Source organism: Passer domesticus, chromosome W, assembly GCF_036417665.1.
Source record: "Passer domesticus isolate bPasDom1 chromosome W, bPasDom1.hap1, whole genome shotgun sequence".
In the NCBI taxonomy this organism is placed as follows: domain Eukaryota; kingdom Metazoa; phylum Chordata; class Aves; order Passeriformes; family Passeridae; genus Passer; species Passer domesticus.
In genome coordinates, this window is record NC_087511.1 from 38,827,053 (window position 1) to 38,897,319 (window position 70,267).

Here is a 70,267-nt window from a genome sequence, read left to right on the forward strand (position 1 = left end):
GTGGCTGGTTTGACAGTGCCAAGTGCCTCCTGCAAACTGACATCAGGAACCTGGCCTGCTGAATTTTGTTTCTAAGGGAAAGGCCATCGTTCGTGTCTAGGGCCCGGTGGCCTGGAGTGGCCGGCTGCCTGCTGAAATTCCACACCGATCAGGATCCCTCCGGGACCGAAGGGACCACCACAGGCAACTGTTGCTGGTTTGACAGTGCCAAGTGCCTCCTGCAAACAGAGATGAGGAACCTGGCCTGGTGAGTTTTGTTTCTCAGGGGAAAGGCCATCGTTCGTGTCAAGGGCCGGATGGCCTGGAGTGGCCGGCTGCCTGCTGAAATTCCGCACCGATCAGGATGCCTCCCGGGCCGAAGGCACCACCACAGGCAACTGTGGCTGGTTTGACAGTGCCACGTGCCTCCTGAAAACTGACATCAGGAACCTGGCCTGGTGAGTTTTGTTTCTCTGAGGAAAGGCCATGGTTCATGTCCAGGGCCCGGTGGCCGGGAGTGGCCGGCTGCCTCCTGAAATTCCGCACGGATCAGGATACGTCCTAGATGCAAGGTGCCCCCACAGGCAACTGTGGCTGGTTTGACAGTGCCAAGTGCCTCCTGCAAACTGACACCAGGAACCTGCCCTGGTGCGTTTTGTTTCTCTGTGGAAAGGCCATCGTTCGTGTCCAGGGCCCGGTGGCCCGGAGTGGCCGGCTGCCTGCTGAAATTCCGCACCGATCAGGATGCCTCCCGGGCCGAAGGTACCACCACAGGCAACTGTGGCTGGTTTGACAGTGCCAAGTGCCTCCTGCAAACTGACAGCAGGAACCTGGCCTGGTGACTTTTGTTTCTAAGGGAAAGGCCATCGTTCGTGTCCAGGGCCCGGTGGCCCGGAGTGGCCGGCTGCCTGCTGAAATTCCGCACGGATCAGGATGCCTCCTACATGCAAGGTGCCCCCTCAGGCAACTGTGGCTGGTTTGACAGTGCCACGTGCCTCCTGGAAACTGACTTCAGGAACCTGGCCTGGTGAGTTTTGTTTCTCTGGGGAAAGGCCATCGTTCCTGTCCGGGGCCGGGTGGCCCCGAGTGGCCTGCTGCCTGCTGAAATTCCACACAGATCAGGATGCCTCCCGGACTGAAGGTACCACGACAGGCATCTGCGGCTGGTTTGACCGTGCCAATTGCCGCCTGCAAACTGACAGCTGGAACCTGGCCTGGTGACTTTTGTTTCTAAGGGAAAGGCCATGGTTGATATCCAGGGCCCGGTGGCCGGGAGTGGCCGGCTGCCTGCTGAAATTCCGCACGGATCAGGATACGTCCTAGATGCAAGGTGCCCCCACAGGCAACTGTGGCTGGTTTGACCGTGCCAAGTGCCTCCTGCAAACTGACACCAGGAACCTGCCCTGGTGAGTTTTGTTTCTCTGTGGAAAGGCCATCGTTCGTGTCCAGGGCCCGGTGGCCCGGAGTGGCCGGCTGCCTGCTGAAATTCCGCACCAATCAGGATGCCTCCCGGACTGAACGTACCACGACAGGCATCTGTGGCTGGTTTGACAGTGCCAATTGCCGCCTGCAAACTGACTGCAGGAACCTGGCCTGGTGACTTGTGTTTCTAAGGGAAAGGCCATGGTTTAGATCCAGGGCCCGGTGGCCCGGAGTGGCCGGCTGCCTGCTGAAATTCCGCACGGATCAGGATGCCTCCTACATGCAAGGTGCCCCCACAGGCAACTGTGGCTGGTTTGACAGTGCCAAGTGCCTCCTGCAAACTGACACCAGGAACCTGGCCTGGTGCGTTTTGTTTCTCTGTGGAAAGGCCATCGTTCGTGTCCAGGGCCCGGTGGCCCGGAGTGGCCGGCTGCCTGCTGAAATTCCGCACCAATCAGGATGCCTCCCGGACTGAAGGTACCACGACAGGCAACTGTGGCTGGTTTGACAGTGCCAAGTGCCTCCTGCAAACAGACATGAGGAACCTGGCCTGGTGAGTTTTGTTTCTCAGGGGAAAGGCCATCGTTCGTGTCCAGGGCCCGATGGCCTGGAGTGGCCGGCTGCCTGCTGAAATTCCGCACCAATCAGGATGCCTCCCGCACTGAAGGTACCACGACAGGCAACTGTGGCTGGTTTGACAGTGCCAAGTGCCTCCTGCAAACAGACATGTGGAACCTGGCCTGGTGAGTTTTGTTTCTCAGGGGAAAGGCCATCGTTCGTGTCCAGGGCCCGATGGCCTGGAGTGGCCGGCTGCCTGCTGAAATTCCGCACGGATCAGGATACGTCCTATATGCAAGGTGCCGCCCCAGGCAACTGTGGCTGGTTTGACAGTGCGAAGTGCCTCCTGCAAACTGACATCAGGAACCTGGCCTGGTGAATTTTGTTTCTAAGGGAAAGGCCATCGTTCGTGTCTAGGGCCCGGTGGCCTGGAGTGGCCGGCTGCCTGCTGAAATTCCACACCGATCAGGATCCCTCCGGGACCGAAGGGACCACCACAGGCAACTGTGGCTGGTTTGACAGTGCCACGTGCCTCCTGCAAACAGACATCAGGAACCTGGCCTGGTGCGTTTTGTTTCTCTGGAGAAAGGCCATAGTTCGTGTCCAGGGCCCGGTGGGCTGGAGTGCCCGGCTGCCTGCTGAAATTCCGCACCGATCAGGATGCCTCTCGGACCGAAGGTACCACCGCAGGCAACTGTTGCTGGTTTGACAGTGCCAAGTGCCTCCTGCAAACAGAGATGAGGAACCTGGCCTGGTGAGTTTTGTTTCTCAGGGGAAAGGCCATCGTTCGTGTCAAGGGCCGGATGGCCTGGAGTGGCCGGCTGCCTGCTGAAATTCCGCACCGATCAGGATGCCTCCCGGGCCGAAGGCACCACCACAGGCAACTGTGGCTGGTTTGACAGTGCCACGTGCCTCCTGAAAACTGACATCAGGAACCTGGCCTGGTGAGTTTTGTTTCTCTGAGGAAAGGCCATGGTTCATGTCCAGGGCCCGGTGGCCGGGAGTGGCCGGCTGCCTGCTGAAATTCCGCACGGATCAGGATACGTCCTAGATGCAAGGTGCCCCCACAGGCAACTGTGGCTGGTTTGACAGTGCCAAGTGCCTCCTGCAAACTGACACCAGGAACCTGCCCTGGTGCGTTTTGTTTCTCTGTGGAAAGGCCATCGTTCGTGTCCAGGGCCCGGTGGCCCGGAGTGGCCGGCTGCCTGCTGAAATTCCGCACCGATCAGGATGCCTCCCGGGCCGAAGGTACCACCACAGGCAACTGTGGCTGGTTTGACAGTGCCAAGTGCCTCCTGCAAACTGACAGCAGGAACCTGGCCTGGTGACTTTTGTTTCTAAGGGAAAGGCCATCGTTCGTGTCCAGGGCCCGGTGGCCCGGAGTGGCCGGCTGCCTGCTGAAATTCCGCACCGATCAGGATGCCTCCCAGACCGAAGGTACCACCGCAGGCAACTGTGGCTGGTTTGACAGTGCCAAGTGCCTCCTGCAAACTGAGATGAGGAACCTGGTCTGGTGAGTTTTGTTTCTCAGGGGAAAGGCCATCGTTCATGTCCAGGGCCCGGTGGCCCGTAGTGGCCGGATGCCTGCTGAAATTCCGCACGGATCAGGATGCCTCCTAGATGCAAGGTGCCCCCTCAGGCAACTGTGGCTGGTTTGACAGTGCCACGTGCCTCCTGCAAACTGACATCAGGAACCTGGCCTGGTGAGTTTTGTTTCTCTGGGGAAAGGCCATCGTTCCTGTCCGCCGCCGGGTGGCCCCGAGTGGCCTGCTGCCTGCTGAAATTCCACACAGATCAGGATGCCTCCCGGACTGAAGGTACCACGACAGGCATCTGCGGCTGGTTTGACAGTGCCAATTGCCGCCTGCAAACTGACAGCAGGAACCTGGCCTGGTGACTTTTGTTTCTAAGGGAAAGGCCATGGTTGATATCCAGGGCCCGGTGGCCCGGAGTGGCCGGCTGCCTGCTGAAATTCCGCACGGATCAGGATACGTCCTATATGTAAGGTGCCTCCGCAGGCAACTGTGGCTGGTTTGACAATGCCATGTGCCTCCTGCAAACTGACATCAGGAACCTGGCCTGCTGAATTTTGTTTCTCTGGGGAAAGGCCATCGTTCGTGTCTAGGGCCCGGTGGCCTGGAGTGGCCGGCTGCCTGCTGAAATTCCGCACAAATCAGGATGCCTCCCGGACTGAGGGAACCACGACAGGCAACTGTGGCTGGTTTGACAGTGCCAAGTGCCTCCTGCAAACAGACATGAGGAACCTGGCCTGGTGAGTTTTGTTTCTCAGGGGAAAGGCATCGTTCGTGTCCAGGGCCCGATGGCCTGGAGTGGCCGGCTGCCTGCTGAAATTCCGCACCAATCAGGATGCCTCCCGGACTGAAGGTGCCACCGCAGGCAACTGTGGCTGGTTTGACAGTGCCACGTGCCTCCTGCAAACTGACACCAGGAACCTGGCCTGGTGCGTTTTGTTTCTCTGTGGAACGGCCATCGTTCGTGTCCAGGGCCCGGTGGCCCGGAGTGGCCGGCTGCCTGCTGAAATTCCGCACGGATCAGGATACCTCCTATATGTAAGGTGCCGCCCCAGGCAACTGTGGCTGGTTTGACAGTGCGAAGTGCCTCCTGCAAACTGACATCAGGAACCTGGCCTGGTGACTTTTGTTTCTCTGGAGAAAGGCCATGGTTAATGTCCCGGGCCCGGTGGCCCGGAGTGGCCGGCTGCCTGCTGAAATTCCGCACGGATCAGGATGCCTCCTACATGCAAGGTGCCCCCATAGGCAACTGTGGCTGGTTTGACAGTGCCAAGTGCCTCCTGCAAACTGACACCAGGAACCTGGCCTGGTGCGTTTTGTTTCTCTGTGGAAAGGCCATCGTTCGTGTCCAGGGCCCGGTGGCCCGGAGTGGCCGGCTGCCTGCTGAAATTCCGCACCGATCAGGATGCCTCCCAGACCGAAGGTACCACCGCAGGCAACTGTGGCTGGTTTGACAGTGCCAAGTGCCTCCTGCAAACAGAGATGAGGAACCTGGCCTGGTGAGTTTTGTTTCTCAGGGGAAAGGCCATCGTTCGTGTCCAGGGCCCGATGGCCTGGAGTGGCCGGCTGCCTGCTGAAATTCCGCACGGATCAGGATGCCTCCTACATGCAAGGTGCCCCCACAGGCAACTGTGGCTGGTTTGACAGTGCCACGTGCCTCCTGCAAACTGACACCAGGAACCTGCCCTGGTGCGTTTTGTTTCTCTGTGGAAAGGCCATCGTTCCTGTCCAGGGCCCGGTGGCCCGGAGTGGCCGGCTGCCTGCTGAAATTCCGCACGGATCAGGATACGTCCTATATGTAAGGTGCCCCCCCAGGCAACTGTGGCTGGTTTGACAGTGCCAAGTGCCTCCTGCAAACTGACATCAGGAACCTGGCCTGCTGAATTTTGTTTCTAAGGGAAAGGCCATCGTTCGTGTCTAGGGCCCGGTTTCCTGGAGTGGCCGGCTGCCTGCTGAAATTCCGCACCAATCAGAATGCCTCCCGGACTAAAGGAACCACGATAGGCAACTGTGGCTGGTTTGACAGTGCCACGTGCCTCCTGCAAACAGACATCAGGAACCTGGCCTGGTGCGTTTTGTTTCTCTGGGGAAAGGCCATAGTTCGTGTCCAGGGCCCGGTGGCCTGGAGTGCCCGGCTGCCGGCTGAAATTCCGCACCGATCAGGATGCCTCCCGGACCGAAGGTACCACCGCAGGCAACTGTTGCTGGTTTGACAGTGCCAAGTGCCTCCTGCAAACAGAGATGAGGAACCTGGCCTGGTGAGTTTTGTTTCTCAGGGGAAAGGCCATCGTTCGTGTCAAGGGCCGGATGGCCTGGAGTGGCCGGCTGCCTGCTGAAATTCCGCACCGATCAGGATGCCTCCCCGGCCGAAGGTACCACCACAGGCAACTGTGGCTGGTTTGACAGTGCCACGTGCCTCCTGCAAACTGACATCAGGAACCTGGCCTGGTGAGTTTTGTTTCTCTGGGGAAAGGCCATCGTTCCTGTCCGGGGCCGGGTGGCCCCGAGTGGCCGGCTGCCTGCTGAAATTCCACACTGATCAGGATATGTCCCAGATGCAAGGTGCCCCCACAGGCAACTGTGGCTGGTTTGACAGTGCCACGTTCCTCCTGCAAACTGACATGAGGAACCTGGCCTGGTGCGTTTTGTTTCTCAGGGGAAAGTCCATCGTTCGTGTCCAGGGCCCGGTGGCCTGGAGTGGCCGGCTGCCTGCTGAAATTCCGCACCAATCAGGATGCCTCCCGGACTGAAGGTACCACGACAGGCATCTGCGGCTGGTTTGACAGTGCCAATTGCCGCCTGCAAACTGACAGCAGGAACGTGGCCTGGTGACTTGTGTTTCTAAGGGAAAGGCCATGGTTTAGATCCAGGGCCCGGTGGCCCGGAGTGGCCGGCTGCCTGCTGAAATTCCGCACGGATCAGGATGCCTCCTACATGCAAGGTGCCCCCATAGGCAACTGTGGCTGGTTTGACAGTGCCAACTGCCTCCTGCAAACTGACACCAGGAACCTGGCCTGGTGCGTTTTGTTTCTCTGTGGAAAGGCCATCGTTCGTGTCCAGGGCCCGGTGGCCCGGAGTGGCCGGCTGCCTGCTGAAATTCCGCACCGATCAGGATGCCTCCCAGACCGAAGGTACCACCGCAGGCAACTGTGGCTGGTTTGACAGTGCCAATCGCCGCCTGCAAACTGACAGCAGGAACCTGGCCTGGTGACTTTTGTTTCTAAGGGAAAGGCCATGGTTGATATCCAGGGCCCGGTGGCCCGGAGTGGCCGGCGGCCTGCTGAAATTCCGCACGGATCAGGATACGTCCTATATGTAAGGTGCCCCCCCAGGCAACTGTGGCTGGTTTGACAGTGCCAAGTGCTTCCTGCAAACTGACATCAAGAACCTGGCCTGCTGAATTTTGTTTCTAAGGGAAAGGCCATCGTTCGTGTCTAGTGCCCGGTGGCCTGGAGTGGCCGGCTGCCTGCTGAAATTCCGCACGGATCAGGATGCCTCCCGGACTGAGGGAACCACCACAGGAAACTGTGGTTGGTTTGACAGTGCCAAGTGCCTCCTGCAAACTGACATGAGGAACCTGGCCTGGTGCGTTTTGTTTCTCTGTGGATAGGCCATCGTTCGTGTCCAGGGCCCGGTGGCCCGGAGTGGCCGGCTGCCTGCTGAAATTCCGCACCGATCAGGATGCCTCCCGGGCCGAAGGTACCACCGCAGGCAACTGTGGCTGGTTTGACAGTGCCACGTGCCTCCTGCAAACTGACATCAGGAACCTGGCCTGGTGAGTTTTGTTTCTCTGGGGAAAGGCCATCGTTCGTGTCAAGGGCCCGGTGGCCCGGAGTGGCCGGCTGCCTGCTGAAATTCCGCACCGATCAGGATGCCTCCCGGGCCGAAGGCACCACCACAGGCAACTGTGGCTGGTTTGACAGTGCCACGTGCCTCCTGAAAACTGACATCAGGAACCTGGCCTGGTGAGTTTTGTTTCTCTGAGGAAAGGCCATGGTTCATGTTCAGGGCCCGGTGGCCGGGAGTGGCCGGCTGCCTGCTGAAATTCCGCACGGATCAGGATACGTCCTAGATGCAAGGTGCCCCCACAGGCAACTGTGGCTGGTTTGACAGTGCCAAGTGCCTCCTGCAAACTGACACCAGGAACCTGGCCTGGTGCGTTTTGTTTCTCTGTGGAAAGGCCATCGTTCGTGTCCAGGGCCCGGTGGCCGGGAGTGGCCGGCTGCCTGCTGAAATTCCGCACCGATCAGGATGCCTCCCGGGCCGAAGGTACCACCACAGGCAACTGTGGCTGGTTTTACAGTGCCACGTGCCTCCTGCAAACTGACATCAGGAACCTGGCCTGGTGAGTTTTGTTTCTCTGGGGAAAGGCCATCGTTCCTGTCCGGGGCCGGGTGGCCCCGAGTGGCCGGCTGCCTGCTGAAATTCCACACAGATCAGGATATGTCCCAGATGCAAGGTGCCCCCACAGGCAACTGTGGCTGGTTTGACAGTGCCACGTGCCTCCTGCAAACAGACATCAGGAACCTGGCCTGGTGCGTTTTGTTTCTCAGGGGAAAGGCCATCGTTCGTGTCCAGGGCCCGGTGGCCTGGAGTGGCCGGCTGCCTGCTGAAATTCCGCACCAATCAGGATGCCTCCCGGAGTGAGGGAACCACGACAGGCAACTGTGGCTGGTTTGACAGTGCCACGTGCCTCCTGCAAACTGACATCAGGAACCTGGCCTGCTGAATTTTGTTTCTAAGGGAAAGGCCATGGTTTAGATCCAGGGCCCGGTGGCCTGGAGCGGCCGGCTGCCTGCAGAAATTCCGCACCGATCAGGATGCCTCCCGGACCGAAGGTACCACCGCAGGCAACTGTGGCTGGTTTGACAGTGCCAAGTGCCTCCTGCAAACTGAGATGAGGAACCTGGCCTGGTGCGTTTTGTTTCTCTGGAGAAAGGCCATCATTCGTGTCAAGGGCCCGATGGCCTGGAGTGGCCGGCTGCCTGCTGAAATTCCGCACCGATCAGGATGCCTCCCGGACCGAAGGCACCACCACAGGCAACTGTGGCTGGTTTGACAGTGCCACGTGCCTCCTGAAAACTAACATCAGGAACCTGGCCTGGTGAGTTTTGTTTTTCAGAGGAAAGGCCATGGTTCATGTCCAGGGCCCGGTGGCCGGGAGTGGCCGGCTGCCTGCTGAAATTCCGCACGGATCAGGATACGTCCTAGATGCAAGGTGCCCCCACAGGCAACTGTGGCTGGTTTGACAGTGCCAAGTGCCTCCTGCAAACTGACATCAGAAACCTGCCCTGGTGCGTTTTGTTTCTCTGTGGAAAGGCCATCGTTCGTGTCTAGGGCCCGGTGGCCTGGAGTGGCCGGCTGCCTGCTGAAATTCCTCACCAATCAGGATGCCTCCCGGACTAAAGGAACCACGACAGGCAACTGTGGCTGGTTTGACAGTGCCACGTGCCTCCTGCAAACAGACATCAGGAACCTGGCCTGGTGCGTTTTGTTTCTCTGGAGAAAGGCCATAGTTCGTGTCCAGGGCCCGGTGGCCCGGAGTGGCCGGCTGCCTGCTGAAATTCCGCACCGATCAGGATGCCTCTCGGACCGAAGGTACCACCGCAGGCAACTGTTGCTGGTTTGACAGTGCCAAGTGCCTCCTCCAAACAGAGATGAGGAACCTGGCCTGGTGAGTTTTGTTTCTCAGGGGAAAGGCCATCGTTCGTGTCAAGGGCCGGATGGCCTGGAGTGGCCGGCTGCCTGCTGAAATTCCGCACCGATCAGGATGCCTCCCGGGCCGAAGGCACCACCACAGGCAACTGTGGCTGGTTTGACAGTGCCAGGTGCCTCCTGAAAACTGACATCAGGAACCTGGCCTGGTGAGTTTTGTTTCTCTGAGGAAAGGCCATGGTTCATGTCCAGGGCCCGGTGGCCGGGAGTGGCCGGCTGCCTGCTGAAATTCCGCACGGATCAGGATACGTCCTAGATGCAAGGTGCCCCCACAGGCAACTGTGGCTGGTTTGACAGTGCCACGTGCCTCCTGCAAACAGACATCAGGAACCTGGCCTGGTGCGTTTTGTTTCTCTGGAGAAAGGCCATAGTTCGTGTCCAGGGCCCGGTGGGCTGGAGTGCCCGGCTGCCTGCTGAAATTCCGCACCGATCAGGATGCCTCTCGGACCGAAGGTACCACCGCAGGCAACTGTTGCTGGTTTGACAGTGCCAAGTGCCTCCTGCAAACAGAGATGAGGAACCTGGCCTGGTGAGTTTTGTTTCTCAGGGGAAAGGCCATCGTTCGTGTCAAGGGCCGGATGGCCTGGAGTGGCCGGCTGCCTGCTGAAATTCCGCACCGATCAGGATGCCTCCCGGGCCGAAGGCACCACCACAGGCAACTGTGGCTGGTTTGACTGTGCCACGTGCCTCCTGAAAACTGACATCAGGAACCTGGCCTGGTGAGTTTTGTTTCTCTGAGGAAAGGCCATGGTTCATGTCCAGGGCCCGGTGGCCGGGAGTGGCCGGCTGCCTGCTGAAATTCCACACGGATCAGGATACGTCCTAGATGCAAGGTGCCCCCACAGGCAACTGTGGCTGGTTTGACAGTGCCAAGTGCCTCCTGCAAACTGACACCAGGAACCTGGCCTGGTGCGTTTTGTTTCTCTGTGGAAAGGCCATCGTTCGTGTCCAGGGCCCGGTGGCCCGGAGTGGCCGGCTGCCTGCTGAAATTCCGCACCGATCAGGATGCCTCCCGGGCCGAAGGTACCACCGCAGACAACTGTGGCTGGTTTGACAGTGCCACGTGCCTCCTGCAAACTGACATCAGGAACCTGGCCTGGTGAGTTTTGTTTCTCTGGGGAAAGGCCATCGTTCGTGTCAAGGGCCCGGTGGCCCGGAGTGGCCGGCTGCCTGCTGAAATTCCGCACCGATCAGGATACCTCCTATATGTAAGGTGCCCCCCCAGGCAACTGTGGCTGGTTTGACAGTGCCAAGTGCCTCCTGAAAACTGACATCAGGAACCTGGCCTGCTGAATTTTGTTTCTAAGGGAAAGGCCATCGTTCGTGTCTAGGGCCCGGTGGCCTGGAGTGGCCGGCTGCCTGCTGAAATTCCTCACCAATCAGGATGCCTCCCGGACTAAAGGAACCACGACAGGCAACTGTGGCTGGTTTGACAGTGCCACGTGCCTCCTGCAAACAGACATCAGGAACCTGGCCTGGTGCGTTTTGTTTCTCTGGAGAAAGGCCATAGTTCGTGTCCAGGGCCCGGTGGCCCGGAGTGGCCGGCTGCCTGCTGAAATTCCGCACCGATCAGGAGGCCTCTCGGACCGAAGGTACCACCGCAGGCAACTGTTGCTGGTTTGACAGTGCCAAGTGCCTCCTCCAAACAGAGATGAGGAACCTGGCCTGGTGAGTTTTGTTTCTCAGGGGAAAGGCCATCGTTCGTGTCAAGGGCCGGATGGCCTGGAGTGGCCGGCTGCCTGCTGAAATTCCGCACCGATCAGGATGCCTCCCGGGCCGAAGGCACCACCACAGGCAACTGTGGCTGGTTTGACAGTGCCACGTGCCTCCTGAAAACTGACATCAGGAACCTGGCCTGGTGAGTTTTGTTTCTCTGAGGAAAGGCCATGGTTCATGTCCAGGGCCCGGTGGCCGGGAGTGGCCGGCTGCCTGCTGAAATTCCGCACGGATCAGGATACGTCCTAGATGCAAGGTGCCCCCACAGGCAACTGTGGCTGGTTTGACAGTGCCACGTGCCTCCTGCAAACAGACATCAGGAACCTGGCCTGGTGCGTTTTGTTTCTCTGGAGAAAGGCCATAGTTCGTGTCCAGGGCCCGGTGGGCTGGAGTGCCCGGCTGCCTGCTGAAATTCCGCACCGATCAGGATGCCTCTCGGACCGAAGGTACCACCGCAGGCAACTGTTGCTGGTTTGACAGTGCCAAGTGCCTCCTGCAAACAGAGATGAGGAACCTGGCCTGGTGAGTTTTGTTTCTCAGGGGAAAGGCCATCGTTCGTGTCAAGGGCCGGATGGCCTGGAGTGGCCGGCTGCCTGCTGAAATTCCGCACCGATCAGGATGCCTCCCGGGCCGAAGGCACCACCACAGGCAACTGTGGCTGGTTTGACAGTGCCACGTGCCTCCTGAAAACTGACATCAGGAACCTGGCCTGGTGAGTTTTGTTTCTCTGAGGAAAGGCCATGGTTCATGTCCAGGGCCCGGTGGCCGGGAGTGGCCGGCTGCCTGCTGAAATTCCACACGGATCAGGATACGTCCTAGATGCAAGGTGCCCCCACAGGCAACTGTGGCTGGTTTGACAGTGCCAAGTGCCTCCTGCAAACTGACACCAGGAACCTGCCCTGGTGCGTTTTGTTTCTCTGTGGAAAGGCCATCGTTCGTGTCCAGGGCCCGGTGGCCTGGAGCGGCCGGCTGCCTGCAGAAATTCCGCACTGATCAGGATGCCTCCCGGACCGAAGGTACCACCGCAGGCAACTGTGGCTGGTTTGACAGTGCCACGTGCCTCCTGCAAACAGACATCAGGAACCTGGCCTGGTGCGTTTTGTTTCTCAGGGGAAAGGCCATCGTTCGTGTCCAGGGCCCGGTGGCCTGGAGTGGCCGGCTGCCTGCTGAAATTCCGCACCAATCAGGATGCCTCCCGGACTGAAGGTACCACGACAGGCATCTGCGGCTGGTTTGACAGTGCCAATTGCCGCCTGCAAACTGACAGCAGGAACCTGGCCTGGTGCGTTTTGTTTCTCTGTGGAAAGGCCATCGTTCGTGTCCAGGGCCCGGTGGCCCGGAGTGGCCGGCTGCCTGCTGAAATTCCGCACCGATCAGGATGCCTCCCAGACCGAAGGTACCACCGCAGGCAACTGTGGCTGGTTTGACAATGCCAATCGCCGCCTGCAAACTGACAGCAGGAACCTGGCCTGGTGACTTTTGTTTCTAAGGGAAAGGCCATGGTTGATATCCAGGGCCCGGTGGCCCGGAGTGGCCGGCGGCCTGCTGAAATTCCGCACGGATCAGGATACGTCCTATATGTAAGGTGCCCCCCCAGGCAACTGTGGCTGGTTTGACAGTGCCAAGTGCTTCCTGCAAACTGACATCAAGAACCTGGCCTGCTGAATTTTGTTTCTAAGGGAAAGGCCATCGTTCGTGTCTAGTGCCCGGTGGCCTGGAGTGGCCGGCTGCCTGCTGAAATTCCGCACGGATCAGGATGCCTCCCGGACTGAGGGAACCACCACAGGAAACTGTGGCTGGTTTGACAGTGCCAAGTGCCTCCTGCAAACTGACATGAGGAACCTGGCCTGGTGCGTTTTGTTTCTCTGTGGAAAGGCCATCGTTCGTGTCCAGGGCCCGGTGGCCCGGAGTGGCCGGCTGCCTGCTGAAATTCCGCACCGATCAGGATGCCTCCCGGGCCGAAGGTACCACCGCAGGCAACTGTGGCTGGTTTGACAGTGCCACGTGCCTCCTGCAAACTGACATCAGGAACCTGGCCTGGTGAGTTTTGTTTCTCTGGGGAAAGGCCATCGTTCGTGTCAAGGGCCCGGTGGCCCGGAGTGGCCGGCTGCCTGCTGAAATTCCGCACCGATCAGGATGCCTCCCGGGCCGAAGGCACCACCACAGGCAACTGTGGCTGGTTTGACAGTGCCACGTGCCTCCTGAAAACTGACATCAGGAACCTGGCCTGGTGAGTTTTGTTTCTCTGAGGAAAGGCCATGGTTCATGTTCAGGGCCCGGTGGCCGGGAGTGGCCGGCTGCCTGCTGAAATTCCGCACGGATCAGGATACGTCCTAGATGCAAGGTGCCCCCACAGGCAACTGTGGCTGGTTTGACAGTGCCAAGTGCCTCCTGCAAACTGACACCAGGAACCTGGCCTGGTGCGTTTTGTTTCTCTGTGGAAAGGCCATCGTTCGTGTCCAGGGCCCGGTGGCCGGGAGTGGCCGGCTGCCTGCTGAAATTCCGCACCGATCAGGATGCCTCCCGGGCCGAAGGTACCACCACAGGCAACTGTGGCTGGTTTTACAGTGCCACGTGCCTCCTGCAAACTGACATCAGGAACCTGGCCTGGTGAGTTTTGTTTCTCTGGGGAAAGGCCATCGTTCCTGTCCGGGGCCGGGTGGCCCCGAGTGGCCGGCTGCCTGCTGAAATTCCACACAGATCAGGATATGTCCCAGATGCAAGGTGCCCCCACAGGCAACTGTGGCTGGTTTGACAGTGCCACGTGCCTCCTGCAAACAGACATCAGGAACCTGGCCTGGTGCGTTTTGTTTCTCAGGGGAAAGGCCATCGTTCGTGTCCAGGGCCCGGTGGCCTGGAGTGGCCGGCTGCCTGCTGAAATTCCGCACCAATCAGGATGCCTCCCGGACTGAGGGAACCACGACAGGCAACTGTGGCTGGTTTGACAGTGCCACGTGCCTCCTGCAAACTGACATCAGGAACCTGGCCTGCTGAATTTTGTTTCTAAGGGAAAGGCCATGGTTTAGATCCAGGGCCCGGTGGCCTGGAGCGGCCGGCTGCCTGCAGAAATTCCGCACCGATCAGGATGCCTCCCGGACCGAAGGTACCACCGCAGGCAACTGTGGCTGGTTTGACAGTGCCAAGTGCCTCCTGCAAACTGAGATGAGGAACCTGGCCTGGTGCGTTTTGTTTCTCTGGAGAAAGGCCATCATTCGTGTCAAGGGCCCGATGGCCTGGAGTGGCCGGCTGCCTGCTGAAATTCCGCACCGATCAGGATGCCTCCCGGACCGAAGGCACCACCACAGGCAACTGTGGCTGGTTTGACAGTGCCACGTGCCTCCTGAAAACTGACATCAGGAACCTGGCCTGGTGAGTTTTGTTTTTCTGAGGAAAGGCCATGGTTCATGTCCAGGGCCCGGTGGCCGGGAGTGGCCGGCTGCCTGCTGAAATTCCGCACGGATCAGGATACGTCCTAGATGCAAGGTGCCCCCACAGGCAACTGTGGCTGGTTTGACAGTGCCAAGTGCCTCCTGCAAACTGACATCAGAAACCTGCCCTGGTGCGTTTTGTTTCTCTGTGGAAAGGCCATCGTTCGTGTCTAGGGCCCGGTGGCCTGGAGTGGCCGGCTGCCTGCTGAAATTCCTCACCAATCAGGATGCCTCCCGGACTAAAGGAACCACGACAGGCAACTGTGGCTGGTTTGACAGTGCCACGTGCCTCCTGCAAACAGACATCAGGAACCTGGCCTGGTGCGTTTTGTTTCTCTGGAGAAAGGCCATAGTTCGTGTCCAGGGCCCGGTGGCCCGGAGTGGCCGGCTGCCTGCTGAAATTCCGCACCGATCAGGATGCCTCTCGGACCGAAGGTACCACCGCAGGCAACTGTTGCTGGTTTGACAGTGCCAAGTGCCTCCTCCAAACAGAGATGAGGAACCTGGCCTGGTGAGTTTTGTTTCTCAGGGGAAAGGCCATCGTTCGTGTCAAGGGCCGGATGGCCTGGAGTGGCCGGCTGCCTGCTGAAATTCCGCACCGATCAGGATGCCTCCCGGGCCGAAGGCACCACCACAGGCAACTGTGGCTGGTTTGACAGTGCCAGGTGCCTCCTGAAAACTGACATCAGGAACCTGGCCTGGTGAGTTTTGTTTCTCTGAGGAAAGGCCATGGTTCATGTCCAGGGCCCGGTGGCCGGGAGTGGCCGGCTGCCTGCTGAAATTCCGCACGGATCAGGATACGTCCTAGATGCAAGGTGCCCCCACAGGCAACTGTGGCTGGTTTGACAGTGCCACGTGCCTCCTGCAAACAGACATCAGGAACCTGGCCTGGTGCGTTTTGTTTCTCTGGAGAAAGGCCATAGTTCGTGTCCAGGGCCCGGTGGGCTGGAGTGCCCGGCTGCCTGCTGAAATTCCGCACCGATCAGGATGCCTCTCGGACCGAAGGTACCACCGCAGGCAACTGTTGCTGGTTTGACAGTGCCAAGTGCCTCCTGCAAACAGAGATGAGGAACCTGGCCTGGTGAGTTTTGTTTCTCAGGGGAAAGGCCATCGTTCGTGTCAAGGGCCGGATGGCCTGGAGTGGCCGGCTGCCTGCTGAAATTCCGCACCGATCAGGATGCCTCCCGGGCCGAAGGCACCACCACAGGCAACTGTGGCTGGTTTGACTGTGCCACGTGCCTCCTGAAAACTGACATCAGGAACCTGGCCTGGTGAGTTTTGTTTCTCTGAGGAAAGGCCATGGTTCATGTCCAGGGCCCGGTGGCCGGGAGTGGCCGGCTGCCTGCTGAAATTCCACACGGATCAGGATACGTCCTAGATGCAAGGTGCCCCCACAGGCAACTGTGGCTGGTTTGACAGTGCCAAGTGCCTCCTGCAAACTGACACCAGGAACCTGGCCTGGTGCGTTTTGTTTCTCTGTGGAAAGGCCATCGTTCGTGTCCAGGGCCCGGTGGCCCGGAGTGGCCGGCTGCCTGCTGAAATTCCGCACCGATCAGGATGCCTCCCGGGCCGAAGGTACCACCGCAGACAACTGTGGCTGGTTTGACAGTGCCACGTGCCTCCTGCAAACTGACATCAGGAACCTGGCCTGGTGAGTTTTGTTTCTCTGGGGAAAGGCCATCGTTCGTGTCAAGGGCCCGGTGGCCCGGAGTGGCCGGCTGCCTGCTGAAATTCCGCACCGATCAGGATACCTCCTATATGTAAGGTGCCCCCCCAGGCAACTGTGGCTGGTTTGACAGTGCCAAGTGCCTCCTGAAAACTGACATCAGGAACCTGGCCTGCTGAATTTTGTTTCTAAGGGAAAGGCCATCGTTCGTGTCTAGGGCCCGGTGGCCTGGAGTGGCCGGCTGCCTGCTGAAATTCCTCACCAATCAGGATGCCTCCCGGACTAAAGGAACCACGACAGGCAACTGTGGCTGGTTTGACAGTGCCACGTGCCTCCTGCAAACAGACATCAGGAACCTGGCCTGGTGCGTTTTGTTTCTCTGGAGAAAGGCCATAGTTCGTGTCCAGGGCCCGGTGGCCCGGAGTGGCCGGCTGCCTGCTGAAATTCCGCACCGATCAGGAGGCCTCTCGGACCGAAGGTACCACCGCAGGCAACTGTTGCTGGTTTGACAGTGCCAAGTGCCTCCTCCAAACAGAGATGAGGAACCTGGCCTGGTGAGTTTTGTTTCTCAGGGGAAAGGCCATCGTTCGTGTCAAGGGCCGGATGGCCTGGAGTGGCCGGCTGCCTGCTGAAATTCCGCACCGATCAGGATGCCTCCCGGGCCGAAGGCACCACCACAGGCAACTGTGGCTGGTTTGACAGTGCCACGTGCCTCCTGAAAACTGACATCAGGAACCTGGCCTGGTGAGTTTTGTTTCTCTGAGGAAAGGCCATGGTTCATGTCCAGGGCCCGGTGGCCGGGAGTGGCCGGCTGCCTGCTGAAATTCCACACGGATCAGGATACGTCCTAGATGCAAGGTGCCCCCACAGGCAACTGTGGCTGGTTTGACAGTGCCACGTGCCTCCTGCAAACAGACATCAGGAACCTGGCCTGGTGCGTTTTGTTTCTCTGGAGAAAGGCCATAGTTCGTGTCCAGGGCCCGGTGGGCTGGAGTGCCCGGCTGCCTGCTGAAATTCCGCACCGATCAGGATGCCTCTCGGACCGAAGGTACCACCGCAGGCAACTGTTGCTGGTTTGACAGTGCCAAGTGCCTCCTGCAAACAGAGATGAGGAACCTGGCCTGGTGAGTTTTGTTTCTCAGGGGAAAGGCCATCGTTCGTGTCAAGTGCCGGATGGCCTGGAGTGGCCGGCTGCCTGCTGAAATTCCGCACCGATCAGGATGCCTCCCGGGCCGAAGGCACCACCACAGGCAACTGTGGCTGGTTTGACAGTGCCACGTGCCTCCTGAAAACTGACATCAGGAACCTGGCCTGGTGAGTTTTGTTTCTCTGAGGAAAGGCCATGGTTCATGTCCAGGGCCCGGTGGCCGGGAGTGGCCGGCTGCCTGCTGAAATTCCACACGGATCAGGATACGTCCTAGATGCAAGGTGCCCCCACAGGCAACTGTGGCTGGTTTGACAGTGCCAAGTGCCTCCTGCAAACTGACACCAGGAACCTGCCCTGGTGCGTTTTGTTTCTCTGTGGAAAGGCCATCGTTCGTGTCCAGGGCCCGGTGGCCTGGAGCGGCCGGCTGCCTGCAGAAATTCCGCACTGATCAGGATGCCTCCCGGACCGAAGGTACCACCGCAGGCAACTGTGGCTGGTTTGACAGTGCCACGTGCCTCCTGCAAACAGACATCAGGAACCTGGCCTGGTGCGTTTTGTTTCTCAGGGGAAAGGCCATCGTTCGTGTCCAGGGACCGGTGGCCTGGAGTGGCCGGCTGCCTGCTGAAATTCCGCACCAATCAGGATGCCTCCCGGACTGAAGGTACCACGACAGGCATCTGCGGCTGGTTTGACAGTGCCAATTGCCGCCTGCAAACTGACAGCAGGAACTTGGCCTGGTGAGTTTTGTTTCTCTGAGGAAAGGCCATGGTTCATGTCCCGGGCCCGGTGGCCGGGAGTGGCCGGCTGCCTGCTGAAATTCCGCACCGATCAGGATGCCTCTCGGACCGAAGGTACCACCGCAGGCAACTGTTGCTGGTTTGACAGTGCCAAGTGCCTCCTGCAAACAGAGATGAGGAACCTGTCCTGGTGAGTTTTGTTTCTCAGGGGAAAGGCCATCGTTCGTGTCAAGGGCCGGATGGCCTGGAGTGGCCGGCTGCCTGCTGAAATTCCGCACCGATCAGGATGCCTCCCGGGCCGAAGGCACCACCGCAGGCAACTGTGGCTGGTTTGACAGTGCCACGTGCCTCCTGAAAACTGACATCAGGAACCTGGCCTGGTGAGTTTTGTTTCTCTGAGGAAAGGCCATGGTTCATGTCCAGGGCCCGGTGGCCGGGAGTGGCCGGCTGCCTGCTGAAATTCCGCACGGATCAGGATATGTCCTAGATGCAAGGTGCCCCCACAGGCAACTGTGGCTGGTTTGACAGTGCCACGTGCCTCCTGCAAACAGACATCAGGAACCTGGCCTGGTGCGTTTTGTTTCTCTGGAGAAAGGCCATAGTTCGTGTCCAGGGCCCGGTGGGCTGGAGTGCCCGGCTGCCTGCTGAAATTCCGCACCGATCAGGATGCCTCTCGGACCGAAGGTACCACCGCAGGCAACTGTTGCTGGTTTGACAGTGCCAAGTGCCTCCTGCAAACAGAGATGAGGAACCTGGCCTGGTGAGTTTTGTTTCTCAGGGGAAAGGCCATCGTTCGTGTCAAGGGCCGGATGGCCTGGAGTGGCCGGCTGCCTGCTGAAATTCCGCACCGATCAGGATGCCTCCCGGGCCGAAGGCACCACCACAGGCAACTGTGGCTGGTTTGACAGTGCCACGTGCCTCCTGAAAACTGACATCAGGAACCTGGCCTGGTGAGTTTTGTTTCTCTGAGGAAAGGCCATGGTTCATGTCCAGGGCCCGGTGGCCGGGAGTGGCCGGCTGCCTGCTGAAATTCCACACGGATCAGGATACGTCCTAGATGCAAGGTGCCCCCACAGGCAACTGTGGCTGGTTTGACAGTGCCAAGTGCCTCCTGCAAACTGACATCAGGAACCTGCCCTGGTGCGTTTTGTTTCTCTGTGGAAAGGCCATCGTTCGTGTCCAGGGCCCGGTGGACTGGAGCGGCCGGCTGCCTGCAGAAATTCCGCACCGATCAGGATGCCTCCCGGACCGAAGGTACCACCGCAGGCAACTGTGGCTGGTTTGACAGTGCCAAGTGCCTCCTGCAAACAGTCATCAGGAACCTGGCCTGGTGCGTTTTGTTTCTCTGGGGAAAGGCCATAGGTCGTGTCCGGGGCCCGGTGGCCTGGAGTGGGCGGCTGCCTGCTGAAATTCCGCACCGATCAGGATGCCTCCCGGACCGAAGGTACCACCGCAGGCAACTGTGGCTGGTTTGACAGTGCCAAGTGCCTCCTGCAAACTGAGATGAGGAACCTGGCCTGGTGAGTTTTGTTTCTCAGGGGAAAGGCCATCGTTCGTGTCAAGGGCCCGATGGCCTGGAGCGGCCGGCTGCCTGCTGAAATTCCGCACGGATCAGGATACGTCCTAGATGCAAGGTGCCCCCACAGGCAACTGTGGCTGGTTTGACAGTGCCAAGTGCCTCCTGCAAACTGACACCAGGAACCTGCCCTGGTGCGTTTTGTTTCTCTGTGGAAAGGCCATCGTTCGTGTCCAGGGCCCGGTGGCCCGGAGTGGCCGGCTGCCTGCTGAAATTCCGCACCGATCAGGATGCCTCCCGGGCCGAAGGCACCACCACAGGCAACTGCGGCTGGTTTGACAGAGCCACGTGCCTCCTGCAAACTGACATCAGGAACCTGGCCTGGTGAGTTTTGTTTCCCTGAGGAAAGGCCATCGTTCCTGTCCAGGGCCCGGTGGCCGGGAGTGGCCGGCTGCCTGCTGAAATTCCGCACGGATCAGGATACGTCCTAGATGCAAGGTGCCCCCACAGGCAACTGTGGCTGGTTTGACAGTGCCACGTGCCTCCTGCAAACAGACATCAGGAACCTGGCCTGGTGCGTTTTGTTTCTCAGGGGAAAGGCCATCGTTCGTGTCCAGGGCCCGGTGGCCTGGAGTGGCCGGCTGCCTGCTGAAATTCCGCACCAATCAGGATGCCTCCCGGACTGAAGGTACCACGACAGGCATCTGCGGCTGGTTTGACAGTGCCAATTGCCGCCTGCAAACTGACAGCAGGAACCTGGCCTGGTGACTTGTGTTTCTAAGGGAAAGGCCATGGTTTAGATCCAGGGCCCGGTGGCCCGGAGTGGCCGACTGCCTGCTGAAATTCCGCACGGATCAGGATGCCTCCTACATGCAAGGTGCCCCCATAGGCAACTGTGGCTGGTTTGACAGTGCCAAGTGCCTCCTGCAAACTGACACCAGGAACCTGGCCTGGTGCGTTTTGTTTCTCTGTGGAAAGGCCATCGTTCGTGTCCAGGGCCCGGTGGCCCGGAGTGGCCGGCTGCCTGCTGAAATTCCGCACCGATCAGGATGCCTCCCAGACCGAAGGTACCACCGCAGGCAACTGTGGCTGGTTTGACAGTGCCAAGTGCCTCCTGCAAACTGACATCAGGAACCTGGCCTGGTGAGTTTTGTTTCTCAGGGGAAAGGCCATCGTTCGTGTCCAGGGCCCGATGGCCTGGAGTGGCCAGCTGCCTGCTGAAATTCCGCACCGATCAGGATGCCTCCCGGACTAAAGGAACCACGACAGGCAACTGTGGCTGGTTTGACAGTGCCACGTGCCTCCTGCAAACAGACATCAGGAACCTGGCCTGGTGCGTTTTGTTTCTCAGGGGAAAGGCTATCGTTCGTGTCCAGGGCCCGGTGGCCTGGAGTGGCCGGCTGCCTGCTGAAATTCCGCACCAATCAGGATGCCTCCCGGACCGAAGGTACCACCGCAGGCAACTGTTGCTGGTTTGACAGTGCCAAGTGCCTCCTGCAAACAGAGATGAGGAACCTGGCCTGGTGAGTTTTGTTTCTCAGGGGAAAGGCCATCGTTCGTGTCAAGGGCCGGATGGCCTGGAGTGGCCGGCTGCCTGCTGAAATTCCGCACCGATCAGGATGCCTCCAGGGCCGAAGGCACCACGACAGGCAACTGTGGCTGGTTTGACAGTGCCACGTGCCTCCTGCAAACTGACATCAGGAACCTGGCCTGGTGAGTTTTGTTTCTCTGAGGAAAGGCCATGGTTCATGTCCAGGGCCCGGTGGCCGGGAGTGGCCGGCTGCCTGCTGAAATTCCGCACGGATCAGGGTACGTCCTAGATGCAAGGTGCCCCCACAGGCAACTGTGGCTGGTTTGACAGTGCCAAGTGCCTCCTGCAAACTGACACCAGGAACCTGGCCTGGTGCATTTTGTTTCTCTGTGGAAAGGCCATCGTTCGCGTCCAGGGGCCGGTGGCCCGGAGTGGCCGGCTGCCTGCTGAAATTCCGCACCAATCAGGATGCCTCCCGGGCCGAAGGTACCACCACAGGCAACTGTGGCTGGTTTGACAGTGCCACGTGCCTCCTGCAAACTGACATCCGGAACCTGGCCTGGTGAGTTTTGTTTCTCTGGGGAAAGGCCATCGTTCCTGCCCGGGGCCGGTGTCCCGGAGTGGCCGGCTGCCTGCTGAAATTCCACACAGATCAGGATATGTCCCAGATGCAAGGTGCCCCCACAGGCAACTGTGGCTGGTTTGACAGTGCCACGTGCCTCCTGCAAACAGACATCAGGAACCTGGCCTGGTGCGTTTTGTTTCTCAGGGGAAAGGCCATCGTTCGTGTCCAGGGCCCGGTGGCCTGGAGTGGCCGGCTGCCTGCTGAAATTCCGCACCAATCAGGATGCCTCCCGGACTGAAGGTACCACGACAGGCATCTGCGGCTGGTTTGACAGTGCCAATTGCCGCCTGCAAACTGACAGCAGGAACCTGGCCTGGTGACTTGTGTTTCTAAGGGAAAGGCCATGGTTTAGATCCAGGGCCCGGTGGCCCGGAGTGGCCGGCTGCCTGCTGAAATTCCGCACCGATCAGGATGCCTCCCAGATTGAATGTACCACCGCAGGCAACTGTGGCTGGTTTGACAGTGCCAAGTGCCTCCTGCAAACTGAGATGAGGAACCTGGCCTGGTGAGTTTTGTTTCTCAGGGGAAAGGCCATCGTTCGTGTCCAGGGCCCGATGGCCTGGAGTGGCCGGCTGCCTGCTGAAATTCCGCACCGATCAGGATGCCTCCCGGACTAAAGGAACCACGACAGGCAACTGTGGCTGGTTTGACAGTGCCAAGTGCCTCCTGCAAACTGACATCAGGAACCTGGCCTGGTGCGTTTTGTTTCTCAGGGGAAAGGCCATCGTTCGTGTCCAGGACCCGATGGCCTGGTGTGGCCGGCTGCCTGCTGAAATTCCGCGCCGATCAGGACGCCGCCCGGACCGAAGGTACCACCACAGGCAACTGTGGCTGGTTTGACAGTGCCACGTGCCTCCTGCAAACTGACATCAGGAACCTGGCCTGGTGAGTTTTGTTTCTCTGGGGAAAGGCCATCGTTCCTGTCCGGCGCCGGGTGGCCCCGAGTGGCCTGCTGCCTGCTGAAATTCCACACAGATCAGGATGCCTCCCGGACTGAAGGTACCACGACAGGCATCTGCGGCTGGTTTGACAGTGCCAATCGCCGCCTGCAAACTGACAGCAGGAACCTGGCCTGGTGACTTTTGTTTCTAAGGGAAAGGCCATGGTTGATATCCAGGGCCCGGTGGCCCGGAGTGGCCGGCTGCCTGCTGAAATTCCGCACGGATCAGGATACGTCCTATATGCAAGGTGCCCCCCCAGGCAACTGTGGCTGGTTTGACAGTGCCAAGTGCTTCCTGCAAACTGACATCAAGAACCTGGCCTGCTGAATTTTGTTTCTAAGGGAAAGGCCATCGTTCGTGTCTAGGGCCCGGTGGCCTGGAGTGGCCGGCTGCCTGCTGAAATTCCGCACGGATCAGGATGCCTCCCGGACTGAGGGAACCACCACAGGAAACTGTGGCTGGTTTGACAGTGCCAAGTGCCTCCTGCAAACTGACATGAGGAACCTGGCCTGGTGCGTTTTGTTTCTCTGTGGAAAGGCCATCGTTCGTGTCCAGGGCCCGGTGGCCCGGAGTGGCCGGCTGCCTGCTGAAATTCCGCACCGATCAGGATGCCTCCCGGGCCGAAGGTACCACCGCAGGCAACTGTGGCTGGTTTGACAGTGCCACGTGCCTCCTGCAAATTGACATCAGGAACCTGGCCTGGTGAGTTTTGTTTCTCTGGGGAAAGGCCATCGTTCGTGTCAAGGGCCCGGTGGCCCGGAGTGGCCGGCTGCCTGCTGAAATTCCGCACCGATCAGGATGCCTCCCGGGCCGAAGGCACCACCACAGGCAACTGTGGCTGGTTTGACAGTGCCACGTGCCTCCTGAAAACTGACATCAGGAACCTGGCCTGGTGAGTTTTGTTTCTCTGAGGAAAGGCCATGGTTCATGTCCAGGGCCCGGTGGCCGGGAGTGGCCGGCTGCCTGCTGAAATTCCGCACGGATCAGGATATGTCCTAGATGCAAGGTGCCCCCACAGGCAACTGTGGCTGGTTTGACAGTGCCACGTGCCTCCTGCAAACAGACATCAGGAACCTGGCCTGGTGCGTTTTGTTTCTCTCGAGAAAGGTCATAGTTCGTGTCCAGGGCCCGGTGGGCTGGAGTGCCCGGCTGCCTGCTGAAATTCCGCACCGATCAGGATGCCTCTCGGACCGAAGGTACCACCGCAGGCAACTGTTGCTGGTTTGACAGTGCCAAGTGCCTCCTGCAAACAGAGATGGGGAACCTGGCCTGGTGAGTTTTGTTTCTCAGGGGAAAGGCCATCGTTCGTGTCAAGGGCCGGATGGCCTGGAGTGGCCGGCTGCCTGCTGAAATTCCGCACCGATCAGGATGCCTCCCGGGCCGAAGGCACCACCACAGGCAACTGTGGCTGGTTTGACAGTGCCACGTGCCTCCTGAAAACTGACATCAGGAACCTGGCCTGGTGAGATTTGTTTCTCTGAGGAAAGGCCATGGTTCATGTCCAGGGCCCGGTGGCCGGGAGTGGCCGGCTGCCTGCTGAAATTCCACACGGATCAGGATACGTCCTAGATGCAAGGTGCCCCCACAGGCAACTGTGGCTGGTTTGACAGTGCCAAGTGCCTCCTGCAAACTGACATCAGGAACCTGCCCTGGTGCATTTTGTTTCTCTGTGGATAGGCCATCGTTCGTGTCCAGGGCCCGGTGGCCTGGAGCGGCCGGCTGCCTGCAGAAATTCCGCACCGATCAGGATGCCTCCCGGACCGAAGGTACCACCGCAGGCAACTGTGGCTGGTTTGACAGTGCCAAGTGCCTCCTGCAAACAGTCATCAGGAACCTGGCCTGGTGCGTTTTGTTTCTCTGGGGAAAGGCCATAGTTCGTGTCCGGGGCCCGGTGGCCTGGAGTGGGCGGCTGCCTGCTGAAATTCCGCACCGATCAGGATGCCTCCCGGACCGAAGGTACCACCGCAGGCAACTGTGGCTGGTTTGACAGTGCCAAGTGCCTCCTGCAAACTGAGATGAGGAACCTGGCCTGGTGAGTTTTGTTTCTCAGGGGAAAGGCCATCGTTCGTGTCAAGGGCCCGATGGCCTGGAGCGGCCGGCTGCCTGCTGAAATTCCGCACGGATCAGGATACGTCCTAGATGCAAGGTGCCCCCACAGGCAACTGTGGCTGGTTTGACAGTGCCAAGTGCCTCCTGCAAACTGACACCAGGAACCTGCCCTGGTGCGTTTTGTTTCTCTGTGGAAAGGCCATCGTTCGTGTCCAGGGCCCGGTGGCCCGGAGTGGCCGGCTGCCTGCTGAAATTCCGCACCAATCAGGATGCCTCCCGGACTGAAGGAACCACGACAGGCATCTGCGGCTGGTTTGACAGTGCCAATTGCCGCCTGCAAACTGACAGCAGGAACCTGGCCTGGTGACTTGTGTTTCTAAGGGAAAGGCCATGGTTTAGATCCAGGGCCCGGTGGCCCGGAGTGGCCGGCTGCCTGCTGAAATTCCGCACCGATCAGGATGCCTCCTACATGCAAGGTGCCCCCATAGGCAACTGTGGCTGGTTTGACAGTGCCAAGTGCCTCCTGCAAACTGACACCAGGAACCTGGCCTGGTGCGTTTTGTTTCTCTGTGGAAAGGCCATCGTTCGTATCCAGGGCCCGGTGGCCCGGAGTGGCCGGCTGCCTGCTGAAATTCCGCACCGATCAGGATGCCTCCCAGACCGAAGGTACCACCGCAGGCAACTGTGGTTGGTTTGACAGTGCCAAGTGCCTCCTGCAAACTGACATCAGGAACCTGGCCTGGTGAGTTTTGTTTCTCAGGGGAAAGGCCATCGTTCGTGTCCAGGGCCCGATGGCCTGGAGTGGCCGGCTGCCTGCTGAAATTCCGCACCGATCAGGATGCCTCCCGGACTAAAGGAACCACGACAGGCAACTGTGGCTGGTTTGACAGTGCCACGTGCCTCCTGCAAACAGACATCAGGAACCTGGCCTGGTGCGTTTTGTTTCTCAGGGGAAAGGCCATCGTTCGTGTCCAGGGCCCGGTGGCCTGGAGTGGCCGGCTGCCTGCTGAAATTCCGCACCAATCAGGATGCCTCCCGGACCGAAGGTACCACCGCAGGCAACTGTTGCTGGTTTCACAGTGCCAAGTGCCTCCTGCAAACAGAGATGAGGAACCTGGCCTGGTGAGTTTTGTTTCTCTGAGGAAAGGCCATGGTTCATGTCCAGGGCCCGGTGGCCGGGAGTGGCCGGCTGCCTGCTGAAATTCCGCACGGATCAGGATACGTCCTAGATGCAAGGTGCCCCCACAGGCAACTGTGGCTGGTTTGACAGTGCCAAGTGCCTCCTGCAAACTGACACCAGGAACCTGGCCTGGTGCATTTTGTTTCTCTGTGGAAAGGCCATCGTTCGCGTCCAGGGGCCGGTGGCCCGGAGTGGCCGGCTGCCTGCTGAAATTCCGCACCAATCAGGATGCCTCCCGGGCCGAAGGTACCACCACAGGCAACTGTGGCTGGTTTGACAGTGCCACGTGCCTCCTGCAAACTGACATCAGGAACCTGGCCTGCTGAATTTTGTTTCTCTGGGGAAAGGCCATCGTTCCTGCCCGGGGCCGGTGGCCCGGAGTGGCCGGCTGCCTGCTGAAATTCCACACAGATCAGGATATGTCCCAGATGCAAGGTGCCCCCACAGGCAACTGTGGCTGGTTTGACAGTGCCACGTGCCTCCTGCAAACAGACATCAGGAACCTGGCCTGGTGCGTTTTGTTTCTCAGGGGAAAGGCCATCGTTCGTGTCCAGGGCCCGGTGGCCTGGAGTGGCCGGCTGCCTGCTGAAATTCCGCACCAATCAGGATGCCTCCCGGACTGAAGGTACCACGACAGGCATCTGCGGCTGGTTTGACAGTGCCAATTGCCGCCTGCAAACTGACAGCAGGAACCTGGCCTGGTGACTTGTGTTTCTAAGGGAAAGGCCATGGTTTAGATCCAGGGCCCGGTGGCCCGGAGTGGCCGGCTGCCTGCTGAAATTCCGCACCGATCAGGATGCCTCCCAGATTGAAGGTACCACCGCAGGCAACTGTGGCTGGTTTGACAGTGCCAAGTGCCTCCTGCAAACTGAGATGAGGAACCTGGCCTGGTGAGTTTTGTTTCTCAGGGGAAAGGCCATCGTTCGTGTCCAGGGCCCGATGGCCTGGAGTGGCCGGCTGCCTGCTGAAATTCCGCACCGATCAGGATGCCTCCCGGACTAAAGGAACCACGACAGGCAACTGTGGCTGGTTTGACAGTGCCAAGTGCCTCCTGCAAACTGACATCAGGAACCTGGCCTGGTGCGTTTTGTTTCTCAGGGGAAAGGCCATTGTTCGTGTCCAGGGCCCGATGGCCGGGAGTGGCCGGCTGCCTGCTGAAATTCCGCGCCGATCAGGACGCCGCCCGGACCGAAGGTACCACCACAGGCAACAGTGGCTGGTTTGACAGTGCCACGTGCCTCCTGCAAACTGACATCAGGAACCTGGCCTGGTGAGTTTTGTTTCTCTGGGGAAAGGCCATCGTTCCTGTCCGGGGCCGGGTGGCCCCGAGTGGCCTGCTGCCTGCTGAAATTCCACACAGATCAGGATGCCTCCCGGACTGAAGGTACCACGACAGGCATCTGCGGCTGGTTTGACAGTGCCAATCGCCGCCTGCAAACTGACAGCATGAACCTGGCCTGGTGACTTTTGTTTCTAAGGGAAAGGCCATGGTTGATATCCAGGGCCCGGTGGCCCGGAGTGGCCGGCTGCCTGCTGAAATTCCGCACGGATCAGGATACGTCCTATATGTAAGGTGCCCCCCCAGGCAACTGTGGCTGGTTTGACAGTGCCAAGTGCTTCCTGAAAACTGACATCAAGAACCTGGCCTGCTGAATTTTGTTTCTAAGGGAAAGGCCATCGTTCGTGTCTAGGGCCCGGTGGCCTGGAGTGGTCGGCTGCCTGCTGAAATTCCGCACGGATCAGGATGCCTCCCGGACTGAGGGAACCACCACAGGAAACTGTGGCTGGTTTGACAGTGCCAAGTGCCTCCTGCAAACTGACATGAGGAACCTGGCCTGGTGCGTTTTGTTTCTCTGTGGAAAGGCCATCGTTCGTGTCAAGGGCCCGGTGGCCCGGAGTGGCCGGCTGCCTGCTGAAATTCCGCACCGATCAGGATGCCTCCCGGGCCGAAGGCACCACCACAGGCAACTGTGGCTGGTTTGACAGTGCCACGTGCCTCCTGAAAACTGACATCAGGAACCTGGCCTGGTGAGTTTTGTTTCTCTGAGGAAAGGCCATGGTTCATGTTCAGGGCCCGGTGGCCGGGAGTGGCCGGCTGCCTGCTGAAATTCCGCACGGATCAGGATACGTCCTAGATGCAAAGTGCCCCCACAGGCAACTGTGGCTGGTTTGACAGTGGCAAGTGCCTCCTGCAAACTGACACCAGGAACCTGCCCTGGTGCGTTTTGTTTCTCTGTGGAAAGGCCATCGTTCGTGTCCAGGGCCCGGTGGCCCGGAGTGGCCGGCTGCCTGCTGAACTTCCGCACCGATCAGGATGCCTCCCGGGCCGAAGGTACCACCACAGGCAACTGTGGCTGGTTTGACAGTGCCACGTGCCTCCTGCAAACTGACATCAGGAACCTGGCCTGGTGAGTTTTGTTTCTCTGGGGAAAGGCCATCGTTCCTGTCCGGGGCCGGGTGGCCCCGAGTGGCCGGCTGCCTGCTGAAATTCCACACAGATCAGGATATGTCCCAGATGCAAGGTGCCCCCACAGGCAACTGTGGCTGGTTTGACAGTGCCACGTGCCTCCTGCAAACAGACATCAGGAACCTGGCCTGGTGCGTTTTGTTTCTCAGGGGAAAGGCCATCGTTCGTGTCCAGGGCCCGGTGGCCTGGAGTGGCCGGCTGCCTGCTGAAATTCCGCACCAATCAGGATGCCTCCCGGACTGAGGGAACCACGACAGGCAACTGTGGCTGGTTTGACAGTGCCACGTGCCTCCTGCAAACTGACATCAGGAACCTGGTCTGCTGAATTTTGTTTCTAAGGGAAAGGCCATGGTTTAGATCCAGGGCCCGGTGGCCTGGAGCGGCCGGCTGCCTGCAGAAATTCCGCACCGATCAGGATGCCTCCCGGACTGAGGGAACCACGACAGGCAACTGTGGCTGGTTTGACAGTGCCACGTGCCTCCTGCAAACAGACATCAGGAACCTGGCCTGGTGCGTTTTGTTTCTCTGGGGAAAGGCCATGGTTCATGTCCACGGCCCGGTGGCCGGGAGTGGCCGGCTGCCTGCTGAAATTCCGCACCAATCAGGATACGTCCTAGATGCAAGGTGCCCCCACAGGCAACTGTGGCTGGTTTGACAGTGCCAAGTGCCTCCGGCAAACTGACACCAGGAACCTGGCCTGGTGCATTTTGTTTCTCTGTGGAAAGGCCATCGTTCGCGTCCAGGGGCCGGTGGCCCGGAGTGGCCGGCTGCCTGCTGAAATTCCGCACCAATCAGGATGCCTCCCGGGCCGAAGGTACCACCACAGGCAACTGTGGCTGGTTTGACAGTGCCACGTGCCTCCTGCAAACAGACATGAGGAACCTGGCCTGGTGAGTTTTGTTTCTCTGGGGAAAGGCCATCGTTCCTGCCCGGGGCCGGTGGCCCGGAGTGGCCGGCTGCCTGCTGAAATTCCACACAGATCAGGATATGTCCCAGATGCAAGGTGCCCCCACAGGCAACTGTGGCTGGTTTGACAGTGCCACGTGCCTCCTGCAAACAGACATCAGGAACCTGGCCTGGTGCGTTTTGTTTCTCAGGGGAAAGGCCATCGTTCGTGTCCAGGGCCCGGTGGCCTGGAGTGGCCGGCTGCCTGCTGAAATTCCGCACCAATCAGGATGCCTCCCGGACTGAAGGTACCACGACAGGCATCTGCGGCTGGTTTGACAGTGCCAATTGCCGCCTGCAAACTGACAGCAGGAACCTGGCCTGGTGACTTGTGTTTCTAAGGGAAAGGCCATGGTTTAGATCCAGGGCCCGGTGGCCCGGAGTGGCCGGCTGCCTGCTGAAATTCCGCACCGATCAGGATGCCTCCCAGATTGAAGGTACCACCGCAGGCAACTGTGGCTGGTTTGACAGTGCCAAGTGCCTCCTGCAAACTGAGATGAGGAACCTGGCCTGGTGAGTTTTCTTTCTCAGGGGAAAGGCCATCGTTCGTGTCCAGGGCCCGATGGCCTGGAGTGGCCGGCTGCCTGCTGAAATTCCGCACCGATCAGGATGCCTCCCGGACTAAAGGAACCACGACAGGCAACTGTGGCTGGTTTGACAGTGCCAAGTGCCTCCTGCAAACTGACATCAGGAACCTGGCCTGGTGCATTTTGTTTCTCAGGGGAAAGGCCATCGTTCGTGTCCAGGACCCGATGGCCTGGTGTGGCCGGCTGCCTGCTGAAATTCCGCGCCGATCAGGACGCCGCCCGGACCGAAGGTACCACCACAGGCAACAGTGGCTGGTTTGACAGTGCCACGTGCCTCCTGCAAACTGACATCAGGAACCTGGCCTGGTGAGTTTTGTTTCTCTGGGGAAAGGCCATCGTTCCTGTCCGGGGCCGGGTGGCCCCGAGTGGCCTGCTGCCTGCTGAAATTCCACACAGATCAGGATGCCTCCCGGACTGAAGGTACCACGACAGGCATCTGCGGCTGGTGTGACAGTGCCAATCGCCGCCTGCAAACTGACAGCAGGAACCTGGCCTGGTGACTTGTGTTTCTAAGGGAAAGGCCATGGTTGATATCCAGGGCCCGGTGGCCCGGAGTGGCCGGCTGCCTGCTGAAATTCCGCACGGATCAGGATACGTCCTATATGTAAGGTGCCCCCCCAGGCAACTGTGGCTGGTTTGACAGTGCCAAGTGCTTCCTGCAAACTGACATCAAGAACCTGGCCTGCTGAATTTTGTTTCTAAGGGAAAGGCCATCGTTCGTGTCTAGGGCCCGGTGGCCTGGAGTGGCCGGCTGCCTGCTGAAATTCCGCACGGATCAGGATGCCTCCCGGACTGAGGGAACCACCACAGGAAACTGTGGCTGGTTTGACAGTGCCAAGTGCCTCCTGCAAACTGACATGAGGAACCTGGCCTGGTGCGTTTTGTTTCTCTGTGGAAAGGCCATCGTTCGTGTCCAGGGCCCGGTGGCCCGGAGTGGCCGGCTGCCTGCTGAAATTCCGCACCGATCAGGATGCCTCCCGGGCCGAAGGTACCACCGCAGGCAACTGTGGCTGGTTTGACAGTGCCACGTGCCTCCTGCAAATTGACATCAGGAACCTGGCCTGGTGAGTTTTGTTTCTCTGGGGAAAGGCCATCGTTCGTGTCAAGGGCCGGATGGCCTGGAGTGGCCGGCTGCCTGCTGAAATTCCGCACCGATCAGGATGCCTCCCGGGCCGAAGGCACCACCACAGGCAACTGTGGCTGGTTTGACAGTGCCACGTGCCTCCTGAAAACTGACATCAGGAACCTGGCCTGGTGAGATTTGTTTCTCTGAGGAAAGGCCATGGTTCATGTCCAGGGCCCGGTGGCCGGGAGTGGCCGGCTGCCTGCTGAAATTCCACACGGATCAGGATACGTCCTAGATGCAAGGTGCCCCCACAGGCAACTGTGGCTGGTTTGACAGTGCCAAGTGCCTCCTGCAAACTGACATCAGGAACCTGCCCTGGTGCGTTTTGTTTCTCTGTGGAAAGGCCATCGTTCGTGTCCAGGGCCCGGTGGCCTGGAGCGGCCGGCTGCCTGCAGAATTTCTGCACCGATCAGGATGCCTCCCGGACCGAAGGTACCACCGCAGGCAACTGTGGCTGGTTTGACAGTGCCAAGTGCCTCCTGCAAACAGTCATCAGGAACCTGGCCTGGTGCGTTTTGTTTCTCTGGGGAAAGGCCATAGTTCGTGTCCGGGGCCCGGTGGCCTGGAGTGGGCGGCTGCCTGCTGAAATTCCGCACCGATCAGGATGCCTCCCGGACCGAAGGTACCACCGCAGGCAACTGTGGCTGGTTTGACAGTGCCAAGTGCCTCCTGCAAACTGAGATGAGGAACCTGGCCTGGTGAGTTTTGTTTCTCAGGGGAAAGGCCATCGTTCGTGTCAAGGGCCCGATGGCCTGGAGCGGCCGGCTGCCTGCTGAAATTCCGCACGGATCAGGATACGTCCTAGATGCAAGGTGCCCCCACAGGCAACTGTGGCTGGTTTGACAGTGCCAAGTGCCTCCTGCAAACTGACACCAGGAACCTGCCCTGGTGCGTTTTGTTTCTCTGTGGAAAGGCCATCGTTCGTGTCCAGGGCCCGGTGGCCCGGAGTGGCCGGCTGCCTGCTGAAATTCCGCACCGATCCGGATGCCTCCCGGACTGAAGGAACCACGACAGGCAACTGTGGCTGGTTTGACAGTGCCAAGTGCCTCCTGCAAACTGACATGAGGAACCTGGCCTGGTGCGTTTTGTTTCTCTGTGGAAAGGCCATCGTTCGTGTCCAGGGCCCGGTGGCCCGGAGTGGCCGGCTGCCTGCTGAAATTCCGCACCGATCAGGATGCCTCCCGGGCCGAAGGTACCACCGCAGGCAACTGTGGCTGGTTTGACAGTGCCACGTGCCTCCTGCAAATTGACATCAGGAACCTGGCCTGGTGAGTTTTGTTTCTCTGGGGAAAGGCCATCGTTCGTGTCAAGGGCCCGGTGGCCCGGAGTGGCCGGCTGCCTGCTGAAATTCCGCACCGATCAGGATGCCTCCCGGGCCGAAGGCACCACCACAGGCAACTGTGGCTGGTTTGACAGTGCCACGTGCCTCCTGAAAACTGACATCAGGAACCTGGCCTGGTGAGTTTTGTTTCTCTGAGGAAAGGCCATGGTTCATGTCCAGGGCCCGGTGGCCGGGAGTGGCCGGCTGCCTGCTGAAATTCCGCACGGATCAGGATATGTCCTAGATGCAAGGTGCCCCCACAGGCAACTGTGGCTGGTTTGACAGTGCCACGTGCCTCCTGCAAACAGACATCAGGAACCTGGCCTGGTGCGTTTTGTTTCTCTCGAGAAAGGTCATAGTTCGTGTCCAGGGCCCGGTGGGCTGGAGTGCCCGGCTGCCTGCTGAAATTCCGCACCGATCAGGATGCCTCTCGGACCGAAGGTACCACCGCAGGCAACTGTTGCTGGTTTGACAGTGCCAAGTGCCTCCTGCAAACAGAGATGAGGAACCTGGCCTGGTGAGTTTTGTTTCTCAGGGGAAAGGCCATTGTTCGTGTCAAGGGCCGGATGGCCTTGAGTGGCCGGCTGCCTGCTGAAATTCCGCACCGATCAGGATGCCTCCCGGGCCGAAGGCACCACCACAGGCAACTGTGGCTGGTTTGACAGTGCCACGTGCCTCCTGAAAACTGACATCAGGAACCTGGCCTGGTGAGATTTGTTTCTCTGAGGAAAGGCCATGGTTCATGTCCAGGGCCCGGTGGCCGGGAGTGGCCGGCTGCCTGCTGAAATTCCACACGGATCAGGATACGTCCTAGATGCAAGGTGCCCCCACAGGCAACTGTGGCTGGTTTGACAGTGCCAAGTGCCTCCTGCAAACTGACACCAGGAACCTGGCCTGGTGCGTTTTGTTTCTCTGTGGAAAGGCCATCGTTCGTGTCCAGGGCCCGGTGGCCTGGAGCGGCCGGCTGCCTGCAGAAATTCCGCACCGATCAGGATGCCTCCCGGACCGAAGGTACCACCGCAGGCAACTGTGGCTGGTTTGACAGTGCCAAGTGCCTCCTGCAAACAGTCATCAGGAACCTGGCCTGGTGCGTTTTGTTTCTCTGGGGAAAGGCCATAGTTCGTGTCCGGGGCCCGGTGGCCTGGAGTGGGCGGCTGCCTGCTGAAATTCCGCACCGATCAGGATGCCTCCCGGACCGAAGGTACCACCGCAGGCAACTGTGGCTGGTTTGACAGTGCCAAGTGCCTCCTGCAAACTGAGATGAGGAACCTGGCCTGGTGAGTTTTGTTTCTCAGGGGAAAGGCCATCGTTCGTGTCAAGGGCCCGATGGCCTGGAGCGGCCGGCTGCCTGCTGAAATTCCGCACGGATCAGGATACGTCCTAGATGCAAGGTGCCCCCACAGGCAACTGTGGCTGGTTTGACAGTGCCAAGTGCCTCCTGCAAACTGACACCAGGAACCTGCCCTGGTGCGTTTTGTTTCTCTGTGGAAAGGCCATCGTTCGTGTCCAGGGCCCGGTGGCCCGGAGTGGCCGGCTGCCTGCTGAAATTCCGCACCGATCAGGATGCCTCCCGGGCCGAAGGCACCACCACAGGCAACTGCGGCTGGTTTGACAGTGCCACGTGCCTCCTGCAAACTGACATCAGGAACCTGGCCTGGTGAGTTTTGTTTCCCTGAGGAAAGGCCATCGTTCCTGTCCAGGGCCCGGTGGCCGGGAGTGCCCGGCTGCCTGCTGAAATTCCGCACGGATCAGGATACGTCCTAGATGCAAGGTGCCCCCACAGGCAACTGTGGCTGGTTTGACAGTGCCACGTGCCTCCTGCAAACAGACATCACGAACCTGGCCTGGTGCGTTTTGTTTCTCAGGGGAAAGGCCATCGTTCGTGTCCAGGGCCCGGTGGCCTGGAGTGGCCGGCTGCCTGCTGAAATTCCGCACCAATCATGATGCCTCCCGGACTGAAGGTACCACGACAGGCATCTGCGGCTGGTTTGACATTGCCAATTGCCGCCTGCAAACTGACATCAGGAACCTGGCCTGGTGACTTGTGTTTCTAAGGGAAAGGCCATGGTTTAGATCCAGGGCCCGGTGGCCCGGAGTGGCCGGCTGCCTGCTGAAATTCCGCACGGATCAGGATGCCTCCTACATGCAAGGTGCCCCCATAGGCAACTGTGGCTGGTTTGACAGTGCCAAGTGCCTCCTGCAAACTGACACCAGGAACCTGGCCTGGTGCGTTTTGTTTCTCTGTGGAAAGGCCATCGTTCGTATCCAGGGCCCGGTGGCCCGGAGTGGCCGGCTGCCTGCTGAAATTCCGCACCGATCAGGATGCCTCCCAGACCGAAGGTACCACCGCAGGCAACTGTGGCTGGTTTGACAGTGCCAAGTGCCTCCTGCAAACTGAGATGAGGAACCTGGCCTGGTGAGTTTTGTTTCTCAGGGGAAAGGCCATCGTTCGTGTCCAGGGCCCGATGGCCTGGAGTGGCCGGCTGCCTGCTGAAATTCCGCACCGATCAGGATGCCTCCCGGACTAAAGGAACCACGACAGGCAACTGTGGCTGGTTTGACAGTGCCACGTGCCTCCTGCAAACAGACATCAGGAACCTGGCCTGGTGCGTTTTGTTTCTCAGGGGAAAGGCCATCGTTCGTGTCCAGGGCCCGGTGGCCTGGAGTGGCCGGCTGCCTGCTGAAATTCCGCACCGATCAGGATGCCTCCCGGGCCGAAGGCACCACGACAGGCAACTGTGGCTGGTTTGACAGTGCCACGTGCCTCCTGAAAACTGACATCAGGAACCTGGCCTGGTGAGTTTTGTTTCTCTGAGGAAAGGCCATGGTTCATGTCCTGGGCCCGGCGGCCGGGAGTGGCCGGCTGCCTGCTGAAATTCCGCACGGATCAGGATACGTCCTAGATGCAAGGTGCCCCCACAGGCAACTGTGGCTGGTTTGACAGTGCCAAGTGCCTCCTGCAAACTGACATCAGGAACCTGGCCTGCTGAATTTTGTTTCTCTGGGGAAAGGCCATCGTTCCTGCCCGGGGCCGGTGGCCCGGAGTGGCCGGCTGCCTGCTGAAATTCCACACAGATCAGGATATGTCCCAGATGCAAGGTGCCCCCACAGGCAACTGTGGCTGGTTTGACAGTGCCACGTGCCTCCTGCAAACAGACATCAGGAACCTGGCCTGGTGCGTTTTGTTTCTCAGGGGAAAGGCCATAGTTCGTGTCCAGGGCCCGGTGGCCTGGAGTGGCCGGCTGCCTGCTGAAATTCCGCACCAATCAGGATGCCTCCCGGACTGAAGGTACCACGACAGGCATCTGCGGCTGGTTTGACAGTGCCAATTGCCGCCTGCAAACTGACAGCAGGAACCTGGCCTGGTGACTTGTGTTTCTAAGGGAAAGGCCATGGTTTAGATCCAGGGCCCGGTGGCCCGGAGTGGCCGGCTGCCTGCTGAAATTCCGCACCGATCAGGATGCCTCCCGGACTAAAGGAACCACGACAGGCAACTGTGGCTGGTTTGACAGTGCCAAGTGCCTCCTGCAAACTGACATCAGGAACCTGGCCTGGTGCGTTTTGTTTCTCAGGGGAAAGGCCATCGTTCGTGTCCAGGGCCCGATGGCCTGGTGTGGCCGGCTGCCTGCTGAAATTCCGCGCCGATCAGGACGCCGCCCGGACCGAAGGTACCACCACAGGCAACAGTGGCTGGTTTGACAGTGCCACGTGCCTCCTGCAAACTGACATCAGGAACCTGGCCTGGTGAGTTTTGTTTCTCTGGGGAAAGGCCATCGTTCCTGTCCGGGGCCGGGTGGCCCCGAGTGGCCTGCTGCCTGCTGAAATTCCACACAGATCTGGATGCCTCCCGGACTGAAGGTACCACGACAGGCATCTGCGGCTGGTTTGACAGTGCCAATCGCCGCCTGCAAACTGACAGCTGGAACCTGGCCTGGTGACTTGTGTTTCTAAGGGAAAGGCCATGGTTGATATCCAGGGCCCGGTGGCCCGGAGTGGCCGGCTGCCTGCTGAAATTCCGCACGGATCAGGATACGTCCTATATGTAAGGTGCCCCCCCAGGCAACTGTGGCTGGTTTGACAGTGCCAAGTGCTTCCTGCAAACTGACATCAAGAACCTGGCCTGCTGAATTTTGTTTCTAAGGGAAAGGCCATCGTTCGTGTCTAGGGCCCGGTGGCCTGGAGTGGTCGGCTGCCTGCTGAAATTCCGCACGGATCAGGATGCCTCCCGGACTGAGGGAACCACCACAGGAAACTGTGGCTGGTTTGACAGTGCCAAGTGCCTCCTGCAAACTGACATGAGGAACCTGGCCTGGTGAGTTTTGTTTCTCTGTGGAAAGGCCATCGTTCGTGTCCAGGGCCCGGTGGCCCGGAGTGGCCGGCTGCCTGCTGAAATTCCGCACCGATCAGGATGCCTCCCGGGCCGAAGGTACCACCGCAGGCAACTGTGGCTGGTTTGACAGTGCCACGTGCCTCCTGCAAATTGACATCAGGAACCTGGCCTGGTGCGTTTTGTTTCTCTGGGGAAAGGCCATCGTTCGTGTCCAGGGCCCGATGGCCTGGTGTGGCCGGCTGCCTGCTGAAATTCCGCGCCGATCAGGACGCCGCCCGGACCGAAGGTACCACCACAGGCAACTGTGGCTGGTTTGACAGTGCCACGTGCCTCCTGCAAACTGACATGAGGAACCGGGCCTGGTGAGTTTTGTTTCTCTGGGGAAAGGCCATCGTTCGTGTCAAGGGCCCGGTGGCCCGGAGTGGCCGACTGCCTGCTGAAATTCCGCACCGATCAGGATGCCTCCCGGGCCGAAGGCACCACCACAGGCAACTGTGGCTGGTTTGACAGTGCCACGTGCCTCCTGCAAACTGACATGAGGAACCTGGCCTGGTGAGTTTTGTTTCTCTGAGGAAAGGCCATGGTTCATGTTCAGGGCCCGGTGGCCGGGAGTGGCCAGCTGCCTGCTGAAATTCCGCACCGATCAGGATGCCTCCCGGGCCGAAGGTACCACCGCAGGCAACTGTGGCTGGTTTGACAGTGCCACGTGCCTCCTGCAAATTGACATCAGGAACCTGGCCTGGTGAGTTTTGTTTCTCTGGGGAAAGGCCATCGTTCCTGTCCGGGGCCGGGTGGCCCCGAGTGGCCGGCTGCCTGCTGAAATTCCACACAGATCAGGATATGTCCCAGATGCAAGGTGCCACCACAGGCAACTGTGGCTGGTTTGACAGTGCCACGTGCCTCCTGCAAACAGACATCAGGAACCTGGCCTGGTGCGTTTTGTTTCTCAGGGGAAAGGCCATCGTTCGTGTCCAGGGCCCGGTGGCCTGGAGTGGCCGGCTGCCTGCTGAAATTCCGCACCAATCAGGATGCCTCCCGGACTGAGGGAACCACGACAGGCAACTGTGGCTGGTTTGACAGTGCCACGTGCCTCCTGCAAACTGACATCAGGAACCTGGCCTGCTGAATTTTGTTTCTAAGGGAAAGGCCATGGTTTAGATCCAGGGCCCGGTGGCCTGGAGCGGCCGGCTGCCTGCAGAAATTCCGCACCGATCAGGATGCCTCCCGGACTGAGGGAACCACGACAGGCAACTGTGTCTGGTTTGACAGTGCCACGTGCCTCCTGCAAACAGACATCAGGAACCTGGCCTGGTGCGTTTTGTTTCTCTGGGGAAAGCCCATAGTTCGTGTCCGGGGCCCGGTGGCCTGGAGTGCCCGGCTGCCTGCTGAAATTCCGCACCGATCAGGATGCCTCCCGGACCGAAGGTACCACCGCAGGCAACTGTGGCTGGTTTGACAGTGCCAAGTGCCTCCTGCAAACTGAGATGAGGAACCTGGCCTGGTGAGTTTTGTTTCTCAGGGGAAAGGCCATCGTTCGTGTCAAGGGCCCGATGGCCTGGAGTGGCCGGCTGCCTGCTGAAATACCGCACCGATCAGGATGCCTCCCGGACCGAAGGCACCACCACAGGCAACTGTGGCTGGTTTGACAGTGCCACGTGCCTCCTGAAAACTGACATCAGGAACCTGGCCTGGTGAGTTTTGTTTCTCTGAGGAAAGGCCATGGTTCATGTCCAGGGCCCGGTGGCCAGTTGTGGCCGGCTGCCTGCTGAAATTCCGCACGGATCAGGATACGTCCTAGATGCAAGGTGCCCCCACAGGCAACTGTGGCTGGTTTGACAGTGCCAAGTGCCTCCTGCAAACTGACACCAGGAACCTGCCCTGGTGCGTTTTGTTTCTCTGTGGAAAGGCCATCGTTCGTGTCCAGGGCCCGGTGGCCCGGAGTGGCCGGCTGCCTGCTGAAATTCCGCACCGATCAGGATGCCTCCCGGACCGAAGGTACCACCGCAGGCAACTGTGGCTGGTTTGACAGTGCCAAGTGCCTCCTGCAAACTGAGATGAAGAACCTGGCCTGGTGAGTTTTGTTTCTCAGGGGAAAGGCCATCGTTCGTGTCAAGGGCCCGATGGCCTGGAGTGGCCCGCTGCCTGCTGAAATTCCGCACCGATCAGGATGCCTCCCGGACCGAAGGCACCACCACAGGCAACTGCGGCTGGTTTGACAGTGCCACGTGCCTCCTGCAAACTGACACCAGGAACCTGGCCTGGTGAGTTTTGTTTCTATGTGGAACGGCCATCGTTCGTGTCCAGGGCCCGGTGGCCCGGAGTGGCCGGCTGCCTGCTGAAATTCCGCACGGATCAGGATACCTCCTATATGTAAGGTGCCCCCCCAGGCAACTGTGGCTGGTTTGACAGTGCCAAGTGCCTGCTGAAAACTGACATAAGGAACCTGGCCTGCTGAATTTTGTTTCTAAGGGAAAGGCCATCGTTCGTGTCTAGGGCCCGGTGGCCTGGAGTGGCCGGCTGCCTGCTGAAATTCCTCACCAATCAGGATGCCTCCCGGACTAAAGGAACCACGACAGGCAACTGTGGCTGGTTTGACAGTGCCACGTGCCTCCTGCAAACAGACATCAGGAACCTGGCCTGGTGCGTTTTCTTTCTCTGGAGAAAGGCCATAGTTCCTGTCCAGGGCCCGGTGGCCCGGAGTGGCCGGCTGCCTGCTGAAATTCCGCACCGATCAGGATGCCTCCCGGACCGAAGGCACCACCACAGGCAACTGTGGCTGGTTTGACAGTGCCACGTGTCTCCTGAAAACTGACGTCAGGAACCTGGCCTGGTGAGTTTTGTTTCTCTGAGGAAAGGCCATGGTTCATGTCCAGGGCCCGGTGGCCGGTTGTGGCCGGCTGCCTGCTGAAATTCCGCACGGATCAGGATACGTCCTAGATGCAAGGTGCCCCCACAGGCAACTGTGGCTGGTTTGACAGTGCCAAGTGCCTCCTGCAAACTTACACCAGGAACCTGCCCTGGTGCGTTTTGTTTCTCTGTGGAAAGGCCATCGTTCGTGTCCAGGGCCCGGTGGCCCGGAGTGGCCGGCTGCCTGCTGAAATTCCGCACCGATCAGGATGCCTCCCGGACCGAAGGTACCACCGCAGGCAACTGTGGCTGGTTTGACAGTGCCAAGTGCCTCCTGCAAACTGAGATGAGGAACCTGGCCTGGTGAGTTTTGTTTCTCAGGGGAAAGGCCATCGTTCGTGTCAAGGGCCCGATGGCCTGGAGTGGCCCGCTGCCTGCTGAAATTCCGCACCGATCAGGATGCCTCCCGGACCGAAGGCACCACCACAGGCAACTGCGGCTGGTTTGACAGTGCCACGTGCCTCCTGCAAACTGACACCAGGAACCTGGCCTGGTGAGTTTTGTTTCTCTGTGGAACGGCCATCGTTCGTGTCCAGGGCCCGGTGGCCCGGAGTGGCCGGCTGCCTGCTGAAATTCCGCAGGGATCAGGATACCTCCTATATGTAAGGTGCCCCCCCAGGCAACTGTGGCTGGTTTGACAGTGCCAAGTGCCTCCTGAAAACTGACATCAGGAACCTGGCCTGCTGAATTTTGTTTCTAAGGGAGAGGCCATCGTTCGTGTCTAGGGCCCGGTGGCCTGGAGTGGCCGGCTGCCTGCTGAAATTCCTCACCAATCAGGATGCCTCCCGGACTAAAGGAACCACGATAGGCAACTGTGGCTGGTTTGACAGTGCCTCGTGCCTCCTGCAAACAGACATCAGGAACCTGGCCTGGTGCGTTTTGTTTCTCTGGAGAAAGGCCATAGTTCGTGTCCAGGGCCCGGTGGCCCGGAGTGGCCGGCTGCCTGCTGAAATTCCGCACCGATCAGGATGCCTCTCGGACCGAAGGTACCACCGCAGGCAACTGTTGCTGGTTTGACAGTGCCAAGTGCCTCCTCCAAACAGAGATGAGGAACCTGGCCTGGTGAGTTTTGTTTCTCAGGGGAAAGGCCATCGTTCGTGTCAAGGGCCGGATGGCCTGGAGTGGACGGCTGCCTTCTGAAATTCCGCACCGATCAGGATGCCTCCCGGGCCGAAGGCACCACCACAGGCAACTGTGGCTGGTTTGACAGTGCCACGTGCCTCCTGAAAACTGACATCAGGAACCTGGCCTGGTGAGTTTTGTTTCTCTGAGGAAAGGCCATGGTTCATGTCCAGGGCCCGGTGGCCGGGAGTGGCCGGCTGCCTGCTGAAATTCCGCACGGATCAGGATACGTCCTAGATGCAAGGTGCCCCCACAGGCAACTGTGGCTGGTTTGACAGTGCCACGTGCCTCCTGCAAACAGACATCAGGAACCTGGCCTGGTGCGTTTTGTTTCTCTGGAGAAAGGCCATCGTTCGTGTCCAGGGCCCGGTGGGCTGGAGTGCCCGGCTGCCTGCTGAAATTCCGCACCGATCAGGATGCCTCTCGGACCGAAGGTACCACCGCAGGCAACTGTTGCTGGTTTGACAGTGCCAAGTGCCTCCTGCAAACAGAGATGAGGAACCTGGCCTGGTGAGTTTTGTTTCTCAGGGGAAAGGCCATCGTTCGTGTCAAGGGCCCGATGGCCTGGAGTGGCCGGCTGCCTGCTGAAATTCCGCACCGATCAGGATGCCTCCCGGGCCGAAGGCACCACCACAGGCAACTGTGGCTGGTTTGACAGTGCCACGTGCCTCCTGCAAACTGACATCAGGAACCTGGCCTGGTGAGTTTTGTTTCTCTGAGGAAAGGCCATGGTTCATGTCCAGGGCCCGGTGGCCGGGAGTGGCCGGCTGCCTGCTGAAATTCCACACGGATCAGGATACGTCCTAGATGCAAGGTGCCCCCACAGGCAACTGTGGCTGGTTTGACAGTGCCAAGTGCCTCCTGCAAACTGACACCAGGAACCTGCCCTGGTGCGTTTTGTTTCTCTGTGGAAAGGCCATCGTTCGTGTCCAGGGCCCGGTGGCCCGGAGTGGCCGGCTGCCTGCAGAAATTCCGCACCGATCAGGATGCCTCCCGGACCGAAGGTACCACCGCAGGCAACTGTGGCTGGTTTGACAGTGCCAAGTGCCTCCTGCAAACAGTCATCAGGAACCTGGCCTGGTGCGTTTTGTTTCTCTGTGGAAAGGCCATAGTTCGTGTCCGGGGCCCGGTGGCCTGGAGTGGGCGGCTGCCTGCTGAAATTCCGCACCGATCAGGATGCCTCCCGGACCGAAGGTACCACCGCAGGCAACTGTGGCTGGTTTGACAGTGCCAAGTGCCTCCTGCAAACTGAGATGAGGAACCTGGCCTGGTGAGTTTTGTTTCTCAGGGGAAAGGCCATCGTTCGTGTCAAGGGCCCGATGGCCTGGAGTGGCCGGCTGCCTGCTGAAATTCCGCACGGATCAGGACACGTCCTAGATGCAAGGTGCCCCCACAGGCAACTGTGGCTGGTTTGACAGTGCCAAGTGCCTCCTGCAAACTGACACCAGGAACCTGCCCTGGTGCGTTTTGTTTCTCTGTGGAAAGGCCATCGTTCGTGTCCAGGGCCCGGTGGCCCGGAGTGGCCGGCTGCCTGCTGAAATTCCGCACCGATCAGGATGCCTCCCGGGCCGAAGGCACCACCACAGGCAACTGCGGCTGGTTTGACAGTGCCACGTGCCTCCTGCAAACTGACATCAGGAACCTGGCCTGGTGAGTTTTGTTTCCCTGAGGAAAGGCCATCGTTCCTGTCCAGGGCCCGGTGGCCGGGAGTGGCCGGCTGCCTGCTGAAATTCCGCACCAATCAGGATACGTCCTAGATGCAAGGTGCCCCCACAGGCAACTGTGGCTGGTTTGACAGTGCCACGTGCCTCCTGCAAACAGACATCAGGAACCTGGCCTGGTGCGTTTTGTTTCTCAGGGGAAAGGCCATCGTTCGTGTCCAGGGCCTGGTGGCCTGGAGTGGCCGGCTGCCTGCTGAAATTCCGCACCAATCAGGATGCCTCCCGGACTGAAGGTACCACGACAGGCATCTGCGGCTGGTTTGACAGTGCCAATTGCCGCCTGCAAACTGACTGCAGGAACCTGGCCTGGTGACTTGTGTTTCTAAGGGAAAGGCCATGGTTTAGATCCAGGGCCCGGTGGCCCGGAGTGGCCGGCTGCCTGCTGAAATTCCGTACCGATCAGGATGCCTCCTACATGCAAGGTGCCCCCACAGGCAACTGTGGCTGGTTTGACAGTGCCAAGTGCCTCCTGCAAACTGACATCAGGAACCTGGCCTGGTGAGTTTTGTTTCTCTGTGGAAAGGCCATCGTTCGTGTCCAGGGCCCGGTGGCCCGGAGTGGCCGGCTGCCTGCTGAAATTCCGCACCAATCAGGATGCCTCCCGGACTGAAGGTACCACGACAGGCAACTGGGGCTGGTTTGACAGTGCCAAGTGCCTCCTGCAAACAGACATGAGGAACCTGGCCTGGTGAGTTTTGTTTCTCAGGGGAAAGGCCATCGTTCGTGTCCAGGGCCCGATGGCCTGGAGTGGCCGGCTGCCTGCTGAAATTCCGCACCAATCAGGATTCCTCCCGGACTGAAGGTACCACCGCAGGCAACTGTGGCTGGTTTGACAGTGCCAAGTGCCTCCTGCAAAAAGACATGTGGAACCTGGCCTGGTGAGTTTTGTTTCTCAGGGGAAAGGCCATCGTTCGTGTCCAGGGCCCGATGGCCTGGAGTGGCCGGCTGCCTGCTGAAATTCCGCACGGATCAGGATACGTCCTATATGCAAGGTGCCGCCCCAGGCAACTGTGGCTGGTTTGACAGTGCGAAGTGCCTCCTGCAAACTGACATCAGGAACCTGGCCTGCTGAATTTTGTTTCTAAGGGAAAGGCCATCGTTCGTGTCTAGGGCCCGGTGGCCTGGAGTGGCCGGCTGCCTGCTGAAATTCCACACCGATCAGGATCCCTCCGGGACCGAAGGGACCACCACAGGCAACTGTGGCTGGTTTGACAGTGCCACGTGCCTCCTGCAAACAGACATCAGGAACCTGGCCTGGTGCGTTTTGTTTCTCTGGGGAAAGGCCATAGTTCGTGTCCGGGGCCCGGTGGCCTGGAGTGCCCGGCTGCCTGCTGAAATTCCGCACCGATCAGGATGCCTCCCGGACCGAAGGTACCACCGCAGGCAACTGTGGCTGGTTTGACAGTGCCAAGTGCCTCCTGCAAACTGAGATGAGGAACCTGGCCTGGTGAGTTTTGTTTCTCAGGGGAAAGGCCATCGTTCGTGTCAAGGGCCCGATGGCCTGGAGTGGCCGGCTGCCTGCTGAAATTCCGCACGGATCAGGACACGTCCTAGATGCAAGGTGCCCCCACAGGCAACTGTGGCTGGTTTGACAGTGCCAAGTGCCTCCTGCAAACTGACACCAGGAACCTGCCCTGGTGCGTTTTGTTTCTCTGTGGAAAGGCCATCGTTCGTGTCCAGGGCCCGGTGGCCCGGAGTGGCCGGCTTCCTGCTGAAATTCCGCACCGATCAGGATGCCTCCCGGGCCGAAGGCACCACCACAGGCAACTGCGGCTGGTTTGACAGTGCCACGTGCCTCCTGCAAACTGACATCAGGAACCTGGCCTGGTGAGTTTTGTTTCCCTGAGGAAAGGCCATCGTTCCTGTCCAGGGCCCGGTGGCCGGGAGTGGCCGGCTGCCTGCTGAAATTCCGCACCAATCAGGATACGTCCTAGATGCAAGGTGCCCCCACAGGCAACTGTGGCTGGTTTGACAGTGCCACGTGCCTCCTGCAAACAGACATCAGGAACCTGGCCTGGTGCGTTTTGTTTCTCTGTGGAAAGGCCATCGTTCGTGTCCAGGGCCTGGTGGCCTGGAGTGGCCGGCTGCCTGCTGAAATTCCGCACCAATCAGGATGCCTCCCGGACTGAAGGTACCACGACAGGCATCTGCGGCTGGTTTGACAGTGCCAATTGCCGCCTGCAAACTGACAGCAGGAACGTGGCCTGGTGACTTGTCTTTCTAAGGGAAAGGCCATGGTTTAGATCCAGGGCCCGGTGGCCCGGAGTGGCCGGCTGCCTGCTGAAATTCCGCACCGATCAGGATGCCTCCTACATGCAAGGTGCCCCCACAGGCAACTGTGGCTGGTTTGACAGTGCCAAGTGCCTCCTGCAAACTGACATCAGGAACCTGGCCTGGTGAGTTTTGTTTCTCTGTGGAAAGGCCATCGTTCGTGTCCAGGGCCCGGTGGCCCGGAGTGGCCGGCTGCCTGCTGAAATTCCGCACCAATCAGGATGCCTCCCGGACTGAAGGTACCACGACAGGCAACTGGGGCTGGTTTGACAGTGCCAAGTGCCTCCTGCAAACAGACATGAGGAACCTGGCCTGGTGAGTTTTGTTTCTCAGGGGAAAGGCCATCGTTCGTGTCCAGGGCCCGATGGCCTGGAGTGGCCGGCTGCCTGCTGAAATTCCGCACCAATCAGGATGCCTCCCGGACTGAAGGTACCACCGCAGGCAACTGTGGCTGGTTTGACAGTGCCAAGTGCCTCCTGCAAAAAGACATGTGGAACCTGGCCTGGTGAGTTTTGTTTCTCAGGGGAAAGGCCATCGTTCGTGTCCAGGGCCCGATGGCCTGGAGTGGCCGGCTGCCTGCTGAAATTCCGCACGGATCAGGATACGTCCTATATGCAAGGTGCCGCCCCAGGCAACTGTGGCTGGTTTGACAGTGCGAAGTGCCTCCTGCAAACTGACATCAGGAACCTGGCCTGCTGAATTTTGTTTCTAAGGGAAAGGCCATCGTTCGTGTCTAGGGCCCGGTGGCCTGGAGTGGCCGGCTGCCTGCTGAAATTCCACACCGATCAGGATCCCTCCGGGACCGAAGGGACCACCACAGGCAACTGTGGCTGGTTTGACAGTGCCACGTGCCTCCTGCAAACAGACATCAGGAACCTGGCCTGGTGCGTTTTGTTTCTCTGGGGAAAGGCCATAGTTGGTGTCCGGGGCCCGGTGGCCTGGAGTGCCCGGCTGCCTGCTGAAATTCCGCACCGATCAGGATGCCTCCCGGACCGAAGGTACCACCGCAGGCAACTGTGGCTGGTTTGACAGTGCCAAGTGCCTCCTGCAAACTGAGATGAGGAACCTGGCCTGGTGAGTTTTGTTTCTCAGGGGAAAGGCCATCGTTCGTGTCAAGGGCCCGATGGCCTGGAGTGGCCGGCTGCCTGCTGAAATTCCGCACCGATCAGGATGCCTCCCGGACCGAAGGCACCACCACAGGCAACTGTGGCTGGTTTGACAGTGCCACGTGCCTCCTGAAAACTGACATCAGGAACCTGGCCTGGTGAGTTTTGTTTCTCTGAGGAAAGGCCATGGTTCATGTCCAGGGCCCGGTGGCCGGGAGTGGCCGGCTGCCTGCTGAAATTCCGCACGGATCAGGATACGTCCTAGATGCAAGGTGCCCCCACAGGCAACTGTGGCTGGTTTGACAGTGCCAAGTGCCTCCTGCAAACTGACACCAGGAACCTGCCCTGGTGCGTTTTGTTTCTCTGTGGAAAGGCCATCGTTCGTGTCCAGGGCCCGGTGGCCCGGAGTGGCCGGCTGCCTGCTGAAATTCCGCACCAATCAGGATGCCTCCCGGACTGAAGGTACCACGACAGGCATCTGCGGCTGGTTTGACAGTGCCAATTGCCGCCTGCAAACTGACTGCAGGAACCTGGCCTGGTGACTTGTGTTTCTAAGGGAAAGGCCATGGTTTAGATCCAGGGCCCGGTGGCCCGGAGTGGCCGGCTGCCTGCTGAAATTCCGCACGGATCAGGATGCCTCCTACATGCAAGGTGCCCCCACAGGCAACTGTGGCTGGTTTGACAGTGCCAAGTGCCTCCTGCAAACTGACACCAGGAACCTGGCCTGGTGCGTTTTGTTTCTCTGTGGAAAGGCCATCGTTCGTGTCCAGGGCCCGGTGTCCCGGAGTGGCCGGCTGCCTGCTGAAATTCCGCACCAATCAGGATGCCTCCCGGACCGAAGGTACCACGACAGGCAACTGTGGCTGGTTTGACAGTGCCAAGTGCCTCCTGCAAACAGACATGAGGAACCTGGCCTGGTGAGTTTTGTTTCTCAGGGGAAAGGCCATCGTTCGTGTCCAGGGCCCGATGGCCTGGAGTGGCCGGCTGCCTGCTGAAATTCCGCACCAATCAGGATGCCTCCCGGACTGAAGGTACCACCGCAGGCAACTGTGGCTGGTTTGACAGTGCGAAGTGCCTCCTGCAAACAGACATGTGGAACCTGGCCTGGTGAGTTTTGTTTCTCAGGGGAAAGGCCATCGTTCGTGTCCAGGGCCCGATGGCCTGGAGTGGCCGGCTGCCTGCTGAAATTCCGCACGGATCAGGATACGTCCTATATGCAAGGTGCCGCCCCAGGCAACTGTGGCTGGTTTGACAGTGCGAAGTGCCTCCTGCAAACTGACATCAGGAACCTGGCCTGGTGACTTTTGTTTCTCAGGGGAAAGGCCATCGTTCGTGTCCAGGGCCCGGTGGCCCGGAGTGGCCGGCTGCCTGCTGAAATTCCGCACCGATCAGGATGCCTCCCGGACCGAAGGCACCACCACAGGCAACTGTGGCTGGTTTGACAGTGCCACGTGCCTCCTGCAAACTGACACCAGGAACCTGGCCTGGTGCGTTTTGTTTCTCTGTGGAAAGGCCATCGTTCGTGTCCAGGGCCCGGTGGCCCGGAGTGGCCGGCTGCCTGCTGAAATTCCGCACGGATCAGGATACGTCCTATATGCAAGGTGCCCCCACAGGCAACTGTGGCTGGTTTGACAGTGCCAAGTGCCTCCTGCAAACTGACATCAGGAACCTGGCCTGCTGAATTTTGTTTCTAAGGGAAAGGCCATCGTTCGTGTCTAGGGCCCGGTGGCCTGGAGTGGCCGGCTGCCTGCTGAAATTCCACACCGATCAGGATCCCTCCGGGACCGAAGGGACCACCACAGGCAACTGTGGCTGGTTTGACAGTGCCACGTGCCTCCTGCAAACAGACATCAGGAACCTGGCCTGGTGCGTTTTGTTTCTCTGGAGAAAGGCCATAGTTCGTGTCCAGGGCCCGGTGGGCTGGAGTGCCCGGCTGCCTGCTGAAATTCCGCACCGATCAGGACGCCTCTCGGACCGAAGGTACCACCGCAGGCAACTGTTGCTGGTTTGACAGTGCCAAGTGCCTCCTGCAAACAGAGATGAGGAACCTGGCCTGGTGAGTTTTGTTTCTCAGGGGAAAGGCCATCGTTCGTGTCAAGGGCCGGATGGCCTGGAGTGGCCGGCTGCCTGCTGAAATTCCGCACCGATCAGGATGCCTCCCGGGCCGAAGGCACCACCACAGGCAACTGCGGCTGGTTTGACAGTGCCACGTGCCTCCTGCAAACTGACATCAGGAACCTGGCCTGGTGAGTTTTGTTTCCCTGAGGAAAGGCCATCGTTCCTGTCCAGGGCCCGGTGGCCGGGAGTGGCCGGCTGCCTGCTGAAATTCCGCACCAATCAGGATACGTCCTAGATGCAAGGTGCCCCCACAGGCAACTGTGGCTGGTTTGACAGTGCCACGTGCCTCCTGCAAACAGACATCAGGAACCTGGCCTGGTGCGTTTTGTTTCTCAGGGGAAAGGCCATCGTTCGTGTCCAGGGCCTGGTGGCCTGGAGTGGCCGGCTGCCTGCTGAAATTCCGCACCAATCAGGATGCCTCCCGGACTGAAGGTACCACGACAGGCATCTGCGGCTGGTTTGACAGTGCCAATTGCCGCCTGCAAACTGACTGCAGGAACCTGGCCTGGTGACTTGTGTTTCTAAGGGAAAGGCCATGGTTTAGATCCAGGGCCCGGTGGCCCGGAGTGGCCGGCTGCCTGCTGAAATTCCGCACCGATCAGGATGCCTCCTACATGCAAGGTGCCCCCACAGGCAACTGTGGCTGGTTTGACAGTGCCAAGTGCCTCCTGCAAACTGACATCAGGAACCTGGCCTGGTGAGTTTTGTTTCTCTGTGGAAAGGCCATCGTTCGTGTCCAGGGCCCGGTGGCCCGGAGTGGCCGGCTGCCTGCTGAAATTCCGCACCAATCAGGATGCCTCCCGGACTGAAGGTACCACGACAGGCAACTGGGGCTGGTTTGACAGTGCCAAGTGCCTCCTGCAAACAGACATGAGGAACCTGGCCTGGTGAGTTTTGTTTCTCAGGGGAAAGGCCATCGTTCGTGTCCAGGGCCCGATGGCCTGGAGTGGCCGGCTGCCTGCTGAAATTCCGCACCAATCAGGATTCCTCCCGGACTGAAGGTACCACCGCAGGCAACTGTGGCTGGTTTGACAGTGCCAAGTGCCTCCTGCAAAAAGACATGTGGAACCTGGCCTGGTGAGTTTTGTTTCTCAGGGGAAAGGCCATCGTTCGTGTCCAGGGCCCGATGGCCTGGAGTGGCCGGCTGCCTGCTGAAATTCCGCACGGATCAGGATACGTCCTATATGCAAGGTGCCGCCCCAGGCAACTGTGGCTGGTTTGACAGTGCGAAGTGCCTCCTGCAAACTGACATCAGGAACCTGGCCTGCTGAATTTTGTTTCTAAGGGAAAGGCCATCGTTCGTGTCTAGGGCCCGGTGGCCTGGAGTGGCCGGCTGCCTGCTGAAATTCCACACCGATCAGGATCCCTCCGGGACCGAAGGGACCACCACAGGCAACTGTGGCTGGTTTGACAGTGCCACGTGCCTCCTGCAAACAGACATCAGGAACCTGGCCTGGTGCGTTTTGTTTCTCTGGGGAAAGGCCATAGTTCGTGTCCGGGGCCCGGTGGCCTGGAGTGCCCGGCTGCCTGCTGAAATTCCGCACCGATCAGGATGCCTCCCGGACCGAAGGTACCACCGCAGGCAACTGTGGCTGGTTTGACAGTGCCAAGTGCCTCCTGCAAACTGAGATGAGGAACCTGGCCTGGTGAGTTTTGTTTCTCAGGGGAAAGGCCATCGTTCGTGTCAAGGGCCCGATGGCCTGGAGTGGCCGGCTGCCTGCTGAAATTCCGCACGGATCAGGACACGTCCTAGATGCAAGGTGCCCCCACAGGCAACTGTGGCTGGTTTGACAGTGCCAAGTGCCTCCTGCAAACTGACACCAGGAACCTGCCCTGGTGCGTTTTGTTTCTCTGTGGAAAGGCCATCGTTCGTGTCCAGGGCCCGGTGGCCCGGAGTGGCCGGCTTCCTGCTGAAATTCCGCACCGATCAGGATGCCTCCCGGGCCGAAGGCACCACCACAGGCAACTGCGGCTGGTTTGACAGTGCCACGTGCCTCCTGCAAACTGACATCAGGAACCTGGCCTGGTGAGTTTTGTTTCCCTGAGGAAAGGCCATCGTTCCTGTCCAGGGCCCGGTGGCCGGGAGTGGCCGGCTGCCTGCTGAAATTCCGCACCAATCAGGATACGTCCTAGATGCAAGGTGCCCCCACAGGCAACTGTGGCTGGTTTGACAGTGCCACGTGCCTCCTGCAAACAGACATCAGGAACCTGGCCTGGTGCGTTTTGTTTCTCAGGGGAAAGGCCATCGTTCGTGTCCAGGGCCTGGTGGCCTGGAGTGGCCGGCTGCCTGCTGAAATTCCGCACCAATCAGGATGCCTCCCGGACTGAAGGTACCACGACAGGCATCTGCGGCTGGTTTGACAGTGCCAATTGCCGCCTGCAAACTGACAGCAGGAACGTGGCCTGGTGACTTGTCTTTCTAAGGGAAAGGCCATGGTTTAGATCCAGGGCCCGGTGGCCCGGAGTGGCCGGCTGCCTGCTGAAATTCCGCACCGATCAGGATGCCTCCTACATGCAAGGTGCCCCCACAGGCAACTGTGGCTGGTTTGACAGTGCCAAGTGCCTCCTGCAAACTGACATCAGGAACCTGGCCTGGTGTGTTTTGTTTCTCTGTGGAAAGGCCATCGTTCGTGTCCAGGGCCCGGTGGCCCGGAGTGGCCGGCTGCCTGCTGAAATTCCGCACCAATCAGGATGCCTCCCGGACTGAAGGTACCACGACAGGCAACTGGGGCTGGTTTGACAGTGCCAAGTGCCTCCTGCAAACAGACATGAGGAACCTGGCCTGGTGAGTTTTGTTTCTCAGGGGAAAGGCCATCGTTCGTGTCCAGGGCCCGATGGCCTGGAGTGGCCGGCTGCCTGCTGAAATTCCGCACCAATCAGGATGCCTCCCGGACTGAAGGTACCACCGCAGGCAACTGTGGCTGGTTTGACAGTGCCAAGTGCCTCCTGCAAAAAGACATGTGGAACCTGGCCTGGATGAGTTTTGTTTCTCAGGGGAAAGGCCATCGTTCGTGTCCAGGGCCCGATGGCCTGGAGTGGCCGGCTGCCTGCTGAAATTCCGCACGGATCAGGATACGTCCTATATGCAAGGTGCCGCCCCAGGCAACTGTGGCTGGTTTGACAGTGCGAAGTGCCTCCTGCAAACTGACATCAGGAACCTGGCCTGCTGAATTTTGTTTCTAAGGGAAAGGCCATCGTTCGTGTCTAGGGCCCGGTGGCCTGGAGTGGCCGGCTGCCTGCTGAAATTCCACACCGATCAGGATCCCTCCGGGACCGAAGGGACCACCACAGGCAACTGTGGCTGGTTTGACAGTGCCACGTGCCTCCTGCAAACAGACATCAGGAACCTGGCCTGGTGCGTTTTGTTTCTCTGGGGAAAGGCCATAGTTGGTGTCCGGGGCCCGGTGGCCTGGAGTGCCCGGCTGCCTGCTGAAATTCCGCACCGATCAGGATGCCTCCCGGACCGAAGGTACCACCGCAGGCAACTGTGGCTGGTTTGACAGTGCCAAGTGCCTCCTGCAAACTGAGATGAGGAACCTGGCCTGGTGAGTTTTGTTTCTCAGGGGAAAGGCCATCGTTCGTGTCAAGGGCCCGATGGCCTGGAGTGGCTGGCTGCCTGCTGAAATTCCGCACCGATCAGGATGCCTCCCGGACCGAAGGCACCACCACAGGCAACTGTGGCTGGTTTGACAGTGCCACGTGCCTCCTGAAAACTGACATCAGGAACCTGGCCTGGTGAGTTTTGTTTCTCTGAGGAAAGGCCATGGTTCATGTCCAGGGCCCGGTGGCTGGGAGTGGCCGGCTGCCTGCTGAAATTCCGCACGGATCAGGATACGTCCTAGATGCAAGGTGCCCCCACAGGCAACTGTGGCTGGTTTGACAGTGCCAAGTGCCTCCTGCAAACTGACACCAGGAACCTGCCCTGGTGCGTTTTGTTTCTCTGTGGAAAGGCCATCGTTCGTGTCCAGGGCCCGGTGGCCCGGAGTGGCCGGCTGCCTGCTGAAATTCCGCACCAATCAGGATGCCTCCCGGACTGAAGGTACCACGACAGGCATCTGCGGCTGGTTTGACAGTGCCAATTGCCGCCTGCAAACTGACTGCAGGAACCTGGCCTGGTGACTTGTGTTTCTAAGGGAAAGGCCATGGTTTAGATCCAGGGCCCGGTGGCCCGGAGTGGCCGGCTGCCTGCTGAAATTCCGCACGGATCAGGATGCCTCCTACATGCAAGGTGCCCCCACAGGCAACTGTGGCTGGTTTGACAGTGCCAAGTGCCTCCTGCAAACTGACACCAGGAACCTGGCCTGGTGCGTTTTGTTTCTCTGTGGAAAGGCCATCGTTCGTGTCCAGGGCCCGGTGGCCCGGAGTGGCCGGCTGCCTGCTGAAATTCCGCACCAATCAGGATGCCTCCCGGACTGAAGGTACCACGACAGGCAACTGTGGCTGGTTTGACAGTGCCAAGTGCCTCCTGCAAACAGACATGAGGAACCTGGCCTGGTGAGTTTTGTTTCTCAGGGGAAAGGCCATCGTTCGTGTCCAGGGCCCGATGGCCTGGAGTGGCCGGCTGCCTGCTGAAATTCCGCACCAATCAGGATGCCTCCCGGACTGAAGGTACCACCGCAGGCAACTGTGGCTGGTTTGACAGTGCCAAGTGCCTCCTGCAAACAGACATGTGGAACCTGGCCTGGTGAGTTTTGTTTCTCAGGGGAAAGGCCATCGTTCGTGTCCAGGGCCCGATGGCCTGGAGTGGCCGGCTGCCTGCTGAAATTCCGCACGGATCAGGATACGTCCTATATGCAAGGTGCCGCCCCAGGCAACTGTGGCTGGTTTGACAGTGCGAAGTGCCTCCTGCAAACTGACATCAGGAACCTGGCCTGGTGACTTTTGTTTCTCAGGGGAAAGGCCATCGTTCGTGTCCAGGGCCCGGTGGCCCGGAGTGGCCGGCTGCCTGCTGAAATTCCGCACCGATCAGGATGCCTCCCGGACCGAAAGCACCACCACAGGCAACTGTGGCTGGTTTGACAGTGCCACGTGCCTCCTGCAAACTGACACCAGGAACCTGGCCTGGTGCGTTTTGTTTCTCTGTGGAAAGGCCATCGTTCGTGTCCAGGGCCCGGTGGCCCGGAGTGGCCGGCTGCCTGCTGAAATTCCGCACGGATCAGGATACGTCCTATATGCAAGGTGCCCCCACAGGCAACTGTGGCTGGTTTGACAGTGCCAAGTGCCTCCTGCAAACTGACATCAGGAACCTGGCCTGCTGAATTTTGTTTCTAAGGGAAAGGCCATCGTTCGTGTCTAGGGCCCGGTGGCCTGGAGTGGCCGGCTGCCTGCTGAAATTCCACACCGATCAGGATCCCTCCGGGACCGAAGGGACCACCACAGGCAACTGTGGCTGGTTTGACAGTGCCACGTGCCTCCTGCAAACAGACATCAGGAACCTGGCCTGGTGCGTTTTGTTTCTCTGGAGAAAGGCCATAGTTCGTGTCCAGGGCCCGGTGGGCTGGAGTGCCCGGCTGCCTGCTGAAATTCTGCACCGATCAGGATGCCTCTCGGACCGAAGGTACCACCGCAGGCAACTGTTGCTGGTTTGACAGTGCCAAGTGCCTCCTGCAAACAGAGATGAGGAACCTGGCCTGGTGAGTTTTGTTTCTCAGGGGAAAGGCCATCGTTCGTGTCAAGGGCCGGATGGCCTGGAGTGGCCGGCTGCCTGCTGAAATTCCGCACCGATCAGGATGCCTCCCGGGCCGAAGGCACCACCACAGGCAACTGTGGCTGGTTTGACAGTGCCACGTGCCTCCTGAAAACTGACATCAGGAACCTGGCCTGGTGAGTTTTGTTTCTCTGAGGAAAGGCCATGGTTCATGTCCAGGGCCCGGTGGCCGGGAGTGGCCGGCTGCCTGCTGAAATTCCGCACGGATCAGGATACGTCCTAGATGCAAGGTGCCCCCACAGGCAACTGTGGCTGGTTTGACAGTGCCAAGTGCCTCCTGCAAACTGACACCAGGAACCTGCCCTGGTGCGTTTTGTTTCTCTGTGGAAAGGCCATCGTTCGTGTCCAGGGCCCGGTGGCCCGGAGTGGCCGGCTGCCTGCTGAAATTCCGCACCGATCAGGATGCCTCCCGGACTGAAGGTACCACGACAGGCATCTGCGGCTGGTTTGACAGTGCCAATTGCCGCCTGCAAACTGACAGCAGGAACCTGGCCTGGTGACTTTTGTTTCTAAGGGAAAGGCCATGGTTGATATCCAGGGCCCGGTGGCCCGGAGTGGCCGGCTGCCTGCTGAAATTCCGCACGGATCAGGATGCCTCCCGGACTGAGGGAACCACGACAGGCAACTGTGGCTGGTTTGACAGTGCCAAGTGCCTCCTGCAAACAGACATGAGGAACCTGGCCTGGTGAGTTTTGTTTCTCAGGGGAAAGGCATCGTTCGTGTCCAGGGCCCGATGGCCTGGAGTGGCCGGCTGCCTGCTGATATTCCGCGCCAATCAGGATGCCTCCCCGACTGAAGGTACCACCGCAGGCTACTGTGGCTGGTTTGACAGTGCCAAGTGCCTCCTGCCAACAGACATGAGGAACCTGGCCTGGTGAGTTTTGTTTCTCAGGGGAAAGGCCATCCTTCGTGTCCAGGGCCCAATGGCCTGGAGTGGCCGGCTGCCTGCTGAAATTCCGCACGGATCAGGATACGTCCTATATGCAAGGTGCCGCCCCAGGCAACTGTGGCTGGTTTGACAGTGCGAAGTGCCTCCTGCAAACTGACATCAGGAACCTGGCCTGGTGAGTTTTGTTTCTCACGTGAAAGACCATCGTTCCTCGCCAGGGCGCGGTGGCCTGGTGTGGCTGGCTGCCTGCTGAAATTCCGCACCGATCAGGATACCTCCCAGATGAAAGGTGCCCCCACAGGCAACTGTGGCTGGTTTGACAGTGCCACGTGCCTCCTGCAAACTGACATCAGGAACCTGGCCTGGTGAGTTTTGTTTCTCTGGGGTAAGGGCCATCGTTCCTGTCCAGGGCCCGGAGTGGCCCGGAGTGGCCGGCTGCCTGCTGAAATTCCACACGGATGAGGATATGTCCCAGATGCAAGGTGCCCCCACAGGCAACTGTGGCTGGTTTGACAGTGCCAGTGCCTCCTGCAAACTGACATCAGGAACCTGGCCTGGTGAGTTTTGTTTCTCTGGGGTAAGGGAATGTTTCCTGGACAGGGCCAGGTGGCCTGGAGTGGCCGGCGGCCTGCTGAAATTCCGCACGGATCAGGATACCTCCCAGATGCAAGGTGCCCCCACAGGCAACTGTGGCTGTTTTGACAGTGCCAAGTGCCTCCTTCAAACAGATATGAGGAACCTGGCCTGGTGAGTTTTGTTTCTCTGGGGAAAGGCGTTGGTTCATGTGCAGGGCCCGGTGGTCCGGAGTGGCCGGCTGCCTGCTGAAATTCTGCACAGATCAGGATATGTCCCAGATGCAAGGTGCCCCCACAGGCAACTGTGGCTGGTTTGACAGTGCCAAGTGCCTCCTGCAAACTGATATCAGGAACCTGGCCTGGTGAGTTTTGTTTCTCTCGGGAAAGGCCATAGTTCTTATCCAGGGCCCGGTGGCCCGGAGTGGCCGGCTGCCTGCTGAAATTACGCACGGATCAGGATACCTCTCAGATGCAAGGTGCCCTCACAGGCAACTGTGGCTGGTTCGACAGTGCCAATTGCCTCCTGCAAACTGACATCAGGAACCTGGCCTGTTGACTTTTGTTTCTCAGGTGAAAGGCCATCGATCCTGTCCAGGGCGCGGAGTGGCCCGGAGTGGCCGGCTGCCTGCTGAAATTCTGCACAGATCAGGATATGTCCCAGATGCAAGGTGCCCCCACAGGCAACTGTGGCTGGTTTGACAGTGCCAAGTGCCTCCTGAAAACTGTCATCAGGAACCTGGCTGGACAGGGCCAGGTGGCCTGGAGTGGCCGGCTGCCTGCTGAAATTCCGCACGGATCAGGATACCTCCCAGATGCAAGGTGCCCCCACAGGCAACTGTGGCTGGTTTGACTGTGCCAAGTGCCTCCTGGAAACAGACATGAGGAACCTGGCCTGGTTCATTTTCTTTCTCGGCCGTAAGGGAATGGTTCCTAGACAGGGCCCCGTGGCCCGGAGTGGCCGTCTGCCTGCTGAAATTCCGCACGGATCAGGATACCTCCTATATGCAAGGTGACCCACAGGCAACTGTGGCTGGTTTGACAGCGCCATGTGCCTCCTGCAAACTGACATCAGGAACCTGGCTTGGGGAGTTTTGTTTCTCTGGGGAAAGGCCATCGTTCATGTCCAGGGCCCGGTGGCCTGGAGTGGCCGGCGGCCTGCTGAAATTCCGCACCGATCAGGATGCCTCCTGGGCCGAAGATATCACCACAGGCAACTGTGGCTGGTTTGACAGTGCCAAGTGCCTCCTGCAAGCTGACATGAGGAACCTGGCCTGGTGACTTTTGTTTCTCTGGGGAAAAGCCATGGTTCATGCCCAGGGCCCGGTGGCCCGCAGTGGGCGGCTGCCTCCTGAAATTCCGCAGGGATCAGGATACCTCCCAGATGAAAGGTGCCCCCACCGGCAACTGTGGCTGGTTTGACAGTGCCACGTGCCTCCTGCAAACTGACATCAGGAACCTGGCCTGGTGAGTTTTGTTTCTCTGGGGAAAGGCCATGGTTCATGTCCAGGGCCCGGTGGCCCGGAGTGGGCGGCTGCCTGCTGAAATTCCGCACAGATCAGGATATGTCCCAGAGGCAAGGTGCCCCCACAGGCAACTGTGGCTGGTTTGACAGTGCCACGTGTCTCCTGCAAACTGACATCAGGAACCTGGCCTGGTGAGTTTTGTTTCTCACGTGAAAGACCATCGTTCCTCGCCAGGGCGCGGTGGCCCGGTGTGGCTGGCTGCCTGCTGAAATTCCGCACCGATCAGGATACCTCCCAGATGAAAGGTGCCCCCACAGGCAACTGTGGCTCGTTTGACAGTGCCACGTGCCTCCTGCAAACTGACATCAGGAACCTGGCCTGGTGAGTTTTGTTTCTCTGGGGTGAGGGCCATCGTTCCTGTCCAGGGCCCGGAGTGGCCCGGAGTGGCCGGCTGCCTGCTGAAATTCCACACGGATGAGGATATGTCCCAGATGCAAGGTGCCCCCACAGGCAACTGTGGCTGGTTTGACAGTGCCAGTGCCTCCTGCAAACTGACATCAGGAACCTGGCCTGGTGAGTTTTGTTTCTCTGGGGAAAGGCGTTGGTTCATGTGCAGGGCCCGGTGGTCCGGAGTGGCCGGCTGCCTGCTGAAATTCTGCACAGATCAGGATATGTCCCAGATGCAAGGTGCCCCCACAGGCAACTGTGGCTGGTTTGACAGTGCCAAGTGCCTCCTGCAAACTGATATCAGGAACCTGGCCTGGTGAGTTTTGTTTCTCTCGGGAAAGGCCATAGTTCTTATCCAGGGCCCGGTGGCCCGGAGTGGCCGGCAGCCTGCTGAAATTACGCACGGATCAGGATACCTCTCAGATGCAAGGTGCCCTCACAGGCAACTGTGGCTGGTTCGACAGTGCCAATTGCCTCCTGCAAACTGACATCAGGAACCTGGCCTGGTGACTTTTGTTTCTCTGTGGAAAGGCCATCGTTCGTGTCCAGGGCCCGGCGGCCCGGTGTGGCCGGCTGCCTGCTGAAATTCCGCACCGATCAGGATGCCTCCCGGACCGTAGGTACCACCACAGGCAACTGTGGCTGGTTTGACAGCGCCATGTGCCTCCTGCAAACTGACATCAGGAACCTGGCCTGGTGAGTTTTGTTTCTCAGGGGAAAGGCCATCGTTCGTGTCCAGGGTCCGATGGCCTGGAGTAGCCAGCTGCCTGCTGAAATTCCGCACGGATCAGGATGCCTACCGGACCGAAGGTACCACCACAGGCAACTGTGGCTGGTTTGACAGTACCAAGTGCCTCCTGCAAACAGACATCAGGAACCTGGCCTGTTGACTTTTGTTTCTCAGGTGAAAGGCCATCGTTCCTGTCCAGGGCCCGGAGTGGCCCGGAGTGGCCGGCTGCCTGCTGAAATTCCACACGGATGAGGATATGTCCCAGATGCAAGGTGCCCCCACAGGCAACTGTGGCTGGTTTGACAGTGCCAGTGCCTCCTGCAAACTGACATCAGGAACCTGGCCTGGTGAGTTTTGTTTCTCTGGGGTAAGGGAATGTGTCCTGGACAGGGCCAGGTGGCCTGGAGTGCCCGGCTTCCTGCTGAAATTCCGCACAGATCAGGATATGTCCCAGAGGCAAGGTGCCCCCACAGGCAACTGTGGCTGTTTTGACAGTGCCAAGTGCCTCCTGCAAACAGACATGAGGAACCTGGCCTGGTGAGTTTTGTGTCTCTGGGGAAAGGCGTTGGTTCATGTGCAGGGCCCGGTGGTCCGGAGTGGCCGGCTGCCTGCTGAAATTCTGCACAGATCAGGATATGTCCCAGATGCAAGGTGCCCCCACAGGCAACTGTGGCTGGTTTGACAGTGCCAAGTGCCTCCTGCAAACTGACATCAGGATCCTGGCCTGGTGACTTTTGTTTCTCTCGGGAAAGGCCATAGTTCTTATCCAGGGCCCGGTGGCCCGGAGTGGCCGGCTGCCTGCTGAAATTACGCACGGATCAGGATACCTCTCAGATGCAAGGTGCCCTCACAGGCAACTGTGGCTGGTTCGACAGTGCCAAGTGCCTCCTGCAAACTGACATCAGGAACCTGGACTGGTGAGTTTTGTTTCTCAGGGGAAATGCCATCGTTCGTGTCCAGGGCCCAATGGCCTGGAGAGGCCGGCGGCCTGCTGAAATACCGCACCGATCAGGAGGCCTCCCGGGACGAAGGTGCCACCACAGGCAACTGTGACTGGTTTGACAGTGCCAAGTGCCTCCTGCAAACTGACATCAGGAACCTGGCCTGGTGACTTTTGTTTCTCTCGGGAAAAGCCATGGTTCATGTCCAGGGCCCGGTGGCCCGCAGTGGCTGGCTGCCTGCTGAAATTCCGCATGGATCAGGATACCTCCCAGATGAAAGGTGCCCCCACAGGCAACTGTGGCTGGTTTGACAGTGCCAAGTGCCTCCTGCAAACTGACATCAGGAACCTGGCCTGGTTCATTTTCTTTCTCTGGGGTAAGGGAAAGGTTCCTAGACAGGGCCCCGTGGCCTGGAGTGGCCGTCTGCCTGCTGAAATTCCGCACGGATCAGGATACCTCCTATATGCAAGGTGCCCCCACAGGCAACTGTGGCTGGTTTGACAGCGCCATGTGCCTCCTGCAAACTGACATCAGGGACCTGGCTTGGGGAGTTTTGTTTCTCTGGGGAACGGCCATCGTTCATGTCCAGGGCCCGGTGGCCCGGAGTGGCCGGCGGCCTGCTGAAATTCCGCGCCGATCAGGATGCCTCCTGGGCCGAAGATATCACCACAGGCAACTGTGGCTGGTTTGACAGTGCCAAGTGCCTCCTGCAAACAGTCATGAGGAACCTGGCCTGGTGACTTTTGTTTCTCTGGGGAAAAGCCATGGTTCATGTCCAGGGCCCGGTGGCCCGCAGTGGGCGGCTGCCTGCTGAAATTCCGCAGGGATCAGGATACCTCCCAGATGAAAGGTGCCCCCACAGGCAACTGTGGCTGGTTTGACAGTGCCACGTGCCTCCTGCAAACTGACATCAGGAACCTGGCCTGGTGAGTTTTGTTTCTCTGGGGAAAGGCCATGGTTCATGTCCAGGGCCCGGTGGCCCGGAGTGGGCGGCTGCCTGCTGAAATTCCGCACAGATCAGGATATGTCCCAGATGCAAGGTGCCCCCACAGGCAACTGTGGCTGGTTTGACAGTGCCACGTGTCTCCTGCAAACTGACATCAGGAACCTGGCCTGGTGAGTTTTGTTTCTCACGTGAAAGACCATCGTTCCTCGCCAGGGCGCGGTGGCCCGGTGTGGCTGGCTGCCTGCTGAAATTCCGCACCGATCAGGATGCCTCCCGGACCGTAGGTACCACCACAGGCAACTGTGGCTGGTTTGACAGCGTCATGTGCCTCCTGCAAACTGACATCAGGAACCTGGCCTGGTGAGTTTTGTTTCTCAGGGGAAAGGCCATCGTTCGTGTCCAGGGCCCGATGGCCTGCAGTAGCCAGCCGCCTGCTGAAATTCCGCACCGATCAGGATGCCTACCGGACCGAAGGTACCACCACAGGCAACTGTGGCTGGTTTGACAGTGCCAAGTGCCTCCTGCAAACAGACATCAGGAACCTGGCCTGTTGACTTTTGTTTCTCAGGTGAAAGGCCATCGTTCCTGTCCAGGGCCCGGAGTGGCCCGGAGTGGCCGGCTGCCTGCTGAAATTCCACACGGATGAGGATATGTCCCAGATGCAAGGTGCCCCCACAGGCAACTGTGGCTGGTTTGACAGTGCCAGTGCCTCCTGCAAACTGACATCAGGAACCTGGCCTGGTGAGTTTTGTTTCTCTGGGGTAAGGGAATGTGTCCTGGACAGGGCCAGGTGGCCTGGAGTGCCCGGCTTCCTGCTGAAATTCCGCACAGATCAGGATATGTCCCAGAGGCAAGGTGCCCCCACAGGCAACTGTGGCTGTTTTGACAGTGCCAAGTGCCTCCTTCAAACAGACATGAGGAACCTGGCCTGGTGAGTTTTGTGTCTCTGGGGAAAGGCGTTGGTTCATGTGCAGGGCCCGGTGGTCCGGAGTGGCCGGCTGCCTGCTGAAATTCTGCACAGATCAGGATATGTCCCAGATGCAAGGTGCCCCCACAGGCAACTGTGGCTGGTTTGACAGTGCCAAGTGCCTCCTGCAAACTGACATCAGGATCCTGGCCTGGTGACTTTTGTTTCTCTCGGGAAAGGCCATAGTTCTTATCCAGGGCCCGGTGGCCCGGAGTGGCCGGCTGCCTGCTGAAATTACGCACGGATCAGGATACCTCTCAGATGCAAGGTGCCCTCACAGGCAACTGTGGCTGGTTCGACAGTGCCAAGTGCCTCCTGCAAACTGACATCAGGAACCTGGACTGGTGAGTTTTGTTTCTCAGGGGAAATGCCATCGTTCGTGTCCAGGGCCCAATGGCCTGGAGAGGCCGGCGGCCTGCTGAAATACCGCACCGATCAGGAGGCCTCCCGGGACGAAGGTGCCACCACAGGCAACTGTGACTGGTTTGACAGTGCCAAGTGCCTCCTGCAAACTGACATCAGGAACCTGGCCTGGTGACTTTTGTTTCTCTCGGGAAAAGCCATGGTTCATGTCCAGGGCCCGGTGGCCCGCAGTGGCTGGCTGCCTGCTGAAATTCCGCATGGATCAGGATACCTCCCAGATGAAAGGTGCCCCCACAGGCAACTGTGGCTGGTTTGACAGTGCCAAGTGCCTCCTGCAAACTGACATCAGGAACCTGGCCTGGTTCATTTTCTTTCTCTGGGGTAAGGGAAAGGTTCCTAGACAGGGCCCCGTGGCCTGGAGTGGCCGTCTGCCTGCTGAAATTCCGCACGGATCAGGATACCTCCTATATGCAAGGTGCCCCCACAGGCAACTGTGGCTGGTTTGACAGCGCCATGTGCCTCCTGCAAACTGACATCAGGGACCTGGCTTGGGGAGTTTTGTTTCTCTGGGGAACGGCCATCGTTCATGTCCAGGGCCCGGTGGCCCGGAGTGGCCGGCGGCCTGCTGAAATTCCGCGCCGATCAGGATGCCTCCTGGGCCGAAGATATCACCACAGGCAACTGTGGCTGGTTTGACAGTGCCAAGTGCCTCCTGCAAACAGTCATGAGGAACCTGGCCTGGTGACTTTTGTTTCTCTGGGGAAAAGCCATGGTTCATGTCCAGGGCCCGGTGGCCCGCAGTGGGCGGCTGCCTGCTGAAATTCCGCAGGGATCAGGATACCTCCCAGATGAAAGGTGCCCCCACAGGCAACTGTGGCTGGTTTGACAGTGCCACGTGCCTCCTGCAAACTGACATCAGGAACCTGGCCTGGTGAGTTTTGTTTCTCTGGGGAAAGGCCATGGTTCATGTCCAGGGCCCGGTGGCCCGGAGTGGGCGGCTGCCTGCTGAAATTCCGCACAGATCAGGATATGTCCCAGATGCAAGGTGCCCCCACAGGCAACTGTGGCTGGTTTGACAGTGCCACGTGTCTCCTGCAAACTGACATCAGGAACCTGGCCTGGTGAGTTTTGTTTCTCACGTGAAAGACCATCGTTCCTCGCCAGGGCGCGGTGGCCCGGTGTGGCTGGCTGCCTGCTGAAATTCCGCACCGATCAGGATGCCTCCCGGACCGTAGGTACCACCACAGGCAACTGTGGCTGGTTTGACAGCGTCATGTGCCTCCTGCAAACTGACATCAGGAACCTGGCCTGGTGAGTTTTGTTTCTCAGGGGAAAGGCCATCGTTCGTGTCCAGGGCCCGATGGCCTGCAGTAGCCAGCCGCCTGCTGAAATTCCGCACCGATCAGGATGCCTACCGGACCGAAGGTACCACCACAGGCAACTGTGGCTGGTTTGACAGTGCCAAGTGCCTCCTGCAAACAGACATCAGGAACCTGGCCTGTTGACTTTTGTTTCTCAGGTGAAAGGCCATCGTTCCTGTCCAGGGCCCGGAGTGGCCCGGAGTGGCCGGCTGCCTGCTGAAATTCCACACGGATCAGGATATGTCCCAGATGCAAGGTGCCCCAACAGGCAACTGTGGCTGGTTTGACAGTGCCAGTGCCTCCTGCAAACTGACATCAGGAACCTGGCCTGGTGAGTTTTGTTTCTCTGGGGTAAGGGAATGTTTCCTGGACAGGGCCAGGTGGCCTGGAGTGGCCGGCGGCCTGCTGAAATTCCGCACGGATCAGGATACCTCCCAGATGCAAGGTGCCCCCACAGGCAACTGTGGCTGTTTTGACAGTGCCAAGTGCCTCCTTCAAACAGACATGAGGAACCTGGCCTGGTGAGTTTTGTTTCTCTGGGGAAAGGCGTTGGTTCATGTGCAGGGCCCGGTGGTCCGGAGTGGCCGGCTGCCTGCTGAAATTCTGCACAGATCAGGATATGTCCCAGATGCAAGGTACCACCACAGGCAACTGTGGCTGGTTTGACAGCGCCATGTGCCTCCTGCAAACTGACATCAGGAACCTGGCCTGGTGAGTTTTGTTTCTCAGGGGAAAGGCCATCGTTCGTGTCCAGGGCCCGATGGCCTGGAGTAGCCAGCTGCCTGCTGAAATTCCGCACCGATCAGGATGCCTACCGGACCGAAGGTACCACCACAGGCAACTGTGGCTGGTTTGACAGTGCCAAGTGCCTCCTGCAAACAGACATCAGGAACCTGGCCTGTTGACTTTTGTTTCTCAGGTGAAAGGCCATCGTTCCTGTCCAGGGCCCGGAGTGGCCCGGAGTGGCCGGCTGCCTGCTGAAATTCCACACGGATGAGGATATGTCCCAGATGCAAGGTGCCCCCACAGGCAACTGTGGCTGTTTTGACAGTGCCAAGTGCCTCCTTCAAACAGACATGAGGAACCTGGCCTGGTGAGTTTTGTTTCTCTGGGGAAAGGCGTTGGTTCATGTGCAGGGCCCGGTGGTCCGGAGTGGCCGGCTGCCTGCTGAAATTCTGCACAGATCAGGATATGTCCCAGATGCAAGGTGCCCCCACAGGCAACTGTGGCTGGTTTGACAGTGCCAAGTGCCTCCTGCAAACTGACATCAGGATCCTGGCCTGGTGACTTTTGTTTCTCTCGGGAAAGGCCATAGTTCTTATCCAGGGCCCGGTGGCCCGGAGTGGCCGGCTGCCTGCTGAAATTACGCACGGATCAGGATACCTCTCAGATGCAAGGTGCCCTCAAAGGCAACTGCGGCTGGTTCGACAGTGCCAAGTGCCTCCTGCAAACTGACATCAGGAACCTGGCCTGGTGAGTTTTGTTTCTCAGGGGAAATGCCATCGTTCGTGTCCAGGGCCCAATGGCCTGGAGAGGCCGGCGGCCTGCTGAAATACCGCACCGATCAGGAGGCCTCCCGGGACGAAGGTGCCACCACAGGCAACTGTGGCTGGTTTGACAGTGCCAAGTGCCTCCTGCAAACTGACATCAGGAACCTGGCCTGGTGACTTTTGTTTCTCTCGGGAAAAGCCATGGTTCATGTCCAGGGCCCGGTGGCCCGCAGTGGCTGGCTGCCTGCTGAAATTCCGCATGGATCAGGATACCTCCCAGATGAAAGGTGCCCCCACAGGCAACTGTGGCTGGTTTGACAGTGCCAAGTGCCTCCTGCAAACTGACATCAGGAACCTGGCCTGGTGAGTTTTGTTTCTCAGGGGAAAGGCCATCGTTCGTGTCCAGGGCCCGATGGCCTGCAGTAGCCAGCCGCCTGCTGAAATTCCGCACCGATCAGGATGCCTACCGGACCGAAGGTACCACCACAGGCAACTGTGGCTGGTTTGACAGTGCCAAGTGCCTCCTGCAAACAGACATCAGGAACCTGGCCTGTTGACTTTTGTTTCTCAGGTGAAAGGCCATCGTTCCTGTCCAGGGCCCGGAGTGGCCCGGAGTGGCCGGCTGCCTGCTGAAATTCCACACGGATCAGGATATGTCCCAGATGCAAGGTGCCCCAACAGGCAACTGTGGCTGGTTTGACAGTGCCAGTGCCTCCTGCAAACTGACATCAGGAACCTGGCCTGGTGAGTTTTGTTTCTCTGGGGTAAGGGAATGTTTCCTGGACAGGGCCAGGTGGCCTGGAGTGGCCGGCGGCCTGCTGAAATTCCGCACGGATCAGGATACCTCCCAGATGCAAGGTGCCCCCACAGGCAACTGTGGCTGTTTTGACAGTGCCAAGTGCCTCCTTCAAACAGACATGAGGAACCTGGCCTGGTGAGTTTTGTTTCTCTGGGGAAAGGCGTTGGTTCATGTGCAGGGCCCGGTGGTCCGGAGTGGCCGGCTGCCTGCTGAAATTCTGCACAGATCAGGATATGTCCCAGATGCAAGGTGCCCCCACAGGCAACTGTGGCTGGTTTGACAGTGCCAAGTGCCTCCTGCAAACTGATATCAGGAACCTGGCCTGGTGAGTTTTGTTTCTCTCGGGAAAGGCCATAGTTCTTATCCAGGGCCCGGTGGCCCGGAGTGGCCGGCTGCCTGCTGAAATTACGCACGGAAGAGGATACCTCTCAGATGCAAGGTGCCCTCACAGGCAACTGTGGCTGGTTCGACAGTGCCAAGTGCCTCCTGCAAACTGACATCAGGAATTTGGCCTGCTGAGTTTTGTTTCTCTGTGGAGAGGCCATCGTTCGTGTCCAGGGCCCGGTGGCCCGGAGTGGCCGGCTGCCTGCTGAAATTCCGCACCGATCAGGATGCCTCCCGGGCCGAAGATATCACCACAGGCAACTGTGGCTGGTTTGACAGTGCCAAGTGCATCCTGCAAACTGACATCAGGAACCTGGCCTGGTGAGTTTTGTTTCTCAGGGGAAAGGCCATCGTTCGTGTCCAGGGCCCGATGGCCTGGAGTGGCCGGCGGCCTGCTGAAATTCCGCACTGATCAGGATGCCTCCCGGACCGTAGGTACCACCACAGGCAACTGTGGCTGGTTTGACAGTGCCAAGTGCCTCCTGCAAACTGACATCAGGAACCTGGCCTGGTTCATTTTCTTTCTCTGGGGTATGGGAATGTTTCCTAGACAGGGCCCGGAGGCCCGGAGTGGCCGTGTGCCTGCTGAAATTCCGCACGGATCAGGATACCTCCTATATGCAAGGTGCCCCCACAGGCAACTGTGGCTGGTTTGACAGTGCCAGTGCCTCCTGCAAACTGACATCAGGAACCTGGGCTGGTGACTTTTGTTTCTCTGGGGAAAAGCCATGGTTCATGTCCAGGTCCCGGTGGCCCGCAGTGGCCGGCTGCCTGCTGAAATTCCGCACGGATCAGGATACCTCCCAGATGCAAGGTGCCCCCACAGGCAACTGTGGCTGGTTTGACAGTGCCAAGTGCCTCCTGCAAACTGACATCAGGAACCTGGCCTAGTGAGTTTTGTTTCTCTGGGGTAAGGGAATGTTTCCTGGACAGGGCCCGGTGGCCTGGAGTGGCCGGCTGCCTGCTGAAATTCCGCACAGATCAGGATATGTCCCAGAAGCAAGGTGCCCCCACAGGCAACTGTGGCTGTTTTGACAGTGCCAAGTGCCTCCTGCAAACAGACATGAGGAACCTGGCCTGGTGACTTTTGTTTCTCTGGGGAAAGGCCATAGTTCTTATTCAGGGCCCGGTGGCCTGGAGTGCCCGGCTGCCTGCTGAAATTCCGCACGGATCAGGATACCTCCCAGATGAAAGGTGCCCCCACAGGCAACTGTGGCTGGTTTGACAGTGCCAAGTGCCTCCTGCAAACTGACATCAGGAACCTGGCCTTGTTCATTTTCTTTCTCTGGGGTAAGGGAATATTTCCTAGACAGGGCCCGGTGGCCCGGAGTGGCCGGCGGCCTGCTGAAATTCCGTACGGATCAGGATACCTCCCAGATGAAAGGTGCCCCCACAGGCAACTGTGGCTGGTTTGACAGTGCCAAGTGCCTCCTGCAAACTGACATCAGGAACCTGGCCTGGTGACTTTTGTTTCTCTGTGGAAAGGCCATCGTTCGTGTCCAGGGCCCGGTGGCCCGGAGTGGCCGGCTGCCTGCTGAAATTCCGCACCGATCAGGATGCCTCCCGGGACGAAGGTACCACCACAGGCAACTGTGGCTGTTTTGACAGTGCCAAGTGCCTCCTGCAAACTGATATCAGGAACCTGGCCTGGTGAGTTTTGTTTCTCAGGGGAAATGCCATCGTTCGTGTCGAGGGCTCGATGGCCTGGAGTGGCCGGCGGCCTGCTGAAATTCCGCACCGATCAGGATGCCTCCCGGACCGTAGGTACCACCACAGGCAACTGTGGCTGGTTCGACAGTGCCAAGTGCCTCCTGCAAACTGACATCAGGTACCTGGCCTGGTGAGTTTTGTTTCTCTGGGGTAAGGGAATGTTTCCTAGACAGGGCCTGGTGGCCTGGAGTGGCCGTCTGCCTGCTGAAATTCCGCACGGATCAGGATGCCTCCCGGACCGTAGGTACCACCACAGGCAACTGTGGCTGGTTTGACAGTGCCAAGTGCCTCCTGCAAACTGACATCAGGAACTTGACCTGCTGAGTTTTGTTTCTCTGTGGAAACGCCATCGTTCATGTCCAGGGCCCGGTGCCCCGCAGTGGCCGGCTGCCTGCTGAAATTCCGCACCGATCAGGATGCTTCCCGGGCCGAAGGTACCACCACAGGCAACTGTGGCTGGTTTGACAGTGCCAAGTGCCTCCTGCAAACAGACATGAGGAACCTGGCCTGGTGACTTTTGTTTCTCTGGGGAAAAGCCATGGTTCATGTCCAGGGCCCGGTGGCCCGCAGTGGGCGGCTGCCTGCTGAAATTCCGCACGGATCAGGATACCTCCCAGATGCAAGGTGCCCCCACAGGCAACTGTGGCTGGTTTGACAGTGCCAAGTGCCTCCTGCAAACTGACATCAGGAACCTGGCCTGGTGAGTTTTGTTTCTCTGGAGAAAGGCCATAGTTCTTATCCAGGGCCCGGTGGCCCGGAGTGGCCGGCTGCCTGCTGAAATTACGCACAGATCAGGATACCTCCCAGATGCAAGGTGCCCCCACAGGCAACTGTGGCTGGTTCGACAGTGCCAAGTGCCTCCTGCAAACTGACATCAGGAATTTGGCCTGGTGAGTTTTGTTTCTCTGGGGAAAGGCCATCGTTCGTGTCCAGGGCCCGGTGGCCCGGAGTGGCCGGCTGCCTGCTGAAATTCCGCACCGATCAGGATGCCTCCCGGGCCGAAGATATCACCACAGGCAACTGTGGCTGGTTTGACAGTGCCAAGTGCATCCTGCAAACTGACATCAGGAACCTGGCCTGGTGAGTTTTGTTTCTCAGGGGAAAGGCCATCGTTCGTTACCAGGGCGCGATGGCCTGGAGTGGCCGGCGGCCTGCTGAAATTCCGCACTGATCAGGATGCCTCCCGGACCGTAGGTACCACCACAGGCAACTGTGGCTGGTTTGACAGTGCCAAGTGCCTCCTGCAAACTGACATCAGGAACCGGGCCAGGTTCATTTTCTTTCTCTGGGGTAAGGGAATGTTTCCTAGACAGGGCCCGGTGGCCCGGAGTGGCCGGCTGCCTGCTGAAATCCCGCATGGATCAGGATGCCTCCCAGATGCAAGGTGCCCCCACAGGCAACTGTGGCTGGTTTGACAGTGCCAAGTGCCTCCTGCAAACTGACATCAGGAACCAGGCCTGGTGAGTTTTGTTTCTTTGGGGTAAGGGAATGTTTCCTGGACAGGGCCCGGTGGCCTGGAATGGCCGGCTGCCTGCTGAAATTCCGCACGGTCCGGATACCTCCCAGATGCAAGGTGCCCCCACAGGCAACTGTGGCTGGTTTGACAGTGCCAAGTGCCTCCTGCAAACTGACATCAGGAACCAGGCCTGGTGAGTTTTGTTTCTCTGGGGTAAGGGAATGTTTCCTGGACAGGGCCCGGTGGCCTGGAGTGGCCGGCTGCCTGCTGAAATTCCGCACAGATCAGGATATGTCCCAGAAGCAAGGTGCCCCCACAGGCAACTGTGGCTGGTTTGACAGTGCCAAGTGCCTCCTGCAAACAGACATCAGGAACCTGGCCTGGTGACTTTTGTTTCTCTGGGGAAAGGCCATAGTTCTTATTCAGGGCCCGGTGGCCTGGAGTGCCCGGCTGCCTGCTGAAATTCCGCACGGATCAGGATACCTCCCAGATGAAAGGTGCCCCCACAGGCAACTGTGGCTGGTTTGACAGTGCCACGTGCCTCCTGCAAACTGACATCAGGAACCTGGCCTGGTGACTTTTGTTTCTCTGTGGAAAGGCCATCGTTCGTGTCCAGGGCCCGGAATGGCCCGGAGTGGCCGGCTGCCTGCTGAAATTCCGCACCGATCAGGATGCCTCCCGGGCCGAAGGTACCACCACAGGCAACTGTGGCTGTTTTGACAGTGCCAAGTGCCTCCTGCAAACTGATATCAGGAACCTGGCCTGGTGAGTTTTGTTTCTCTGGGGAAAAGCCATGGTTCATGTCCAGGGCCCGGTGGCCCGCAGTGGCCGGCTGCCTGCTGAAATTCCGCACGGATCAGGATACCTCCCAGATGAAAGGTGCCCCCACAGGCAACTGTGGCTGGTTTGACAGTGCCAGTGCCTCCTGCAAACTGACATCAGGACCCTGGCCTGGTGAGTTTTTTTTCTCTGGGGAAAGGCGTTGGTTCATGTCCAGGGCCCGGTGGCCCGGACTGGCCGGCTGCCTGCTGAAATTCCGCACGGATCAGGATACCTCTCAGATGCAAGGTGCCCCCACAGGCAACTGTGGCTGGTTCGACAGTGCCAGTGCCTCCTGCAAACTGACATCAGGACCCTGGCCTGGTGAGTTTTGTTTCTCTGTGGAAAGGCCATCGTTCATGTCCAGGGCCCGGTGGCCCGCAGTGGCCGGCTGCCTGCTGAAATTCTGCACAGATCAGGATGCCTCCCGGGCCGAAGGTACCACCACAGGCAACTGTGGCTGGTTTGACAGTGCCAAGTGCCTCCTGCAAACAGACATGAGGAACCTGGCCTGGTGACTTTTGTTTCTCTGGGGAAAAGCCATGGTTCATGTCCAGGGCCCGGTGGCCCGCAGTGGGCGGCTGCCTGCTGAAATTCCGCACGGATCAGGATACCTCCCAGATGAAAGGTGCCCCCACAGGCAACTGTGGCTGGTTTGACAGTGCCAGTGCCTCCTGCAAACTGACATCAGGACCCTGGCTTGGTGAGTTTTGTTTCTCTGGGGAAAGGCCATGGTTCATGTCCAGGGCCCGGTGGCCCGGAGTGGGCGGCTGCCTGCTGAAATTCCGCACGGATCATGATACCTCCCAGATGCAAGGTGCCCCCACAGGAAACTGTGGCTGGTTTGACAGTGCCAAGTGCCTCCTGCAAACTGACATCAGGAACCTGGCCTGGTGAGTTTTGTTTCTCTGGGGTAAGGGAATGTTTCCTAGACAGGGCCCGGTGGCCTGGAGTGGCCGGCTGCCTGCTGAAATTCTGCACAGATCAGGATATGTCCCAGATGCAAGGTGCCCCCAGAGGCAACTGTGGCTGGTTTGACAGTGCCAAGTGCCTCCTGCAAACTGACTTCAGGAACCTGGCCTGGTGAGTTTTGTTTCTCTGGAGAAAGGCCATAGTTCTTATCCAGGGCCCGGTGGCCCGGAGTGGCCGGCTGCCTGCTGAAATTACGCACAGATCAGGATACCTCCCAGATGCAAGGTGCCCCCACAGGCAACTGTGGCTGGTTCGACAGTGCCAAGTGCCTCCTGCAAACTGACATCGGGAATTTGGCCTGCTGAGTTTTGTTTCTCTGTGGAAAGGCCATGGTTCATGTCCAGGGCCCGGTGGCCCGGAGTGGCCGGCTGCCTGCTGAAATTCCGCACCGATCAGGATGCCTCCCGGGCCGAAGATATCACCACAGGCAACTGTGGCTGGTTTGACAGTGCCAAGTGCATCCTGCAAACTGACATCAGGAACCT